This window comes from Anser anser (assembly GCF_964211835.1).
Source record: "Anser anser genome assembly, chromosome: 1".
Classification (NCBI taxonomy): domain Eukaryota; kingdom Metazoa; phylum Chordata; class Aves; order Anseriformes; family Anatidae; genus Anser; species Anser anser.
The window spans coordinates 117381883-117452034 of NC_139720.1; the positions used below are offsets into that span (position 1 = coordinate 117381883).

Here is a 70152-nt window from a genome sequence, read left to right on the forward strand (position 1 = left end):
CTAGACCAGGGGAAGTTCAGAGCACAAAACTCCATCAATTATGCAACAATCCTCACAAAATGTGCAGTGTGGAGAATTCCCTCCCGATAGCTGCCTTCAGTCTTGTGTATTGGACCCTCATCCTTCTGCAAAACTGATGAGGGACAACACACTATGTTTGGATGTTCAGAAATAAATAAAGAAAAGGATATCTATCCTTTCCTCTGGTCCATCTTTTTTCTCTCTCTCTCTTTTGTTGTTGTTGTTTGCTTGTTTTTGTTTGTCTTTGAATTACTCTTCTCAATTACTTCTTCATTCCTTTCCTCTGCTCCTCTCCTTCCAGTTCTTTCTGTTTTCCAAATTTTGCACGCTTCCCTCAAAAGCCTTGCCATTTGTAGTGCCCTTCTTAAATCTGCATCTTCTGGAGTCATTTCAGCTGGTGTATTTTTTAAAAGTAAGCGTCTTAGCTTTCAAGCCTGCAGAGGCTGTATCAGAGAGACTGGAAGATAAAATGAAAAACAGGGAACCTCTCATCAGTGGCTGTGAACAGTGAATTCAGGGGGCTTAGAGATGGGCGGTGGGAAGGTGCAAGTTAAATCAAGGGTCATTTTTGGGTTACTTGCCTATGGGAATGAGGTTTACGTGTCTATGTCATGTGGATACAGGTGTATTTGGAGAGGTACCCATGCCATTTAATTACATTTGGACCTAGCGATTTACTTCAGCACCGTAGGAGATAGGATTAAAGCTATCAGAATAATGTAGCTCCTGTAGCTTTAACAAAGACGAGTTATCGAGGAGAGATAAATAGGAATCATCATCCAGAATACTTGCTGGATGATGGGAAGTCTGCAGCGGGAGCTTTTAGGCAACAGAGTGCACTGATGGAAAGAACCCTTACGTACACCACAGCTTCGGATGAGATTTCAGTCAAAGCTTGCATCTGCTTAGACCCTAAAGTTACCCAGTCATGAAGCACACAGGTAGGGACCTAGGCTTTCTTTGTGCTGGTGCTTGAGAAATCACGTGAGTTAGGATTGAGGGAGTTAGAACGTGTATTTGTGCTACAGGAAGTGTAAGGGATTGAGAAGAAAAAAACATGGAATAAGCTTAATTACAAAGGAGACCACTAAACGGGATTACTGGGGTAAGGGGAAGAGAGCAGTGAGGAATTTCTACACCTGTTGTGTGTGAGGGGGGAGCTGGGGAAGAGAAAGTGGCAGGCAGGAAAAGAAGGACAAGTGAAGGGAAGCAGGAGAAAGGAAAATTAAAGTTGGGAAAGGCATCAAAAAAGACTTTGAAGATACCTGGGAGAAGGGATTAAACAGAAACTAAATTAGTTTGAATTTAATCTGTTCTTTCTCAGAAGGAATCAGTGAACTCCTGTCCAAAGACACACGGGCAAAGCAGATGGAGAACAAAGGGTTTGCAGGGTGAATCAAATTTGAGGAGAAGGCAGGTCCGGGCATGGGAACCAGTTAATGTGAAGCACTGTTTAGTGAATGTGTCACTAATGAATGTGTCAGGGATGGCGAGGGAGGAAAGTTGTGGTAGAAGAAGTCAGCTTGGCCACAGGAATCCTATTAGAGATGTTGCACGGCGCAAGACCAGGAATAGAGAACGAGGCTTTTGTGAGTAAGAGAAACTGAGGTGGCTTTTTTTTTTTTTTTTTTAATAATCTTGTTTCTTTAAATGATTCACGTGAACTTTTGAGCACCTTGGATTAGCCTGGTTCCTTTTCTTTCCCACTTTCTCTGCGTGACGTACGAGCTCCTTCTGCGTTCGCCAGCCTAACGCTGCATGGTTCGGCCTGTACCAGGAGAAAAATTTCTCAAAACAAATGCCTGTGAGGGCTCTGGGCGGCCTGGGGAGAGGACGAAACACCCGTTTTGTCAGCAGACAAGTGGTGGCAGTGTGCGCAGCGATGGGATTCCTCAGGACCCAGAACAACTGTTGTCAGCTGGGCAGGGTCTTGACACAGTCAGAGAGGACTGAAGGTGGAGCGGGCTCGCAGGATCATTTAAGTGGATATTTGTACTGCCAGGCTATTAGCCAGAAAGCCTGTTAGGCAGGCAGCCTGCTAGCCAGATCTCCTCCAAGCACGCTGGACCAGCATAAGGAGCGGTGTGGGCTTTGAAAGCCATGGGGCAATCCCAGTTTGCAGGGGAATAGGTTTGAAGGGGAATAGGGGAAGGGGAATAAGTGGGAAAGGGAATAGGGCAAGTGGGTAGCTGCTGTGGCAGTCCCAGTTTGAAGGGGAGTAAGCGGGTAGCTGCTGTGCTGCAGGGGGACCACAACGCCTGGCACTGAGCCTGTTTTGGTGTGGAGCAGTTTCCTAAAATGAGATTTTCTCCTTCCCCTGACCACTCGTGCCTTAAAAGCAGGGCTTAGACACCTCGGGACATTTCCCCAGGCAGACCTGGGAGCCCCCCCCAACCCTCCTGCCCGAGGACCCGTGAGGCGAGGAGCCCCCCGCGGCCCCACAGGGCTCCGCCCTCACAGACCCCCCCCAGCCCCATCCACCCGGCGGCTCGGGGCGAGCCCCCCCCCGCAGCGCGCAGCCCCTTGGTATCTCCCTCCCCCCCCCCTCCCCCGAGGAGGTGGTGGTTTAGCCTCCCCCCAGCGGAGGGAGGCGGAGCGGGCGTGGTTCCGCCGCGCGCCCCGCCCCCCTCATGCATATTCACGAGGCCGGGGCGCAGCCCCCGCCCCCCGGGCGGTGAATATTGATGAGGCGTGCCGCGCGGCGCGCTGGCGTGCGGCTCGGCGCGGGCGGCCATTGGCCCGGCGCGGGTGTGCGCGGTGACGCGCGGCGCGGCGGTGCGGGTCCCGATTGCTGCAGCCGCTTGTCAGTGTGACGAAGATTGGCACCCAGGTAAGCGCTGTCACTCAAACCCGCTCCCAGCCAGCCACACGCACGGCGCCGCGCCGCCGCCCGCCCGCCCGCCCGCCCGGCCGCCGCTCCGGCTCCGCTCCGGCTCCGCTCAACGGCACCGGGGGAGGGGGTGGGGGGGTGGGGGCAGCGGGAGCCGCGGCCGGCACGGGCGGCGGGGGAGGGGAGGAGGGGGAGGGGGAGGAAGGGGGGGGGGCGCTCGCGCCGCGGCTCGCGCCGGGGGTGGGGGGGGCTGAGGGAGGGGAGGGGGGAGCGAGGAAATTTCTGGAACCGCCGCCCGCCTTCGCCGCGCTGCTGGCGGGGGCGCGCGAGGGAGCGCGCGCGGAGGGAGGGGGGGGGGGGGGGGGGGGGGGGAGCCTTAAAGGGCCCCGCCTCGGGGGCCGAGGGGCTGAGGGCATGGGTCGGCCCCCGGGGCGCGCTGCGTGGCGCCCGCGCGTGTTGGCGGAGCTCGTCGCCGGCGTGTCGGCCCGTAAATGCGTTTAAATGCGGCTTCGTGGAGGGCTCCGCGGAATAAAGACGCAGAATTTTCCTGCTCTGAGGCCGTCGGTGGCCGTCCGCGGTCGTTACGTTTAGGTTTCCAGAAAGGACAAACAGCAGTTCCTTTCCGTTCGGTCCCCAGAGCCAGTCCCATGCCTCTTGGTATGTCACTGGTTTTAATCTACCCAAAACGAGCGATTCTGAATTTCTTCATACCCAAAACGAGCGATTCTGAATTTCTTCATATGCGTTCTGTCAGTTTACTGCCAATCAAATATGTACGTATTTCTTCAGTGGACTGGTTACGTATTTTCTTGTCACTTTATGATTAAAATACCCACACAAAAACTTTGGTGTTGGCTTTATCGTGCTTTCTTCGGGTGAGCCTCAGCTGACCAAATGGTAGATGGTGTAGCTCCGTTTTCTGCGTGTGCAAGGCAGAAACAGGGTCGCACAGAGGATGTTACACCGCACCCGGGCTTCATACTCTCTGATACTGCTCATTCTCACCGATCTGCATGATTTCGGGGCATGCATTTTTAGTCTACACCCATGTATCCCCATCTACATAAATGGAGCGCTTATACCTGTCTCTCATCTTGTTACGGTGTAGTTAAACTGCTTTGCTGGACTGCAGTTTATCTCGTTACCGTTTCCTGTGTGCTAATAGGAAAAGAAAACCCTTCGAGTTTTTTGTATGCTGCTGTTACAGTTTGGAAATAGACGTATTTCCAAATGTATGTATTTGGAAATTTCACTTCAGCATGTAAAACGTATCTACATGCCTTTAATATTAAAGAAGTAACAGCTTTATTTGTATGATTCTTCAGTCTAGATACCACGGTAAGGATTTGGTTTGTTTCTTGAAGTATTCCTGTATAGAAGTAATGTTTTAAAACTAAGTCCTTGCAGTCTTCCGTGAGTGGAACTAAAAAGAGCTTAGTTGAGTGAATGAAGTTTATGTGGTCATACTAAATTCTTGAGTCTTACAAAGTGGATGTGCCTCCTGGAAGCTGTACTTTCTTTCTTTTTCAGAGTTTTGCTTTTGGGCTGCATTGTTCTCACACCTTTGCCCATCCTGTAAATGCAGCGCTGTAAGAAAGTCATGGCAATTCCGCTTGCTACTACAGCAAATTCAGAAGCGTTTAAGAAGCAGACCAGTTTCCCAGAATAGAGCGACTCTTTCTTTCGCTGTTACTAAGCCTTGCTCTGACAGCCAGGAGCGAATGGCCCGCAAACCCTCTCCTGTGGTAGCTACCATCCCGCGAGGAGAGAGGTGTAGGCCGGCTTGGCTGTCAGAACATGGTTCCGCGGTCCGGGAGCCTAACGCTGCCTCTGCAAAACCAGCACACGTGAAAGTTCAAAATAAAGCAGATTAGTATTTTAATTTCGGTGTAAATGAGGCTGGATCATTTGTGTGTGTGTGTGTGCGAAATTTAAAATTCCGCAAATGTTACTTCTTCCTTGCAGCAGCAGCTGGTTGCTTCGGTCTCGCTTGTTAAGAGTTTGGAGGTTTACAAATGATAAGTCTCTCGGGGGGTTGTTTTACCACAGCTCGATGCTGTACAAAATGTAAAACAACTTAGTGCTCTTCTGAGCAGAGGATTCCGAGAGCAAGGAAAAAAGCTGCTGATAGAGTGCTTTCCTTTGCTTGCTCGCTGCCAGATGTTGCCAAAGCATTTTACCCAGCCCATTACAGCCCTGCCTGAGATAATCGAATGCTAAAATATTCACGTTGGTTAGCGGATTCTTCACTTCGTTCAGTAAGGCCGTTTCGTGTCATAACTGTGTGATGTTGGTAGCACAAGTGGAGCTAGAAGCGAGGCAGAAAATAAAGACGCCAAGAATCTGGGAATACCAATCTTTTTGTTGCTGGAGCGTTGCCGTGCTTTTAGGAAGTTGGTAGCGGGCAGCAACTTGGGTTCTGTGCCAGCAGTATGGGGATACTGGGTCACATATGTTACCGAAGGATAAAAACGAAGTCAGCGTTAGAAATGGAAATAAAATTCAGGTCTGCTTGTATTCACCTACTCGCTTATCATCCTTCGTACAAACACACTTATTTGTTTTTAATACAGCAACTATTCCAGGCCATGAACTCTCTTTTTTTTTTTTTTTTTTCCTCCCCTACATGCATGTGTAACAGAGCTCTTTGCTGTTAAACAGGAAAGCCACTTAAATACATAAAACAGTCAAATGGAGATTTTTGAAAATGGGAGGTAAATGACTGTGATAATCCCGTACTGCCCCTGAGCCTGCTATTCAGACAAATGGGTAGAATATGGTAGCTTTCTGCTGGAGTACTGAACGGGGGAATTTTATTTGTTTATTTACTTATTTATTTATTACCACTAAACTTCAGTTTATATTTTGCTTGTGAGCTTTCCAAATTCTCTGCTTTTTCTTGAGTACAGAGGGAAAATCTGGTTTACAAAAAAAAATCGGAAATCTGGCTATGGTTCACATCCTGCTTAGCTTTCTGCAAACTGCACAGCAAACAAAACAATGGGAAAAAGGGTATTATAACACTTAATACTGAAAAAAATAAATTCCAAGTCTTTCATGCTCAAAAGAAACAGAGGTTTGTAAGACAGAAATCGGAGCTTTGTACACATTTGACATGCCTAGAGAATGGGGGAATGAACATGTGTGCTGCGTTGTATGTTTAATAACTAAAAAACTTCCAGGTCTGTCTACGCTCATGTAATTCACATCTTCTAGTCCCACCTGCATGTGTTGTGGGCCATGACAACTTGGTTTTTTTATTTTTTTAAGATGTTTTCAGTAGCTTATTTCTTAGTCATACTGAAATTTGCCATGATGTGTATGTTTGAGCAGGGTTATTCCGGAAAGTTTAGGCTAAAATGACTCAGCATTTTTGAAAAAGACATTAGGAGAAAGTAAATATGTTGACTGAAAGAGGAAGAAAAAGTGTTTGTTTGGCTCATTTAAGAGCATCTCAGCACTCGGGCTCTGGAATCGAGCGCTGCAGAGGAGAGGGGAAGGAGTGTGAGCATCGACAGGGTGTGTGTGGCTGCTCCTAGGGAAACTTCAACAAGGTAAAAGCTCTCGGAAAAACTGGTTCAAGTATTTTGCTTGGCAAATACTTACTAAATTGTCTGAATATCCTGTGTAACACGAGTGTTGTCCCGTCTGTTGCGCATCACCTGAGTGTGCAGTCATCGTCTGGACCGAGTAGTTGAGCATGATGCTTCCCGCAGCGGTAGGTGCTGGGTAAGTGCAATCCTGGATGGTCTTTCTTGAGCTGCACTTCTGCCCCAAGGTGCTTAGGCAGCGGCGGCACTGATGGAGGGGTGAAGATTGGCATTCACAGGGAGATGGGGACAGAGATGGAAGCTTGGTGGAAAAGCAGTAGTAAGCCCAGGAGCATGGAAGAGATGGTGCTAGCAAAGCTACAAATGGTGAGAGCGGAGGGAATGAGAGGGCAGCAGGTGGGGAAGAGGAGACCTGATGTGGAAGGAAGAAGGGGCAGGGTGGTACGAGGCTGGGGAGCACAGCGAGGTGGGTGGGAGAGGCAGGGAGCGTGGAGGGCACTAGCAGCAGCCTCCAGCAGCAGAGGCTGGAGCAGGGAGCATCTGCCTTGCAGAAAGTAGTCGGACTGATTGCCTCTGGTTAGCTGTGCTCGGCTGTTTACTGAGGAGCCGGAAAGGGAGAATTGTTTAAATAAATGCCACTTTGAAAAGAAAACAGCGATTTGCTCCAGGGCTTGGAGTTAGTAGTGAAATGGGGTAGCGAAACGTTGGAGTCGAAAAGGGAAAGGTGCTGGAAAACTTGCTGAGCAATTGGAACCAGACCTGGCAGCTGCTGGGCTGGGATTTTGTCACTTCAGTTTATCAACTAGTCCAAGTTCACGCTTGGTTCATTGACAGGCTCACAAGTCCATTGAAAACTATTGGTTTTGAAATTTTCAAGGACATAAAAATAAAATCATTGACAATGGAGCATCTCGATGAAGTGTTTAAATGCCTGAAATGTATAGAGGGGGGTGTGTTGCATATTCAACATCTTAAGCCCATTTTAAAGGCAGTTATTAGCTCAATGAAACTCATCATCTTCCTTCAGTTGTACTTCAGTATCATTAGGGATTAGTTTGTTATAGAAAGAATCATTAGAAACTTTATTAGTTTTGTAAATAAGAATGTTGGAAAACTTACAGATGCTTATGAAGTGACATCCTCTATAAAAATCCTGCTAACGTTGTAAAGAGTAATTAATAGCAATAAAGGCATAGTGAGATCGGTTCTTATTCTGTGTCTTCTTTGTGAAAATAACTATAAACACAAAACACAATTTCAGTCATAGCTTATTGGGTGCTGATAACAAATCTTGATTAACATCAGACTCCTGGTTCTTTGGTTTAATTCATTTAGTTTAATTCATATGGTTAAGTAGGAAAGTTGTACCAGAAGCAGTTCCGGCTGTGTAATTGCTGGTACGTGTCCTCTGGTCTTCAAGGGTTTCGTGGTTGTCTTTCTAATGCGGACCTCCTATCACTACAGCAGCAAGGCAGGCACTACACTCTTTTCGATATGAGGTCTAAAATGTCACAAGGACAGCGTCTTGGGTAAATCTTGAGGGGAAAAATAATAATTCTCTGCCCCGTAATAAGTAGATAGGTATGCGGCATCATGAGTGCATGCTGGGATTCACAAGCAAGGACCATAAAGTCCTTTAGTGTGCAGTGTTAAGAACGCAGGGGGGAAAAATAGCTAAAGGAATCATCTTTTACTGTGTGGATAGTAGGAATGAATGAGGGAGTGATGGGAAATACTTTCACTCCCTCCTACTCTTAATCCCACAGGAGTCTTGGAGCAATTAGAGAAGGAAGGTTTCCTTTCCCCCACATTTGGCTTTCCTTTTACCAAGATTTCCTTCTAGTCCCCTTAATTCCTTACTACTACTTTATGGAGCTAATAAAGCAGCATTGAATTACAGTGTGAAATGGGTAGGAGAAACTGAGGTGTTGCAGGAAGTTTCTTGAATTTGAGTCTTTTAATACTTGGAAGAATGAAGTTTTCATGACCATGAGGATTACCTTCTGCAATGCCAAGAGCTCCCTGGAGCCAGGATGCCTAGGACGCTGAGACGACAGTCTTTTACGACTAGATTGGAATAGGATTTCTCATCTTTCTTGTTATGAAGAAGCACTATGGTAAACTGGCAGTAACATGAACCATGATTGTGTGCACTTCCCCAGAAATGCGTTGGTGCAGACCCAAAGGACGTATGCAGAATTAGGAGGTGAAGACCCAGGTGCCCTGAATTCTGCTTCCATTGCCGGGCCTTGAGAAATTTGTTATCTTACACATCCTTAATATCTACTTTGTCAGTTACTGCATATGCAACTCTAGCTTGTACTACCGAACAAAAGAGTGCTACTGTTTTATACAGTACTTTTTTGCATTTGGTACCTACAAATGGGAGAATTTCCAGAACCCCTTTAGAATACAGAGAACAGAGTTTGTTCAACGTGTGTGAATTGCTAAAGGGACGCAAATCTTTTCATGAGGTGGTTTGTCATTTATCATGCTGCGTGACAGTGCGTGGTGATGCTTGGAAGATAAAGCCTTTGATGCAAATTCTTTGTATGCCTTGTTAAATTATCACATGGGATGATAGGAAAAAAAGAACGCTATGGGGAATTAACAGGACAAGAAAGCAGTACATACCGTATTGGAGTGGTCTTGCTGAAGAAAGTCAGTGTTACACAGCATATACATTCAAAATCCTACATGCACAGAGAGGTTAATGATAGGTTGCAGCTTGTATTTCTGAAGAAATTCACCTTTAGGAGTGAATTTTAATTTATTTTTAATTTTTGGTTTCTTAAATTATAAGGTGCATTCTTTTTTAATCTAATCTTCGTTCAGATTAATATATAAATAACTTTATTGCATCGCCAAACAATAAAGGGAAAAAAGTGACACAAAGTAAATCTCATTTTACTGCAGTAGAAAATTGGTTTTGGGGCTTTTTTAGGGCTCGTCTCCCAGGGAAATTGACAGAGTAGCTGTTGTGTAATAACTGTTTAGCTGTATCCGTGTAGTGTAACTCCCCGAGGCTGGTATTATATTCCTGAGCAGGAGCATCATCTTTCTGAAAGTGTAATATTTCTAAATAATGAGCGTACTTCGAAAGTACAAAAGACAGAGGAAATGAAAGCCACCTTGCTACTGAATACGGCCTACGTTCTCGTCAAGTGCAGTTTTAATAAACGTGCATGCATCAACTTCACGTTGGTTTGGTTGTCTTAATTTTACTAACTGTCTCTTCGTAGGCAGGTTGATGGAGATAAAGAACCATTGCAGCAAGGGTAGAATGAATTTCTGCTGGCAAGTTGTCATATACACTCTACGTTTTGCTGCATTACTATTATTTGAATCCATGAACGTATAAATGTATCTCACCCTTAATGTATGCTAATATTTGTCTATATGAATGTATGCACAGGTCTTTGTTTCTTACTGACATGCAAAATGAGCATGGCTGAACAGAGGCTTCATTTGTGCTTGAATGAACACGGCCGTATTTTACTTCGGAACAAAAAACTTTAGCTGTGGTACGGTTTTTAAATGACAAAGCAAGCAGCGGTCTGTTTTGGTGTTGTAGCTAACTATATTGTCTACGTTGATAACATGACTTCAAAGCTCATCTGTGAGAGGAGAAAGAGGAAGAAAACACGTTGGCAAGAGTAATTCTAAGTTTAGGCCCCACAGTGCCCTGGTATCGCCCCCATCCTTTAACAGCCATGTCTTCTCCCTGTTCTTGCCTCCTCTGACACAGATGGGAGGACAAAACAAGCAAGCTCGGACCTTGATCGTTTTCTTCCCTGATACGTTTTAGGGTAGACTGTAGTCTCTCAGTCACTCTCAGGTGTCTTTTGGAAGAAAGCAGTAAGAGCACAATGTCCTCTGGCTCCTCAGCCGAACCTCTTCCTCTATAGCATCTTCCACCTGGGCCTGTGTTTCTTCAGTACTTCCTTCCTTCTGCCCTCAGTCACCCATATGCACTGTCTGGAAGCCTTGTCTTGCCTGTTGAAGATTACCAGCTGAAGGCTTTGCAAGGAAGGGCCACTTTCTTCTTCGTACGTGAAACATTTTTTGAGTGATCCGATCTGGCAGCAGTGGCGTGCGGGGTTCTTTGCTGCGCTAGTTTCTGAATGGGAGGAACGACAGGCTCTTCAGACCGACGATGTGAAGTACTCCTTTATGTCTGAGCAGACACAAGGCGTGGATAATACCCATATATCTGGCAGTGACCTACGTTCAGAAGACTCTGTATAGTGAGAAGTCCTTTGTTTGAAAGTAGCCCCGTAAGTTGAGGTAGGTGAAAATGAGTACCAAAATGACAGAATGTGAATAGTGTGTGAAGAAGGGAATAAGAGGTGTGGTGTCTTCTCATGGCAGAGTTGAGAAGTTCCTAAAAGGAGAGAAGACCATTCCTGGGGGACACAGGTCTTTGACAGCTTTAGAGAAAGTGGTGAGAACTAACACCTCATCTGCCCTTCGAGGCTTCACGAGTGGGTACACAAGCGTGGACTGAGACTCCTAGCTCAGTATTTCATCTCTAACCAGTGACCAAATCATAGACTGCCTTATAGCTGCCCTGAGTATCTTCCCAGCTCTTCCAGAGCTAGGTTTCATGTACTAGAGATGGCATCTGTATTGGCTGGCCTTCAGTATTTTGTTTTTCTGTGAACTTGCCTGAAAAACCATTACTTGTACACTACACACAGATAAATTCTGGTTCTCAAATGTAAATACTAACTTCATCTCGCTTTCAAAAATGACGTTATCTTCGTTACGGTTTTTATGCAGATGGCAAAACTGGGAACATGAGAACTTTTTGTGAGAAAGGGAGATAGTCCAGTTCAAGACCTCAGCTGTGTGTTTTAGCCATCATATTGTTTCGGTTGGCCTTTGTACAACGTTAGTGCCAGGAACCTCCCCTGAGATAGTTTTGCAGGCTTTCTTTACTGCTTTTCAGCAGTTGTGTTTTCTAAATTCTTTCACTATCCTTGCTGCTTTGCTTGCACAATCGTTACTAGCCTTTAAAGTAGCTTTAACATGTCATGTAATGTGAAATAAAATAATTAAATAAAAGTAATTTTAAGGGATATTTTTTGAAAGCTTGTTAAAATTGTTGAATACTGTAGCAGAACCTGCCTTCTCCGAACATACGGTACTAATGATGGCTCATGCTCCTTCGTATGCTGTTAGTTCTTACCTTGTAGTAGATTACTTGATTGTAGCCATCATTAGAATACATTCCACAGTCAAATCAAAGCATGATTATGAAGGAGATTTACATCGGGGAAAAAAAAGTCTTTGACCTTTCTTGGCTTCGTGCTGAATTTTTACACAGAACTTCCTTTAAAACACTGATGAGTTGTTCCTATTTGCATTTTGTAGTTTTATTTTGGGATGTGTCTTGTCTAGTCTAAGCAGACAGACAGTGAACCAGAGAGTAAAGAATTCAAGTAAAGATTCAAGAGCAAGCAAGTCAGCAGTCCAAACACAGCTTTCTGTTACAGGCATCAGCAAAGACGAAGAACGAATGTAATAACATCAGGGACTGCTATCCCCGATACTGTGGGACAGTAGGGGGGATTACAGGTTATGAAAAATGCAGAAAAATTGCAAAGAAGAATTCCTCTCATTTTACTTCTTCCTTGGGTGGAAGAAAAAATAAACCCAAATATTTCCTTTCTTTCTGAGACTGATTGAGGAATGTTTTATGTTGTTGTCTCCTCCTGAACCTTTCTCTGTTGGTTCCTAGGTTCCTGTCCTGCACCTGGTACGTCAGTGGGATTCACTCTGCCGTGATGAGATAATGGCGTCTCCAACCCACTGAAGGAAGGAGAGGGGTGAGCAGCTTTCTCCCAGCCAACTTTTGAGCTCTTTTAGAAAGCAGTGTGCCATGGGAGAAAATATCATTATGTATTTTGATGCCGAGCAAAGCCAGTTCTAGATGATTTTTGTGCGTCAAACAGGCTTGCGGTTTTGATTCTGTTTAACGTTGAATTGACTATAAGGGTGTGTGTTACACAGCAAACGCCAGGACTAAAGTTAAGAATGAACGAACAAATAGCCATACTGATTCTGCCAGTTGCCCATTTCTCTCTGAAGTACTTCAAAAGAACGTACATAGGGGAAAATTAAAAGGAACAATTACGTGTTAACAAGTCAGTTGGGTAGTTTCTTCACAACCTTAAGACAGTTAGTGGTTGGTTTATACCCTGAAGCATAACTATTTATATCTCTTACAAACATCTGTTGTAGCTTGTATATGTTAAAAATGATATTACTGAACTCCAACAGCTTACTTGCACCTTCTGTTAACATTACTGGGTGGTCCCTGTGCTCTTAATTATGAAGGAGTAAGTAGAGCAAGTGAGGAGTGATGGACATGAAGTAATCACTTTGAGTACGTGTTTCAGCTCACCTTTAATCTTTTTACTTAGATGCTCTTTAACTTGCACAGTCTGCACATTTCTAATTATGATCACCCCTCTCGATTTAGCTTCCTTTCTACTCTACTTTTTACCTCCACACTTGTTTTTATTTAAAGGCTTGAATTGTTTTCCTTTCACTTTGTTTTGCAAAACACAATGCTTTCACAAATTCCGTTTCGCCGCAGATGTCAGTGGTGTTTCTGGTTGCAGTTCATGTGTCAGCTTCCAGTTTACATGAAACGTTTTCTTGCGTTTTGTTTTCAAAATAAATAAAATGAGGTTAATTCTGTTCTGCGTGAAGCAGACTGGCAGACCCTCTCAGCCGCCGGTTATTTTTGTTGTTTGTAACTCTTTGAATGTAACACAACTGCACTGTTTTCCTTCTACTCTCAATTTCTTTCACAAAGAATAATTGGAATTTTTAAAGCTGAGTTGGCCAGGAGTCATGTGTGCATAGGCCCGCTTCAGATACCTTAGGCCATATAGCATTAGGCATAGCCATGCTGGTTAAAGATGGTCCTGCTGTGAGTTGATAATCACCACACATGAACCAGAAATTACCACACTCATAGGTCAGCCAAGAGCAGGGGTTGTGTGAGTGCACGGCAATGTGCTTGAGACAAAGTCAGCTGGTTTGCATCATAGCCACCTTTAACAGTGGGTTGAACTAGCCTGGCTGACTTTATGTAGAAGGGATCAGACGTCGTTCACGTGCTCGGTGAGCTCAGGGGTAGGGCTGTGGAAGTAATTAGCTCTGGCAGGGTGGCAGTGATAAACATCTGGGAGTGATACCAGCTTCATCTAGCATCGCTGCTTGCAGAACGAACATCTGCTTAGGCTGTGTATCTGCTAACTAGAACTGGATGCTGGATCCTAAATTAGGTTATAAAAGCCAAATGTGTAAATACCTTTTCAGTTCTTTTTCTTGAAGTCTAACACAGTTTGTTTCTAACCACTACTGGATAATGAGGAGATGTTTCTCTTTAGTGAACTAAAGTAATTCCTCAGTTAATTGCCTCAATTTAAGTGTGTCATTAGCTCAATTTGTTCTTCTTGATTTGCAGTAGTTGTCTTCACTAAATCTCATCAGTTGCTATCTTGCCTAATAGCTTAATCTTCCTCTACTGTAATTATAAGTCAGAGGGGAAGCTCTTATGGGAAATGAAGAATATACCCACGTAGAATGCTCTCCAGCTATTCCACTGGGAGAGAATGAGGCTTTTTGGAGAAATTGTCTGTGCATCTAGCTCAAAGCTGAGCACCTCTTTCTTCCATCCTTCACGTGGACTGAGGGATTTCCAAACCCAGAATGTCTCTTCCTTCTGGAAATCTAGAAGGAAGGGTTAGTCCTGTTTTACCTTTTCTTATTTCCTCATTTCTAAGAACTTATCTTTCTCCCACAGTCAGACAATTTCTTTAATGACATTTTGTGAGCGAAACCACTTCTAAAATAATCACCAAATTGTGTTTACTATTTTGTTGTTGACTGAGTGTGCTCTGCTCAAATGTTCTGTTTTGATTTTGAGGGTAGTCTGGTGTGTGCTTCTGATATCTCAGTCAGAAATGAAATGTGTGCCTTTTGGGAAGAAAAGCGGGATTTTGCATGTGCCTCTTTGTCAATATAGTCAGTCGTTAACGCCCTGGTTGTAAGCTATCATTTCTGAAAAAATAAACGCTTAAACATAATGTAAATGCTTACAGGGCTGATGTTTTAGCCCTTATGATACATTCCCTTAAAGTTCTCTTGGAAAGATACCTATGCCTAGATATCTGATTTAACTTTAACATGGAATGATTCATAGCTATTAAAAAAAAAAAAGTCTAAGGAGAAAGTGGTTTTGTAACACTTGTGTAAAAACTTAAAAGGTATTCTTCATGTTAGTGTCAGCGTGAGATTAGGGATTATGGGGATTGAGGATTTTGTTCTGTTGATGGTTTTTGTCTTTATTAATAAACATAAGCTAAGTGTTTGTCATGAGGCACAGACAGACTAGTAAAGCCATATGACAGAAAAGATTTCGTATTCTTCCCCAGGGCTTTTTGTATAAAGAAATAGAGTATTAACGTTCTGGCTACAGTTAGTGCACTTCATGTGTTAATACTATATATTTGGTGTATGTTACAACCACACACAAACGCCATGTGAGGCTTTTGGCTCGTCGTGGCACGACTTCTGGCAGGACGTTTCGGGATTCCGCCGCTCGAACCAAAACACTTCAGAGAACTTGGCTTTTACGGGGCGCTGGTTGCCACCAAACCACAACCAGACAACGCTTGCCTTAAAGCTATTAGAAAAAAACCCTGCATGCAGTCTTTATTCTCTTCTTCTGTCAACTGTATTCTGAAGAAAAAGATACTCTAGCATAGGAGTTCCCAAACCCCCGCATACCTTTTAGCTACAAGGCTGCAAGCTGCTTCAGGCAATACGTGCGCGTTGTCTGCAGACAGAAACTTGTTCAGCCATGCCATGACCCTGTGCCAGAACCAAGCTCGAAGAAGGGTATCTTGAAATTTGTCCCGTGTTTCCTAAACGAAACCTTTTACATGTGACTGATATTATCTGCAGGAGATACAGCTTTCCAGAACTGTAAAAATTCCTCTTCAAAATGGTCATATATAGTACTAGTATGCAATGGTTAAGGAATGATTTGAAAACAGTTTAAGCATTTGTAGTGATTGAACACATTACAAAGAAAATAGTTTTCATTTCAGATCTTAAGCTGGTCAAAATTCTAATACCTCATTCTTCAATGCTGATAGAAGCAGAAGAGAGCAGAAAACCTGGAATGAATACCTGGATGTAATCATTTTAAAGCAAGAGCTCTGTCTTTTTTTTTTAATATGACTATTTTTATAGTAGCTAAACATTAGGACTCCTACATGTCAAGAGAAATTGAGTTCTATGGTAATATTTAATGGTAACAGCTTAATGGATTGTGCTATTTGTATTGTAGTGCCTGCTAATCTGACAAGAAAATGAAAAGTAAAATAAGTGTGGTGGACTTTTTTTTTGAGCTCATCTAGTTACCAGATTCCAACTAATTCTTAGAGGGAATGACAGACATACATTTATTTCTTTCATAAATCTCACTGAAATTAGTATTTCCCAAAGTATTAAATGTCTATGAAAATGAGACTTGTGAATTTCTAAGTTGTTTTTCAAAGCATATAACTTCACAGGCCCAATTGTTTAAAAATAGATGTTGTTCCATCCTTTGCTGAGCCTTCCACGACTTGGATAGTAGATTCCTTATTTCAGAAGTGATTTGAGACTTTAGTTTTGCAAAAGAAATTTGGGGCCCTAATTTTAGAATATAGGATTCATGCTCATGAGTAAATTGGCATTCCTTAACACTTCCTACATTTGCTTCATCACTGCTAGTCTCAATATTTTTTTCAGTTACGGATCAATGTGGTGTTTGTTAGCCTTTACAGAACAAAGAAACAAATCTGTGCTCCTTTCTGTATTTTATGTGTTACCTTAGAATGAGTTAGCGTTTGTTTTTGCAGTGCTTAACTAGAGTTTACCTGAACTTTAGGAATGTAGCAGGACCTCATACTCTGATTAAAAATCTGATGTTAAAATAAGGAATTACAGAATGGATGTTTTAGTGATGAAGCCTGTTGTGATTTCCTATGTGGCATTTCATTGAGAAAATACATGTAACTTTTATTGTCAATAAACTCGCTGATTTTTTTTTGGTGTTATAACTCTTAATCTATTTTATATCTTTTGCAACTGGATTCAATGGTCACTTTTGTAACTGACTTTTTTCTTTTTTTTTCCTTTTTTAAAGAATAGTTGTTCATACTTATGATGATTTGACATAATTAACATATTCTTAACCATGATGGCAACACAGACATTAAGTATAGACAACTATCAAGATGGACAACAGGTAAGTGTGTTTTTCTTTCTCCATGAACTAATACAGTTAGCAAGAGAAGGACATAGTGACTCTATTGCCTACTTTGGCGTTATTTCAGTATCTGTTGTTTGTAAAAACAAGATCTTCAAAGTGACGAGCTAATATTCTTTAATATTTGAAAGCTTTTAATAAAAGCTTTCAATTAAAAGTTGATCTTTGCATGACTTCGCGTAACTTCTGGAAGAATGGGTAGGTAAGGGGTTTTCTTCTGATTCTGCTGTAGATTGTGTGCTGTAGTGCTCTTATTTTTAGGAAAGTCAGGTGTGTATCCTTAATATTTTGAGTACATGATTCTTTGGTGTTCTTATGTGTCTGCAGTTACAATAGTCAGGTGACATTTCGGCAGCCATAGGCTCTTGGTCTTGAGCAATGAAGAATAAATTTAGTTATGTAGAACTATCTATAGAACAATCTGGTTATCTAGAACTATCTATAAATTTAGTTATCTAGTTATCTAGCATATCTGTTATATGCTAGTTTGAATTGTTGCAATTATAATGCACACTGAAAACTGATAAAATACTTCAATTACTATAAGGAGCTTATGGATAAGAATTGCTCTTCCAGTCTCTTATTTCTGTTAACGAACAGCTAGAATTTGGAAGCATAGTAGGATATGTCTGGACATGATGTTTCTTCTTTGTACAACAGGCTGTGTATTGCAACAATTTGAATTGCTAAATTAAAATACTGTTAATTGGAGACAAGTCATGCCAGTGGCCTGTACTCTGAAGACCCATTTTTATGTTACCGTGTGTCAGCCCTAAGCAGTAAATACCAGTACTTCTGTCAGCAGATGGCAACAGTGGTGAACAGTCAGAAGAAAAACGGCAACTTTTTCCATCTCTTATAAAAGAAAAATGTTTATCTGAATGCAACCTGAGATTATTGCTTTTCTGTTGTTGTCTGCTGTTTTTATTGCAATTCTAATTTCTTTCTCTTCTCACCTGCCTTACATCTTTTACTTTATTCCCTCAGCAAATACATGCCACTCTGTGTCACTTCAGTGAAAGTAGGATGTGGTTTTGTATAGAACAGATTGGGAGAGATCATTTTCTTTCCACTTGTTTTGTGCTTTCAACTCAGTGACCAATATAGGCAGGTAATTTTGGTGCCTGCTTCTTTTGTGATGTAGAAATGGCCCACAGAAAATAGCTCGCAGTTTGAAGTGAGTTCTTTCTTTCCTCTTCCTAGCAAGGTAGAGCCCTAACTAAACACAATCTCCACCTTCAAAGTCTGCAGATGTGTGGCTCAACATTTATAATCACTTGTAGGAGTCACCCCCTCTTATTTTGCTCCTCCTTCTTGTCATTAGCCAAGAAATTAGTTCATTAAGTTGCATCATTTTTGCAAGCATTCTGGTTTAAAAATCATCTCTGCTTGCTGAGGAAGCTTTTTATGAGGTAGGATGCTGTACTGGGTTGGATACTGTGTCGTCTGCTCAGGTTCCTATTTTGCATGAACATGTCCCTGACAGGTATTAAAGTACACACCTTTCAGTTCTCTCAGGCTCTCATTGGGGCGGTGTAAAGGCCTTTTGCTTACCTTGTGTGGAAGTAGATGAAGTCGTGTCAGAGTCAGATTCTCTGATAGTTCCTGGCGGGCAGCTCCCCTCCCTCTCAGAGGGTTCCTGTGACATGTACGTGTATCCAAGGGGAAAGAGGGCAGAGGATTGCAGTCTTAAGTCCATTTCTAAAGGTGTCAATTCTGACTGCACGGTGATACCTAGCATCTGTCTCTGCTCCAGATAAAACTTGCTAGGGTTAAAGTAGAAAAGATCACAGCAACTTATTTTGTACAGAAGCTGCCAGTGCTCAAAAGGGAGAAAACCGAGGCATCGGGTTGTGGGGGGATGACTATGACTCCCCTTTAAGGTACCACTTACTCTGAGAGATATTTAACTGGAGATGATGGGGAAAACCACTTCCAACACCTGTGAAGAGCCTCCAAGGCATTGCCAGCCTCCCAGTGCAATGCAGGACGGGCTGGGTAGAAGCTGTGGCTGTACGTTGTTTTGCCAGTGGTGGCAGGCAGTGGTGCTGTGCTCCGAAATACAGCTGGTGAGGCAATCGGGGCTTTGCAAACAAACAGCTGAACGTGTGGATGCTAACATACAGGGAGGGTGGAGGCAGTGGGCAGGAAAAAGCCATAGGGAAGCAGAAAAGCTGTCCCCTGGAAGACAGGTGTTCATCTGCAGCCACGCCGCTAATGGAACAGCAGTGTGGAATTCAGCAGTTGTTGACCCCACAGGTGGGATCAATAATGGTAACGTGAGGAGGTATTTCACACAGTCACGGGGACTGGGGAGTTGTTCAGTCTTTTAAGTAGTTCCATAGGGCTTTCTATTTTTTCTACCTTTTTGCAGTTTTTTTTTCTTGCTCTGCTCGCTTGCTGACCGTCAATCCAGACAGGTTTTTTTTTTTCCCCTCTCATGGAAATTTATTGTTTTAGACTGACAGCTTTTACAAGAGGTGACTAAATTTGTTGTGTATGAATATGTGAATTGCGTTTAGATAAACTGGCAGATATATCTTTAAAAATATTTCTGAATGGTAGGTACTTACACTTCACCCCCCCCCCCCCCCCCCAATCAAAATTTGTCAAAATGTTTTTGTTAATTGGAATTGTAGAAGGAGTTATTACTGTTTTTTCCAGGAGCTTGATATTCCTAAAATAACTTCTTATCTCAACATGTAAATTTGAGTGGTGAAAGTTACGCTCCTGATAACTGAGAGATTGGTAGGACGATATTTTAGTTTTGTAAGAAAATGTGCATTTTAATTGGTAATAAAGACTTCAGGATCTCTTTTTTTCTGTATCTTGATATAATGTACAGTAAGAAATAAGAACACTCAGAGCAGAAGCTTTTCTTTTCTGTTGCTTCCATCCTAAACGCTTTTTATGTGGACATCCTTGTAAGATCTTTGGAACAATGGAGTCTAGCTTGCTTCAAAAATCACCGCTTTGAAGACAAAATGCTTTAACAATTTACTAATATCTGTAGTTCCAATTTAGAGCTGAGTGCTGAAACTTGAAATGACCTTTATATCACCCATCAAAAAGTCTCAAGGATTAAAAGAGTTTTTTTGTTACCGCTATGGCTTTTTGTATAATTGCCAAGTCATACCAACCTTCTGGCAATTTAGTAGCCCTTTGCATTGCTATTTCCTTAGAAAACAGTACACTTATTTTATGTCAAGCATACAGATCTACAGATAACTTATCCTTTTTCTACAGATGCAAGTAGTAACAGAGTTAAAAACTGAACAAGATCCCAACTGCTCTGAAACTGATGCAGAAGGGGTGAGTCCTGCCCCTGTAGAATCTCAAACTCCAATGGATGCAGACAAGCAGGCCATTTACAGGTAGTAATGGGCTCATGCTCTGTCTTTTGAAGGGTAAAGAGAGGTTTGGTTTTTTGTTGTTTTATGTTTGTTTTTTTTAGTAGTATAGGCAGCTTAAATTCAGATGATATCTTGGCTCTCTGTCTCAGTAGTAGTATCCAGGGAAAGAAGGAGATCAAGTTAACTTCACTGTTATTATTTATCCAAAAAAAAAACCACTTCCCTTTATTGTGGGATTCTTTCTATTTCAGCATAGTTCTAAGGATATTCTGAAGCTGGCTGCTTTTAAAGAGCAAGTGCAATTTAGCGAGCGACAGTTGAGTTTTGCTCACTATTTGTTATACTGTGCTTTTCATTTTTAATGTGGGATTTTATTGTAATTAGGTCAATCTTTATTTTCTTTAAGGATTACAATCTATTGTCCAGAAATTAGCTCAAACTGAATTAAATGTTGATGAGTAAACACAATAATTTGAGATTTTTTCCAGTGTTAAGTGCTGTGCTGAGCAGTACATTCAGTTTTGATGAATTTAAATGTTCTTTCATTTTTCTTCCATTTTAAATGCTTTATAAACACAGAATTATTACCAGTTTGCAGGTTAAAAAAGTAGAAAGACATACCCACTCGTTTGCAGATTTGTGCTGACAAAAGCGTCTTCTGCTCTGAGCCATTCTAACCTATTTTATAGGAGGCCTCTAAGTATAGTGTGCACACTGTAGCCAGTGCTGTAATGTTATTTATGATGTAGAAATAAGGCCCACATTGAAAAATAAATGATTTATTTATTCATTTTGGACTTTAAATTAAAGTTTAAATCTCTATTCATCCTATTTGTAAGTCTTAATCCCCATTTCTAATGCGTTGTATTTAATCACTCAATTACAGTAAATGAAATAGCATGTCACAGCTCTTTAGATTGTGATTGTTCTGTTTGTTTAAATAGACTTATTTTGCTGCTTTACTTGCCTCTAGGTTGTGTGGTAAATCAAAACGGAAAAACAAACTTTCATCGTGTTCTGCTGTAGCCAGTAATGTTATGTGCATTCTCCTCCAAGACTTGTCTCTCTGTTTCTTGTGAGAGTGACTGTTACCTTATGTGAGCTAGATAGCTCTCTTTTTAGTAGTGTACATAAGCGAAAATACTTATTCATATATTTTAATGTTCATTCTAGGCACCCACTATTTCCCTTGTTAGCACTATTATTTGAAAAATGTGAACAATCTACCCAAGGCTCAGAAGGTACAACTTCTGCAAGTTTTGATGTAGATATTGAAAATTTTGTAAGGAAGCAGGAGAAAGAAGGAAAACCCTTTTTCTGTGAAGATCCAGAGACTGATAATCTGGTAAGTGTAAACTGTTCGCTTTATTTCTGAAAGAATTATCATGTTTGTTTCTTTTTCCTAATTTCATGTGGCAACTGGTGCTTATAGCTTCCCCTCAGTTGTTTCTTCCTATAAAGGATATTTTTTTATTATGTTAACGCTCAGAAACAGTCCCTTTTTTTTTTCTCCTTTATCTGTAAACTTTTATTAGATCCTTCACAGTTGTTTCCCATATGGGTTTCTAAACTGGCTGATCAGCGTATTAGGGATGAGCAGAAACATCTGCTTTCCATAGCCAGGTTGACGCTGCAAATCAATTTTAAGTTGTTGAGCATATGACATATGTATATCAAAAGCATACCATGGGTGTAAGTTTCTTCAACTTTTTCTTAATCAGGATTCATATAGTTAATGTGGGAGCAGAGCTGTTAGTAAGGTGAGCTTAAAAACTCTTTGGCATGTAAGAAAAATGTCTGTATGTTGTTGTCTTCATTAAGATTTCTGAAACTCCTTCCTGTGGTGAAGTCATTTCCCTGGTCCCTTAGTCTCCCTCTTGAATCATATTCTCTAGAGAACACCTCTCTTGGCTCGCTGGTTTCTAAACTGTCTGCTTGCCTTCTTCATTTTAGAGTCATGTTGCAAATCAATTTTATCATGTTTAAGAGTTGCTAGAATTATAGGGGTCAAGTGTTTATCTACAGGGCTTTGTTTTGGAAAACCTGTTCCTTTAGGGTGACTGTAATAAAACAAGTCTTCGTCTTTGAGTCTACTTCATAGGAGAAAAAGCTACTTAAACTGTTGAAGTTCACAAACAAATCTAAATTGACAGTAATTGTAAACAACAATTGGAAAGAGTAATGTTTTAAAGCTGTTATTTAGAAAGACTTATGTGCACAATTAATATCCTGTGTGGGAGGCTAAGATGACGTATCTGGAGAAAACCTCTAAACAGAACCAAGGCTTAGGAGATGCTGTTTAGAAGTGGCAGTAGTGCTACCGTGAACAGCATGTAAGGAGGGGTGCATAGGGTTGCAAAACAGGGCTGATTTTTGGCTGTTTTTTCAGGCAGACTAGATAGTCACTTTGTATAACCTGATTTTGTTCCAAGCACTTTATGACTTATAGACTGATACTCAATGCACTGAAGTTCTGGGAAGGCAATATTTAAATATCGTCATTGAAAGTAAAGCTGCTAGAGTCTCTAGGTATATTTAGAGCGATGTGAGAGAAAAGAAAGCAGAAGGCAGCAGGCTGCAGAATGAGGCAAGCTTTTACGACAAGCTGAAAAGGTATAGGAAGTTACCTTTCTCAGCTATTTGTTACATCCTTTTCACTGTAAGTTTTACAGTGCCTGGGATGGAAATAGCCTAATGTATCATGTTAATAATCTTAATCTATGTAAATGTAAAGTCACCTTAGTTTAAATATTCTTTAAGGATGCGTGAATTTAACACAACTCACTTTGCACTAGTCCATCTTCAAGAGTGCTTTTACAAAGCTCTCTTACAGCTTGGGTTGTGGAGCTGTTTGTTTTACAGAGGCTTTTATTTTCAGTTTGGAAACATTCTGAGGCTCATTGAAGTTCAAATATGCACTTCAGATGGGAAAGCAGGTAAAGGAGGGTGCATAGCATGATACATAACGATACTTTCAGTATTAGTGTAAAGATTCTCCAGTTTATAAATGAAGAATTGAAGAACAGGCATTGGCCACTTCGACCAAAGCTACAACTAGAACAGAATTGAAACCCCAAAATCTCAGTTTCGTGGCTTAATCATTAGATCTTTAATGCAGCTCACTTGAGAAATATTTACTGATAAAGACAGTGATTTAGTTATCTAGTTAGAAGGAATTATTGACTATACACATACTAAAACAGTTTCATGGATAAACCCAGTTGCAGAATGACTGTTGTCTCTGTAGGAAATAAAAATAGAATTTGAAAGAAGAAAAACTAAGGCAAAGGGAAAAAATTATTCTCTTTTTATAGTTACTGCTCTGTTGTGAGAAGTGGTGGTATGGGGTGTTTTTTTTAATATAATTTGAAATCTCAGTGATGTAATATTATGTTTATGAAATACTGGTAGCACGATATAATGATTGTCTTATAGGTAAGCGGAAAATAAGTACTTCAGAACGGTTATAATGAGACTGCCCGTGAAGAGTATGGCTCTTCCATTGTGGTGGTGAAGTCTTTGGCAGCTGTGGGGCACTGGTACCATCGTTTCAGATCCCTTTTGATCAGAAAAGCATTCATACAAATTAATAATAATAATAATAATGATGAAGTGTATTATTGATGAATAAATACTTTAAAGGGCCATTACTTTTTGAGGAGGACTAAATCCAAGGTAAAAACTGCAGTTCATAACAAATACTATTTTGCCCGTGTACAAAATCCTGTGGGACTGTTGGTTGTTAAAGAGTCAATTGCACATGAAATTCTCTAAATAATGTACCAGTTTCAGCGTCTTGTTAATTGACCCAGTTATATGAAAAGCTGACTACCAGGAATGTGTATAATTTTAGAATTGCTTCTTTATCTTGTTTACTCTGTAGTATCTTCATTGTTTTTCGTTGCTGCTATCAGTGGCACCTCTTCTGTGCTGTGCATTGGCTGTGAATTTAAAAACACCAATAAAAATCTCCATGTCTTATACTCACGAAAGTTTTTGGAGAAAATTTGCCTCCACTACTTCCCTGAAAATGAAAATGAGAATTAGTTCTGTTTTGCATTAAGTGGGTCTGCTAACTTGCTAAGCTTCATTTTTTTTCTTTCATAACTCAGAGTTCAACACACATGCTGTTTTCCCTTATCCCTCTAATCCCAACTTCTTTTGAGAGTGATAGAATCACAGAATGGTTTGTGTTGGAAGGGACCTTAAAGCCCACCTGGTTCCACCCCCTGCCATGGGCAGGGACACCTCCCACCAGACCAGGCTGCCCAAGGCCCCGTCCAGCCTGGCCTTGAGCACCTCCAGGGATGGGGCACCCACAGCTTCTCTGCGCAGCCTGTGCCAGTGCCTCACCACTCTCATAGTAAATGATTTCTTCCTTAGATCTAATCTAAATCTACCTTCTTTTAATTTAAAGCCATTACTCCTTGTGCTATTACTGTGCTCGCTGGCAGAGACCCTCTCCTGCTTTCATGTAGGCCCCCTTTAGTACTGGAAGGCTGCTATGAGGTCTCCCCAGAGCCTTCTCTTCTCCAAGCTGAACAACCCCAGCCCCCTCAGCCTGTCTTCATGGGAGAGGTGCTCCAGCCCCTTGGTCATCCTCATGGCCCTCCTCTGGACTTGCTCTAATACTTCCATGTCCTTCTTCTGCTGGGGGCCCTAGAGCTGAATGCAGCACTCCAGGTGGGGTCTCACAAGAGCAGAGCAGAGGGGCAGAATTATCTCCCTCGCCCTGCTGGCCACGCTGCTTTTGATGCAGCCCAGGATACAGTTGGCTTTCTGGGCTGCAAGCACACCTTGTTGGCTCATGTCAAGCTTCTCGCTAACCAACACCCCCAGGGCCGGCTGCTCTCAAGCCATTCTCTGCCCAGCCTGTGTTTGTGCTAGGGACTGCCCCAGCTCAGATGCAGGGCCTTGCACTTGGCCTTGTTGAACCTCATGAGGTTCACGCAGGCCCACCTCTCAAGCCTGCCCAGGTCCTTCTGGATGGCATCCCTTCCCTCCAGCCTGTCAACTGCACCACACAGCTTGGTGTTATCGGCAAACCTGCTGAGGGTGCACTCAGTTCCACTGTCCGTGTTGCCTACAAAGATGTGAAACAGTGCCAGTCCCAATACTGACCCCTGAGGAATGCCACTCATCACTGGTCTCCACCTGGACAAGGAGCTGTTGACCACATCTCTCTGAGTGTGACCATCCAGCCAATTTCTCATCCACTGAGTGGTCAGTCTGTAAATCGCAGAGACGTGGATTTAAGAGACAAGGCTGTCATTTGGGATGGTGTCAGATGCTTTGCCCAAGTCCAGGTAGGTGACATCAGTTGCTCTTCCCCTATCCACCAATGCTGTAACCCCGACATGGAAGGCCACCAGGTTTGTCAGGCAGACAAATCTGAGAAGGATATCTGAAATCTAATAGTTGGGATCTAGTAGGTGTAGCTCAGTGGTTGAAGAGAGAGCAATGCCCGTGGTTGTGGTTTATTTTGACCTCAGTTAAGACTTGACATGATTGCCTGTAATATTCTCACAGACTAGCTGATAAAACGTGGACTAGATAACTGGACAGTGAGCTGGAGTGAAAACTGGGTGAACTGCTGGGCTCAGAGGATTGTGATCAGCAGCATGAAGTCCAGGGGAAGGGTAGTCGTTAGTGGCGTACTCCAGGGGTTGAGACCAGGACCAACGGTGTTTAACATCTTTGTTAATGACCCAGATGATGGGACAGAGTGTACCCTCAGCAAGCTGGCAGGTCACAGGATCATACAGAACTTGAAGGAGTGGCTGGGGCACCAGAGTGCTGTGTCACCGTTCACTTTTACAGTTTGAAGAAACAGGCCAACAGGAATCTGATGGAAAGTTCAGCAGAGGAAAATGCCAAGTGCTGCACCTGGGGAAGAACAACCCCATGTGCAAATACATACTGTGGGCCAACGAGGTGGAATGCAGCTTTGCTGGGGAAAAAAAAAGGCCTGAGTGTCCTGGTAGACACCAGATTGAACACAAGCTAGCAATGCATCATTGCAGCACAGAAATTCAACATACCTGGGCTGTTTTAGGAAGTACGTTAATGGTAGGTCAAGGGAGCTGATTCTTTCCCTCAATTCAGCCCTGGTGAGGCACATTTGGAGTGATGGGCTCCTCACTACCAGTCATAAAGACACTGGGGTGAGTCGAGCGAAGGACCATGATGGTAGTTAAAGGACTAGGGCATCTCTCATACAAGAGAGGCTGAGAGAGCTGGGATTGTTCAGTCTGGAACAGAGAAGACTCAGAGAGGATCATGGGGAAGTAAAGAAAACAGTCTGACTCTTTTCAGTGGTGTCCAATGGAAAAGCAAGAGGAAGTGGATTTAAATTGAAATACGGGAAATTCCATTAAGGCATAAGGAAAAAAAAATACTGTAAGGGAGGTTGAATACTAGAGCAGGTTGCCCTGAGAGGATGTAGAGTCCCCATCCTTGGAGACAGTCAAAACCTATTTGGACATGGTCCTGAGCGCCCTGCTGTAGTTGCTTTGACCAGGGGGGCTGGATTAAACAATTGCCAGAGGTCCCTTCCGACTTCAACTATTCTGTGAGTCTTCAGAGGTCTCCTTCCCAAAGATCCTGAATGCTTTGGCCTGCTTCACGTGCTTCTGGTTGTAGATAAACATTCTCTTAGATGTAGCTTACACTGGTTGTAGATGGGTCTACGGTGTTCAAATACTCCTTCCTCCTGATTTACCTGTTTGTGATTTTAGTGGTCACAAAGTCTCTTGGTTTATGTAGTATTTTCTGTTGTTGAAGGGCTGCATGAATCTGGTTGACTTTGCGTTAAAAGGATGAGGAAGTATTTGTTTATGCCTTGTGTTCCATGGCCACTGATACCAGTACTGTCTGAAACTGGAACCAAGTTGCAAAATCAACCTACCTTTGGCATTGAATTCCTGATGTGTAGTGACATTGCTAGCTATGAGTTGCTGTTACTAGATACCAAACGAAATCTGAGTGTGACTTCCCTTCTGCCTGTCCTGAGGGCCGGGGGCTCTGCGCAGCTGGCGTTCTGTCAGGCCATTTGCTTTGTCAGGGGCAGCAGGCACAAGAGTTTCTGTCAAGTTGTGAAATACCTGGTACATTCTTCAAACTCTTCAGCTTGAATTATTGGTGGTTGCATAGAGAAGACTGTAGCTGGGTTTAGTGGCAGTTTTGTTCTCCCTTGTGTCACATAAATTTACACATTTTAATATAGATTGAAAATTTTGTAGTACAGAGGGACTCTAATACGGTGCACCTTTGTTATGTCTTCTGTTTTTGCTGTCCTTTTTACCTCCAATGTTAAATAAACCATTCACTTGAAAGAATAATCTAGCAGAGGCTGATAATTGGAACAAGCTAGAAGGGTGGAGCAAGGAGGCCAATTGATTACTGGTTTTCCACCTGTGCTCTTATGTGACTACACCAGAGTCAAACAAATAAGGTATAAATGCTTGCTCGGAAGCAATCATTCAACTTGGAGCCAGAGCTGAACTGAGATGAATCGACCATTATAGTGCTATAAAGACTCGTGCTCAAGTCCTATTAGAACAAGAGTCACAGGCCTGACTCAAGTAAGAAAATTGGACAATTATTCAGCCAGTTTATTTTTTTTCCTCTTGCTGTCTTTAGGCAATGGCATGCAGAACTAAACTGCTCCACATAGGTTTTTTTTGTGACAGAGGTTTAAACCAACGGCTCCAAAGCAGCAGAGTGTCATTTCAGTGTCTCTACCAGCCTTAACTGGCCCCATTGCTGCCTGTATACCTGATACCAGAAGTTTTGAAGTGTCACATATACTAACTGTGGGGGCTCTTATGATCCTTGCAATGATTCATGTTGCGCACACACTTGAAATGCCTTGAATATTCCAAAGGAAAAGCTTGTTTTTCATCCAGAGGACTGCAGAATGTTAATCTGGAAGGTGTGGGTATTAGATCAATTTGACCAGAAAGCAAGTTCATTAAGAGCAGTGTTAGGTTGTTCTACCTTCAGTAGTTCTTAGTAAGCTAAGGTCTAGATTACTACTTGTTAGTTTGGCATTCTGGTTTCCATTCTCCCTTAATCAGTGGTTTCCAGCATTTGTGGTAGCACAAAGGATGTCAGCACTGAGAAATATGGGTAACATCCGCACAAATTTTCATTTTAAGGATTTTCTTGTCCCATATATTGCTAGATCTGGCCTCTAAACCATATTTCAATCTTTTTGATTCACTATGTGAAGGGCTTCTGTTCTTCGTATTAATACTCTTACTTGTGGTTAGCACTGATGTGGTCGGGCAATTGGACTAGATGATCTTTGAAGGTCCCTTCCAACTGAAGGGACTATTCTTTCTAGTTAACCGCTCCAAGACCTTTAGTTGGTGATCTTGGAACAGTATGGCAAAGCATTATGGTCAACACAGAAGTAGTAATAAGCTTGGAAACACTAGGCCTTTTATTTTTGCAGTGTCATGCGCAAGTTTTTGTCAGACACATTGTCAAAATAGAGAGCTGGCAGTGAACGGGATGGCAGCATTTCCATTAGTATTGATGGCTCCTGGATTGGGTCAGACCTTGTGCAGATGCCTAATGCCAATTTAAAAGAGCAAGAATTTCTCAGAGAAGAATTTGGGAAGAGGAAGGGAAATGGCACTTCCTCATGGAACATTCATTAAATGAATTTTTAAGGTACTTTGTGACATGGTCTGGATTAAGCTTTTTTTTTTTTTTGTATTTGACTTTGCATGGTTATTGCTATGTTCCTGTTCTTTTTCTTTATGTGCATTTATGTGATAGAACTAGACACGATTTGTGTTCAAAAACTGCAATGCTTAAAAGAAACAAACTCAAAGCTCTGTTATGGCTCCCCTGAAGCATGAAATGCCAGTCCTCTCTTCCTTCGTCCAAGAGGTATATGAGATGCTTCTCTTCTTTCCAAGGAAGAGCGCATCACAGGACAATGCAAAGTTCAGTTCTAAGATCTATTGAAAGAAACCCAAGAATCTGTCAGCTCCTGGACAGATTCTATCAGCTTGCCCTTGGATCTAGGAAGTCTTGACATTCTAGCTATGTCTTTGCCTTTAACGCAGGTTCATCTTCCAGTCAGAAGAGGTAGTTGGTTTTGGACTGACACTCTCCCAGGAGTTCCAGTCCATCCCTTTTGAAAACGTAAGGAAAGTGGCTTTTCTTTGGTGGTTTGCGTGTTTGATCTCCAAGAGCTATTGGCCCCAAGTAGAACTTCGAAACTTTTCACTTCCACTTTCATTGGCTCTACACAGGTTAGACTACTCAGGGAGGTAAAAGAGAGAAGTACAAGGTTATGGTTTCATGCAATAAATATTTAGCTCTTCTATCCATGTATGGCACATGATATTGTTGAGGCCAGAATTATCCTCTATCTGAAAACGTCTTTTAGACATATTTTAGGTTTTCAACAGTTATGTTTTTCTTTCTGATTTTTGGTCACTCACTCTGACCAGTTCTTCAGCGGTCTTCTCTGAACTTGATTTAAGTGCCGATCATCTGCACGAAGTGCTGCAGACCTCCCCTTTTCAAATCCTAGTCCCAGCAGGAAAGAAGCAGAAGCTGATGGTCATGGTTGTATCTAACTTGCTAGACGGGAATCCTGTGCTTTCTTTCTCAGAGCTTTAACTTTTTCCTCATCCTTGGACTGTTGCTGTGTGTTACACCTTAGTCCTCAGGTCAAGTGTCAGCATCAGAAGAGATGTTTGCTGTCAAGAACCACAGATCTTGATGGTCTGTGTTTCTAGACAGACATTCCCAAATGCACCTGCTTCTCTCTGAAAGAGTGCTCAAACGTATCCTCATATTATGGAGTGTCATCTATTGAGGCTACTTACACTTGGCATCTCCATCTCATTTTGACAGATAGAAAAGATCTTTGATTTGCTAACAGGACAATGAACCATCCTCCCTTTGTTCTCCTTTAGCCCCCTTTTGTTTTTGCAATGAACATGGATGGATTCCTCCATATCTAAGTTGTTCAGCATGAATATTTGCAGATAATTTTTAGAGCTTTTTACAGTTATGTTTTAAGACATTCAGAACTTAACACTTTTTTGTTGCTTGCTGTTAACCCAGCCATTGCAGAAACATCACATTGCTTCAGGAGGGTTCCTATTTCTTGAATAGCTTCCATTCAGAGTAAACTCTTCCCATATATGGGTGTTATTCTTGTTGTTCTTTTGGTTTGGTTTTTGTTTAATTTCATCACATTCATAGGACCATAGGATGATTCATGATGGATTAGGAGCTCAAGAACCCAGGAGGTCTGTAGTCCAACCTCTTGCACAAAACAGGGTCAGCTGTGAGGTCAGAGTAGGTTACATAAAGCTTTATTCAGCCTGGAGATTATACAAAATACGATGCGTTACATATGTTCTCACTTTTGTATTTGAACAGGACACTGCCCTTTTTGAAGACCCCTCAGTTTTTTGTTTCATTTGGGGTAAGGATTTTTGGTTCAGTAGCCTGTTCTGAAAGACTATGCTATTGCATTTTCAGTTGTGTCAGGAAAAGTTGTAGTGGTGATGAAACCAATGGATGTCATTTTGATATTCTCTCTGAGGGTACAAGCCATGTTTTTGCGTTTCTTCATCAAACATTGCTTTGGTAAGGCTTCACAGACCCCTGGCCACATAGCTGGGGACTCCAAAACAGAAGAGAGAGGTTATCAAAACAAAACAAATGAAAACCAAATGCCACCTGTCCCAGACTTTGTGTTCTTCGCCTGAAGAGCTAAATCCATGTATAAGGATTTGCTTGGAAACCCAGATGAACTATGAATGGACATATGGACATAATTTAATTGCTTTTGAAACGAGAACAATTATTGAATGAGAAGGTTGTTTGTCAGTATACATAGGATCTTTCAGATATGTTGTCTACATATATATTTGCCATATGCCTGTACTATATCCCTTGAAGTCCATAAAATATCGTGGGTATATGTTTTACTTGAACAAGGGTGATCTGGGGGCAATGACTAATGCAGTGCGTAGTGTATTCTATGCCCCTTTGTACCACGTGCTTAAGGCACTGAAAAGATAGGACAAAGGCACAATCTAAACCATTTTAGAACTAAAGATGTTTCCAGGTAGGTTATATTTATATATGAATATGCTCTCAATAGCAGTTTTACCAAGAATTGTAAATTTTTCAGTAATTTTTTCTTTCTCTGCTTAGTAGCTTACCATTGCCTTTATTTAGAACAATATTGACAATATCCCTGTATCTAATGTTTACTTACGTATTTCTGCATTTCTCTGAGGTTTATTTCTCACAGCTGAAAAGGCTGAATCAAGTGGCTTTTACAATTTCTTAGTGCTGTGGCAGATTCTACTCGGTAGCACTACACAACAAAAGCATGGTTTTTGTAGAATTTGAAGCTACGCATTCTTCTTAGAAAATGAGAATGAAATATTGCTGCTGCTGTGATCTGTCTGGAGGCATTCCTTTGTTAGCTTTGTTCAGCGTGGGTGGTTCTATCAGAAGTTTTTAGTGGTTCTTTTTTCGTTTCAAGGAAAACGTGAACTTGAGGCAGCAAATGTAAATTTGCTCCACCCGTGCTGCAAGAGACAATGAGCCGTATGGCCACATTTAGTGTCGTTGTAAATAAGTCCTGGTGACAGGCATGGTGTATCTACAAATTTCTGTTTGCCTTTCTAACCACAGTAGCACAGCTTCCTCTAAGAGTGGTGTGGGTCTGCAGAAACCTGGCTATTGTTGCTTAATCCTTGGTTTATGTTTAGGTTTGACTTGAATTCAGTTTTCACATCAGATATCAACCGTCTGTTTGAAACTCTATTTAAGTTCTTATCTTTTTTTCCCCCCTGCAAACAAGTCCCGATACATAAATAATACAGATATGGGTAATGACTTAAGGAAGGAAAAAAAAATAATCTTACTAAGCAGAAGTAATTTATCACTAATACTCTCAAATAGTACATGCCCGAAGTCATATTTTTGTTGCCTCAGTTTCAGCCCAGCAAAGGGAAAATGAGATAGGCTAAAATAAAATCTGTTTCTGGCTAACGTTATGTTCTCTGTGTTGTTCTGCCACGTGTAAATAATTTTATAACTCGAGATTTTAACTTGAGTTTAACTTGATTGTGCTTAAAGGTGCTTAAACACAGTTCTAAAGGCAACTACTGTTGAGGGCTGCTCTAGAAGACTGCTGTTCCATATACCTCAGCACTGGGCCTCCGCACTCCGGATTTCAAAGGGTTTTGGTGTCAAAGGTCGTAAGGGTTACTAGATTTTAATTGTAAGGGTTACTGGATTTTAAATTGAATTAACTGCCTCAAGTCTACGGCCCTTTTTTTTTTTTCTGCAGCTGGGCTTTTAACGTTTTATTTATTTATTTATAGCCCTTAGAAGGGATAAGATTTTGTATTTTGTTCTCATTTCAGGTTTTTTCTCTAGTTTTATTTTAACATACCATTTTCTTAATTGGGTGACCATCGCACAGCTGGAATACCTTCTACTGAAAAAAAAACAGGGAAAAGGTCTGTCATAATAAAAGCTGAAGTCATCATGAGGGAGGGGGGAGCATACCCAAAAGTTTGCCTGCCTTGATCTCCTTCAGGTGCTTTGTATAAAGGCTACTTAGGCTCCCAGTTGGCTTCTTTAGTTAGAAATAAGTGGATGACTTAGTAAGCTATCATTTCTGGTCATTGCATTCAGTGCTCTGGCCAGGTAAATGACCCTTTACATATGACAGATTTTTCCAAATAATGCTAAAATCAAGCTCTGCGCTATGTTTCAAAATTATAGTCTATTCAGATCCATAAAACTGAAGGATATTTTTCTTGGAGATCTAGCGTAGCAAGTAAATGTTGGAGATGGTATATTGCATTAAAAAAAAAAAAAAAGAGGCAGTTATTTTTCTGATATGTTATGTGTGTATTTGAATGTCCTGTATTTCCCACTGCATCATCAAAATTTAGGCCATCTGGATTTGGCTTTAGCTTTTGATCTTCTGCCATGACCCTTACAATCACCTAAGCTATTTTTATGCAGTATGAAATACCATTAGCTGTCCAAGCTTACATGTCTTTTTCTCGCAGTAAGAATAAGTATTCTCATCACGTATTTACCTCCTCTACTTCAATTTCTGTTTAAACATGGATTTGTTCATTGGTTTTAGTGCTCTTTCATATGTTTCAGAAACAGTCTCTTCACTCGAAAGTTCTCAAAAGATTCTACCCTAGAGTTGTTTGTTCATATTTGACATACAGTTGCAAAGGAACTTCAAAGCTCTAGGATTGAGAAACTATTTTATTACTTTAAGCTTTGCTGAACAAGATGACAAATTTTTAGACCTCTTTATTAATTGGGCTCTGGCTTTCTAATCTGACACGTGACAGAGGCAAAGATTATACTGTAGTTGTGTTTTGCATCTCCTGTATCACAGTTTACTTAAGCAATGTAATGATACAGGTTTTGCATGCAAACACATTGCTTTCACCTTTCAGGAGCACAGTGGTCAGAGCCTGATAACTCTAGTCAGCACTCAGTAGCTCTGTTTTAATCCGATGGTCTTTGTTACTGGAAAGTAGTGTTTGCTTAAATTTCATGTTGAAATATTTTTGAAATTAAGTTATTTTCATTTTGTTTCTAACTTTTTTCCCTATTCACTCCCTAGATGGTAAAAGCAATCCAAGTTCTACGTATCCATCTGCTTGAGCTAGAAAAGGTTAATGAACTCTGCAAGGATTTCTGTAGTCGCTACATTGCCTGCCTGAAGACAAAAATGAACAGTGAAACTCTATTAAGTGGAGAACCTGGAAGTCCTTATTCACCTGTGCAATCTCAGGTATGTTTCATATACTATTAAGTATATTTTTGCTTAGATTTCCATAGGAAGTTATAAATATATTACTATTAGTTTGCAAACAATTTCTGCAGTTTCTCTCACTTTTTTAAAATCTGTTATTAAGATTAGAAGTAGTTGGGTTTTTTTGTGTGCACCTGTGTGCCACTGCCTGATGAACAAATGTGTTAAAATATACCAGAAATTAGTCACTTTTTTTTTTAAGTCAGTCCTCCTTGTATGATTTGCCCTCAGTACAGCAAGATGAGATATTCAGAATAGCCTGGATTTGCAGTTTTGTTGGGAAGAGATGCAAGGAAACAGAATGGACAGAGGGCGGAAAAAAACACCTTATTAGGAAGGTCTCCCTAGTCTTGTCTGCTTCACTGAAGTATTGAGATGGCTGATACTTTTATAAACAGCCTGTATTCTGAAATGAACAGATAAATCCAAAGCTAATCCACCAGATATTCAGACATATGTCTTTGCATGTCACCTGTAATAACTTTGTAGTTATGAACAGTACCCATATGTGTACTTGTGAATATCAGTTTATATACCACAGACATACCAAAACGCAATAACCAATTGTATTTCGTAGTAAATTGAGAAACAACAGTTGTTACATTATGGTTGATGTTTCTGCTCTTATGTGCTGGAAAACGTGAGCCCTGCCATCCCACTATGTACTAGACATACAGTCACAAGGGATGGTCCTTCTCAGATTTATGAATGTTTTTGGTGCTGTGTATTCTGGAGAGTCTTGATGACTCTTAAACTTCACTGTCTGGGCTCCTTATTTAGGTTTTCATACCTGGAAGTGCAGAAAGAAGAGCCTGGAATCAGACAAAAATCTTCTTTTAAAATATGTTTTTTTTTATATGGCCATTACAGCCTTACTTCTGTAGAGATGGGAGGGACTGAATTTTGCATTTGGTAACAGTGGAGATTTTTCATACATATTAAGGAATGTGCAAGAGTTTGCATGGTCAGGGTTGAGAAAGAACTATCCTGAGCAGAATAAAACATATTGGGTACCTTGAATGCGTAATACATTATTTTGGAATTGGAAGGAATTAAGGTAATAACTAAAAAGCTAAATTCTAAAGCTTTGATGCTTGTAATAAGAGCATCAAAGGTCCATTTCATCTGTCCTTTATCCCTCATGCCTTTGGAAACCTTTTCTCTTAGTATTTATATACCTCAGGATCATTTCTCTCCTAAAATTTCTCCAGATAGTTTAATGTCTTTTCTAACCGTTGCTTTCATGAGGGTTTTCAAAGATAATGATTGGTGATAATGAGAAAGTTAATGTAGGTAATGATGAACCTCTAATGAAGTCTCTTTCTCTTTGAAGCTAATCCTGTGTTTAAGCTCCAAATGTATTTTTAGAGCCAAAATTACACAAGCATGCTTTATCTCCTTTAAAAAAAAAAAAAGAAAAGAAAAAAAGAAAAAAAGAAAAAAAAGATCAACCAACTAATTGTTTTATTTTTCTAGCAAATTCCAAGTGCCATTGCAGGCACACTCAGTCCCCAAGGGATTATGGTGCCAGCATCAGCATTGCAGCAGGGAAATGTAACTATGGCAACAGTGGCAGGTATGGCACAGTAAAGAAAAACTGGCACCTTGCTCTTCATTTTGTTTTCTTTTATAGTTGTTACAGAAAAAATACACAAATACTTCATAAAATGTGTTTGAATTCTAATACCTTAAAAGTTGTTGTTTTAATACAACTGAGTGCCTTAACAGTTTTTGAGTGTTGGTTTAATTTCTGTGTATGCCAGGTATGTACATGTGAGTGGAGGCTGCAGTTTAAGTACCATATTAAGAGATCATTCTGTACAACACTATTTTAGTTAAATAATTTCAGAGACTGGAGTGTTTTACTCTTTCGTTTTGTTTCGTGGATTTTTGTGGATAGAAAAAATACGAGATGTGTTCTCTGCTACACTAACATAACTACTAGAATAGAATAATTGATATATTGTCAGACCTGTGGTGTTGTCTACAGTGATGATGTGTTTCTGTGTTGAAAGAGAATATTTGAAGAGCTTTTACTTAACTATATATTTTTATTTTTTTTTAAGGGGGGACAGTGTATCAGCCAGTCACTGTGGTCACTCCACAAGGTCAAGTAGTGACACAAGCACTGTCGCCTGGGACTATTCGGATTCAGAATTCTCAGGTGTGTTTCACAGGCTTCAGAGAATAGTTTCATGGGTCCACGTACATCTCATTGTTTTCAAGAGTTTTGGTTTAAATTTAATACGTTGTCAGTGTAATCTATGTGCGCACACATAGGAACTAATGTAAAATTAACAGAAGCACTGCTACAGGATTTACAAGTTTTCTAATATGGCATAAGGTCCCAGACAGATCTCCTTTGCAACATCAAGTCATCATAGTTACTACATGTTAAATGCTTTTCTTTTTTTAACTGATGGAAGCAAATTACTTGTACATGGATTAAACAAAACCAACCACCAACAAAAAAAAACACTCTGAATTAAATAGTAGACAATTTTCCCATGATTAAAGCTTTTCAAACTGTTGGACTAGGTTTTTGGCAGGATAGATTTAAATACTGCTTTATGATGTTACGCTATTGTTGTCGTCAGAAATTTGTCTTCTTAACGAGATGGCAACCACCAGTACTGTGAAACTATATATTTCAGAATTTATGCTGAGAAGCATTTTGCCATAAAACTTTCAAAATACTGAGTTCAGGCTGTAGGGCACCACCACGTTAGGCTCATTATATTACACCCTGAAAGATAAGGGCCAGCGCTCCTTTATTTTTTTAGGGAGACTCTTAAGAGTTGGGTCAGGAGAGCTCAAAGAAATAACTGAGGAAAAGGAAACATGAAAACTAGACCATCTTGAGTTAAGGAAAACCTTGCTAGCTTTCTTGTGGAGCAGAAGGTGTTAAATCTTCCAGGCATGTGGAGATGATTAAAAATGTGAATGAGGAGCTATCCTCTCCACAGCATGAAGTCTGTTGGTAATCATGGACTTGGTGTTGTCTTTTCTTCCCTCTTCTGACCTTCCAACTGAAAAAATATGCTTAAAATACTCCTATCTTGTTTTTATTGGTAGTAGCAAGTATGTATTTACGCATTTTTTGCCCTAGAATACATGCAGTTCTGTCCTCAGATACTTTTCAGAAATATGTCTGAAATTACTTTCCTAGACTGAAGTGTTTGTGAAGAAAAATGCCTCTTTATTTCCAACTCAGCATCTTTTTTTTTTCCCCCTGGAGGTTTAAAAAAAGTCCACAAATAATAAAAACAAACAAAACATAGGTTTGCACTTCTGTATGGATCTGTGGCTTCTCTCAGTGTTAGCTAGAATCTCCAAACCCACCTATACGTAACTTTGGGCCTGTATGCCTTCTCACCCACAGGAAATACCTCTTTGAAATTCTTTTTCAGTGTTCCACAGTGCTGTGGCTGTAGACAAGAAATAACAAGAGAGACTTACTGAAAGTTCATTATAAAGCCTCCATATGCAGACAGATTATTTAGAAAGTAAAGCATTACTTTGCAAATAAAAGTATGTTCCAAATATGTATTTGTGGTAATTGGATAACTTAAGCTTCAAATGTCATTTCTGAGCTAGGTTTGTTTCATACAGGATGTAGACATAATGACTGGCCCGAAGAAATTGCTCCCTGTTGTTTGGAAAACCTGATTTAGGATGATATGAGTTATAATTGTCTGAAATAGAATATAAATTGCATATGAGATTTGTGTTTCTCATTATCTCTGCATCAGCACTTAAGAACATATCCCGTAATGTTCGGATAACCAATAGGCAAACAATTTGATATATCTATAGAAAGCGAAAAAGAAAGCAAAACTATGAAACTTTACAGCACTCCTACTGTTTTCCTAAAGTGAATTAAGAGTTCTAAAGTAGCTGGAACCTTTTCCCCTTGTTAGTCTTACACATTTATCTTCTTACTCCTTGAGAATTAGATTCATTTATTTAGCAGGACCTTAAGCACCCTTGTTTGCAACTCAAGTGTTATAATTAATTTTACTTTACGTCCTTAGCTTAAGTCGTAAATCTTTATTATTTTACAGCCTCCATAGTTGCTTATGCTTGTACATAGTGAGTATATTCAGCATTACATTTTTCAAGTGTTCTTCATTTGTGCAAATGACTTGGTAGTCAAGTCATCAAAAGTCAATCAGGACTCTAATGTAGCACAAATCAGTACAGAGGATCACTAACCTGACATCTAGCTCATGGGTGGGCTTTGTTCTTAATTACAGCAAATCATTGGCTCTTGCCACAAGATCACATACATGTCCTGATAACAGTTGTAATTCTTAAAACAGAAAAGTTACAGCAAATGTGAAAACTATAGAAACCTGATACATCATTTTCCCTGGATAAAGACATTTTGGAGCTTTTTAAACTTTTTTATACTAAGTATGCCTAAAGCCTAATTTCTTTTCACTCCTTATCTAAACGACTTATTCACATATTGATACAAAATACTGCTATTACTATGCTAACTTTCTTATTTTTTTAAAATTATATATGCAGCTTCAGTTGCAATTAAACCAAGATCTAGGCATCTTGCATCAAGATGATGGCTCATCAAAAAATAAAAGAGGAGTTCTTCCCAAGCACGCTACAAATGTGATGAGATCTTGGCTTTTTCAGCACATAGGGGTAAGGACTGAACATGATCACGGGTTTTTATGTAACTCTTTTTATGCGGCCTCTTATGATTTTGCTTCATAAGGAAGGTGAATTTATTGGTGGTGTTTGTGTAATCCCAGTTCAATTTTTCCTGAAGTCATTTGGAGTAGTTCCACAGAGCCTAATGTCAGTTGATTTTATTATTATTTTAATCAGTATGTTACGTTTGTACCCTGTGAGCTCAAATGTTTTTAAAAGGGATCTTTCTTCGTTTCACTGTGTTGAGAACTTAATGCTCTCAACACCCTGGTCCATAGCACAAGGAAAAATATTTCCATCTGTGGCTGTGGTTTTATGTTTTGTTTGTTTGTTTTGTTGCTGCTGCTGTTTTTTATTTCTGGAGGAGAATTTTGATTTTTCTGGCTTTTTTTCCTTTTCAACAACCCTTCTAATACGTACCAAGTGTGTTGCTATCTACTTGTGCGTACAGTAGAATGTCTTTTTTGTATAAATACTTATTCTCAAAGGATAAACAGGTCTCAAGCTATATTCCAGTGTTTTGTAGATTGATATTTTCAGTCTTTAAAACTATTTCAAAGCAGACAAATTGAAAGAGGGAAAGTTCACGTACATTTATGTTACGTACGCTATTTTCACCCATTAAGTTGATAGAAGCTTATTTTAACTAGAAAGGCTTGTCAGTACTCTCATATGACGTTGCCTTTAGACTGCATAACTAATTGGATCACATCACATGCTTGTTGCCTAGAGATCACATTGAATAAAGGTTGTCATCCATGAGAATCTTTTTCTTCTGATTTAAACATCAACAGTCTGGTATGATACATTCTTTCAAGGGTAAAAACAGTTTTGTGTAGTAAAGCCCATTTTGTTAAATGATTTTTGTCTATAAAAGTTTGTGAGGATTCTTAAGGTTGTTGACAATGAATGAGATAGCTTTAGTCTAGCCGCTTTAGTCAGTTGTAATAAAGGAGTCCTTATTTTTGATGGGGAAATAAAACAGAAGGTTATGCTTTTTCTCTCTTTCTGTCCTGTTTAGCATCCATATCCAACAGAGGATGAGAAGAAACAGATTGCAGCACAAACAAATCTGACACTACTCCAGGTTAATAACTGGTAAGAGCAAAAACTCTTCTTTAATGTCAGTTGTTGTCTCCATGTCCTTGCAAGACAGAAATACTTAAGAGTATGACTTTAGGCATGGGGGTTTGACTTTGTTGTTCTGTGCTACATATATGTAAAGACTAATACATATATAAAAATACAGGAATTATGTATTGATACACAGGCACCTTGTTTTTTTATAATAAGGTAAAATGATGCTTGTACCACTTAAGTTGGGTAAGGACTTCAGAAAACTTTGCAACATTAAGGATTACATTCTGTTCTACTGCTGAAAGAGATGGAAGTACTCTCACATCTCTTCTGCAAGTAACGAATTTCAATTTTAAAGGGATTTGGTGACTCGAGGCTCTGAAAAATGTTCCTGGTAATTATGGCTGCATATTTTAAAGATATTACTGTCAATAGATCTTCATTCTGCTCTTCTATCAAATGATGCTACCCCCTAAACAGTGACGTCCAAATGGAAAGTGTCAACTGCTATCTCAACTACTCTATTTCATGGCTCAATATGTTTTAGTATGTCTTAAGTGCACTGCAGATTTAAGATAATATGCCTGCCCTTGCAGAAGTGGAATGAGGGTGTCAACATGCATCCTATTCTGCTTACGGTGTTGGTTCCTAAAATCATTACAGCAAAGTCCAAGAGGGATCTTCCTCAGGTTTCAGAAATGATGCTGGCTGCATGACTGCAGTGGGGTTCAGTGGGGAAATGCACAAGCTAGTGGCAGTGCAGTGGCTCCAGAAGTGGATCAATGTAACTGTGTCTGCATGGCATAGTAGTAACGGAGCTCTGGGCTAAAGTCTCTGCAAAGCTTTGCGGTTGCTATGCGGACCTGCCAGCTGCACTCTGCTTCCTTCCACTGCAGGTAAAGACGTGTCATGGATGTTTTTTGTCAGACTTAGCAGGAAATGCTATCCTCAGTCACAGCTCCTTCTTGCCACAGCTACCTACAGTGAAATTAATTTGCTCAACTGCTAGTAGCTAAGTGAAATGTGGATTAAATATTGTCTTGTTCACTAGCAGAAAGGGGAAAGAGTGATAATTAGCATGCTGGAGTGAACAAGTGGAATTCAGGGAATGAAAAGGAATTGGATAAGATCTGAAAAATGTGTTTAGTATTGTCTCCTGGATCAGGAACCAGGCCTGGGAAAGCCAGTGAGCCTATAAAATAATTAAGTCTGGAGCTTTGGGAAGTAAATGAAACCAGACCTAACAAACTAGGTCAGAATGGGGATAGATTTTAGGTGAACCCTAATGAGAGGAGTATCAGCTTTCTGAATTGTGCTGTCAGCAACTTTTCTGGTGCTTAGCTTTTAATAAGATCTTGAAACGTACGTCTGTCAGGCTGTCTGGAGAGTTTCCGTATCTGAGGTCTGGGGGAAAATGCTGCTAGCAGCAAAATGATAGAAGTACTTGCTTAGCTAGTTTGCCGGTATCGAACGATGCCAGTGCTCTTAGGAGTTCTAGTTTTACATGCTAAAAAGAATGTCAAGTGGAGCTGGGAGGGAAAATTGACACTTTGCAGTTTTCATACTTCTGACTTTTTTTCCTCTACTTCATACTTTCTAAATCTGAGAGAGAGAACATTCACTGCCTTCAGGTTAAAAGTACTTCATACTTTTGATTGTGTTTAGGTTTATCAATGCTAGAAGGCGAATTCTTCAGCCAATGCTGGATTCCAGTTGTTCTGAAACTCCAAAAACAAAGAAGAAAACAGCTCAGAACAGACCAGTTCAGAGGTTCTGGCCTGACTCCATTGCCTCAGGAGTTGCTCAGCAGCAATCTAATGAGCTCACAATGTCAGATGGTAAGGAGAACTGGCAAAAACACAGATAATACAGTTAATTCCTCTGTACCAGGGAAATGAAGGGGTTGATACATCTGGTGGGAGAACTTCTTGATATTTCAGCATGACTATGTTTTTAATCTGGAAAAGCATAACAAAAAATGTGTTCTTTCTTCCATCCTTTTTTTTTCTGGGTTTGGGGTGTATTTTATTAGAATCTATGTTGTGAGACCGTTGCTTTTATTTCAAAAGTTATGAAATGACAGAGTGAAGGTTAGATGCGCAAGTAAGTTCTCTCAGTATGTGTTAGGTACATCGCTAGCATTCTGTTTGACTAGCAGTACTGGACTGCTCTTTCAGCTTCATGACTCCCCATACAGTTCGCATTCCTTTCGCTATTGCTAGAGGGGCTGAGCATCTGTGGTTCTATATATGCCTCATGTGTTTCAAGTTGAGCATTGGGAAGCAGAGAAATACAATAGTTTCCAAAGAATTTGACTGAAGTAACTTCCCCTAGCATCAGATCAAACAAATACTTCTCTTTCTTAAATTGATTCTAACTGCTTTAATCTCAGGACCATCCTTTCTTTCCTGCAGCCTGCTGCTTTATTCGTTACAATCTTGTAGCAGCTTTTCCCACAGCTTCTGCTGAATCTAACAACAGCTTTATCCATTTAAGTCACCTTGGATCTCTATGAACACTCCCGCTTTTCTGCAATTAATTAATCTGGAATACTCTGCAGAAATGATCTTGTGAAGACTAGATTGGAGAATTCCTGTAATGAGTGTCCAGAACACAGCTACCTTTAAGATTCTTGGCCAACTTAATTCTGGCATTTCCTAACATTTAAGTGTAAAACAATCTGTTTAGCTTTTATTCTAATTTCATTCTTTAGCTTTTCTTCCTGTCAATTAGAAACAAAATCTGTTACATATAAATATGTGTAACTTAAACTGAGAAATGAAGAAAGATGCTAAAATTCTATGATTGTGCTTCTCCAGGTGCTGTTGTAACAATTACAGCTCCAGTCAACATGAATGTAGACAGTCTCCAGTCCTTGTCATCTGATGGTGCTACTTTGGCTGTTCAGCAAGTTATGATGGCAGGGCAAAGTGAGGATGAGTCTGTAGACAGCGGTGAAGATGATGGAGGAGATCTCTCAACGACAAATATCAGTGGGCTGGTTTTGGATAACAGCGATTCTCTGCAGTAGGAAGCAAGAGAGTGTGACAAAACGTTTAGGAAAAAGAATGGACTGACTGACTGTTTTTATAGTTTGCACAGCAAACATTTTACACAAGTTTTATTTCTAATATGTTTTATATGTAGATATAGAAGGGTGCACTTTTTTGTATTTCATAGTAAGCTTAAAGAGTGTTTTTGCAGGTGCAGCAACTTCTTTCAAATGTGTTTTTCATTTCTTTTAATTTTCTTATTTCAGAAAATTATATCTAGTAATATAAAGAACCACATAAGCACCCCTTTGTTCTCTGAATTGGAAGTGCTGCAGTTTCTAAAGAATTATGCAGTTTCAATTAGTGCTGTTATTTAACACAGCTCTTGGTGGGCAGGTGATGTAAATTTAAAGCATGTGACACTAGTGTGTGGAAATTGATCATTAAGTTTGATGCATATATTTGAAAGATGCTTCTGCACCTTAAAAACTGCTAGTCTGAGGTGGACAGCAACACACACAAAAAGAAAATGGTGATGTGTGATTCGGTAGCGAATGTATGGCAACTTAAGTTTAGTTTCTCTCATAGTCCGTGAGCCTGTTTATCATTTGCTATAAAAACTCCTATTTTTACCTTGCCGGGATTATTGGATAAAAAATATTTTTATAAATTCATTAGGAATTGGGATGACGACTGTATTACGCAGGAGGGGAAAAAAAAAAAAGAATTTCCAGAGGGGAAAAATAAATGTTTAGTATTCCTATATGGAAGGTCTGAAAACTGACCAAATTTAATAAACAAGCCTATACTAGCGTTCTATGATTCTCAGCTATCCCACAGTGATATAGTATATTTGATAATAGCATAAGAAGGGCCCACTGTTTGATGGGATTTTGATATTGTCAAACATTGATTTATATTATGTGTAAACTAATATTCAAATTACATTAACTCTGTATCTAGACTTGTATCTGAAGATATTTGCTAAATGAGTATTCAGGTAAGTAAATTGAAATGCCTACGACACTTCCAGTTATTAGAGAAATTTAAGAGTTTATAGTTTGTACATCTGATTCTGAAAAGTGAAAAGATATGTACTATACAGTCATGAATTCTGCTATCACTGTTTCATTGCATTTGAAATATTTTCCCCCAATACAAAGAGAAGTATAATTTATGAATTTCTTTAAAATGTTTTCAAATCTGAAGGTCACTACCAGAATACACAGCAGGCTTTATTAGAGTAGAAAATCCTTTTGTCATTTAAAATCTAAGAGCTAATGATGAAAACATTTTTTGTGGTAACAGTCCTTTTATTTTTTCCCCCAAAGTTTGGAGTCTTTCCTTTCATCCATGAGTGCTCACTCTTGGAACTTAATGTTTCCCATTGTTAAATAGAAATAAGAGATGCCAGGAGTCTTCACAGTATGATCAACGTCCTCTCTTCCCGTCCCTTTGTCCCTCTGTCGGATTAGATCAAAACCAGAAATCTCTTCTTGTTTAGATCAAATCTAGTTGCATTTCTAATATGACAGGGAAAAGGATGTTAGCTTATGGAAGCTTTAGACATTGTATTTGAGCAGAACTCTCTAGCAGATGCAAATATTTAATTGAATACTTAAATTTCTGTTTCACAAAATACTCAGGCATATGCTTAGGTCCCGTTAATTTCAGTGAGATTTTAAAGCATGTACTTTTTTATATGCTTAAATGCTTGAAAGGAGGTCTTTAAAGACTATCTTACAGGTCATGTTTAAGTTGGTATGAAGAAAAACTTCAGAAAAATGTCTGTAACACTGGTACACATACAAGGAGAATGATACTAGTTTTAAGTGACTGGTAGCTGTTTTGAAAACTCGGGCTTTACTCATCACTAGTGATGTTTCTGCAATAGCTTTCATCTATTCATGACTGAGGATTTTGCTTCCTAGTTCAAAGACTGTAATGATCTGTTCCTGCTGGAGTGATAATTTCTAAAGAATTTTTGTTCTTCTAAGTTCTCTCCTTTGCCACTAATGTGACATGTTTGTAAAGAGCATAACTTGCAAATGACTCATGTAAGATTTAATTAGGAAGATTTTGACAAAGCATAACTATCCTAAAAGCTATTGTCAAATCCAATTCAACCCAAAAATACTTCTAAAAGAAAGCTATCATGTACAGATCATGCTCCTCTGGAAACATTCAACCTACTGCTCCTACAAAGGATACCTAAGATGACTAGAACTGAGACAGATTTTTTTTTTTTTTTTAAGACTCTACAAGTACTTCATCACCCTCACAATTTCCATTATGTGATTGGCTATGCTTTTTGATTTCTTTGGGGGGGATTATTCAGCTACCCTTCTTCACGTTTAATAGTGTGCTAAATTTTGTATCTTGTAGGCAGCTGAGTAATGACTTCTCAGTAGGTACAGGGCTATGGTTGAATCTGTGCTTTTTCCAAATCAGCCTCTGCTAGAAGAACAGTCATTTCTCACTGCCTCCTTTCCCTCCCTGATGAGTTATCACTGCACAACAGCAGCACTTTCCTCACTGGCTTGAAGGTATGCAAGGAAATGGCTCGGCGGCAGATCTAGGAGGGTAGCAAGTAGCCAGCACCAAAGGGAAGCATGAACTAAACTGGGGTTTGTAGATCATGTGGCAATGGGTATTTGCCCCAACTTTAAGACTAGCAGAACTGACCTATGTTTAAAATAAAAAAAGGTATTAAAACAGCTTAATAACTGCACAGCTGGCTGGAGTATGTACAGTTGATCTGCCATCTTGAACTCAGAAACAGGCATCAGGTTCTGCAAACTTCTGAAAGCTTATTTTTTCAGGAAGAAAACATCACCTGGTTAGCTTCTTCATTCCCCCTCCCCACTCACACATTTTACCAGAAGCTACATGCTGAGACATTTGTGACCTTGTCTTTAGCTGGTTGGTAAATACCTGGAAGGTGAAGCTGATGGAGGCTGCTATGAAAGGGAGAATAGGGAGTAGTTCTACTGTCAAATTAGAAACACAAATGTGGTCAAGTTAGTTATTAAAATTGGAAAAGTTACCAATATAATCCAAGAGATTACTTAAGATAAGGAACTCAAACTCTTTTAATTCGGTGAGAGTAGGGGGTATGAGCTGCCTAGACATGCAGCTTTCTTTTCGCAATCTGGAAGAAAATGTGCTTCCTTTTTTGCTGTGTAGGAAAGACTGCTGGTTTAAACAAAGCATCACTATTCTGTGGTAGTTGGAAAAAAAATGTTTACGTTAGGCAGTTATGTACAAAGTCTTTATAGGGAACCTAACATTAAACCCATGTATAATTGCCCCTTACCCCCAATTAAAGTTGTATTGGTAGGCAAGAGAAGAGCTAACTTGGTTTTTAAATTACTGCAATTCTTATGCAAACATAATTATTGAAACTTTTTATTTTTTCCCAACGTAATCTAGATCACTAACCCAAAACAGTTTTCAGTCCACTTTTCCCAAGACTTCTGTGACAAGCAAGCTGATTTGCCATTATTTTTTAACTTTAGAAACAACTTTATTTAGTAAATCAACTCCAAATTGGTCAGTATGTATTTTTAAATGACTGTTCACAAAAGAAATGTTGGAAGACATAATTGATAGGCATGGCTCTGGCTCTGCAGAGACTTTCCTCGATCTGGATATTGGGTCAAAGTGGAGTCCAGCTGACCTCAGGGAAACTCTGTAAGGGCTGCGTGTTGGGCTGCATTTACCTGCAAAGGAATTGCTTCCCTCTTCTGGTCTCCTGATCATGATTAGGGACCTCTTGGAGAGCCCTTCAGCTTTCTTCTGCCTGTATGCCTAGGTTTTCTTCCAGCGGAAACCAGCGTGTGGGTGAAGGGATTAGAAGGGAAGAACTTCATGTGGTCCTGCTGTGCACAACGCATCATTTTGATATCAAAACATGGCCAGAAGACAGACCCACACTGAAGGATTAGAGTTCCCAGTTCCTCTGTCCTAAAAGTAGCTTCAGGTTTATGGATCTTCTTCTGGAGCAGGGCCACAGAGACTTACTGCATGAATAATAGAGCTATTTGTTTCTCTAGTCACGTGGGGAAAAAGAATTAGAAGGCAGTTCAGCTTCCTGATGAACTTGACAGCCCCAAAGGGTGAAGCAGTCTTTCCAAGGGATGATAGCTTCATAAAACTATTAGACTTGTAGCAGCAGTTAAAAAGAAAATAATGTATTTTGAAAAACTGAAACACATGCATTTAACTGTAATTAAAGTTGATTTAAGATTTATTTTCTGAAGCTGAGTTGTCCTGAGGAAAAAAAATGAATAAGCATTTGTCTATGCAAGACATGAATGTCAAAAACGTTGTGTGAATCTCCCATTTTTAGGTGCTATATCGTTGTTGTCTTTCTGGCTTCTGTTACTTCGACTGATCTTTTAAACCTTTCAGCCTTATATTCAGCTTGGTTTTCAGAGTTGAATAGGCAAGAAATGTAGTTTCGGAATCCTGTTGGAAATGTAACTGAACTTCGTTCCCTCATGAAAACCTTGCATGTTAAACAATTACCTGAAATGTTTTGGTTTCCTAAGAATAAATTCAAACTGTCACCACCTCCTAAAACCAGAGCATGTCTATGACAATGCAAGTTTAATTGTAACGTCAAATCATCAGCCGTGGGCTGAGTGCTCTCAGCTCTTTACTGTTCAGGGTAGCTGGATAGTAAGTAAAGCTGGCTGGTTTTGCCAAGCTCCCCCTCGGTGTGGATTCCACACGCGCCCCTCCTTGGCTTGCTGAGCTCTTTCAATTGGTTCTGGGTTGTTTAATTTTAAGTCCTAAAGTAACTCGATCATCCAATGTAACGTGTAGTGAAATTGGCACTAATGCGCTCTCAAGTGATTGCCCAAATCATGTTATTTGTTCGTTCTTGTCACCTGGAAATATAAAAATGTTTTTTTTTCTTTTTTTTCCTGTGACTCGGTTATTTAGGACCTGCTGAGTGATCACAGCTGTTTTTTGCCAGCGAAAAGCAATGTGCAAGAAAGCAGTGAAATGCCTTACCAACTTTGTAGACTACTATAAAGATCCTTACCTTGTGTTAATCGAATCCAGCGTTTTCAGATCATGACAGAAGTGGCCCATAAATCTGCCAGTGGGTTGGCAACGTTTGGTCTATACGATGGACAATCTTTAAAATGTAAACCTGTAACTTTTTTTTAGCCCTTGGTTGTTAAGAGACTTTTGAAACAACCAATCTATCGAAGGATAAAATTAAAAATCAGAATGTGCTTCATGGATGACTTATTTTTACACTACTGTTCTCTGTGAACTGGAAAAGCACATTTTTAAAGCGAAGCATTCGCATTACTTTAGCAGTATTGTTTGGCTGAAAGGCACAGTTTTGAGAAATCTTGAGCTAAGTTTCAAACTATTTAACCAGTTTTTGGCCAGGGGCAGTCAGTCTTGGGCCTTTTTGCTTGTTTGGGTTTTCTTGTTTATGCAAATGAAGAAAAATGTTTACTAGTCCTTAACAGTATGGGGATTTTTATTATGCTTTTGTAACGCAGGAGCAGCTTTGATGAAAGAAAGAATTAGCAGGTAAATAGTCCATAATGTGTGTGACTTTGGGGTTTCTTTTTGTTGTTGTTTCAAAATTGTTAATTAAAATGGCATGGACATCAAACTTTCAATAATGGTTCCAAGCATATATGGTATATATACTTATCTGAAAAGGATTCTTTGGGACGAGCCCCGTGTGCTGACTTGTTTAGCTGGGTAGACTGTAACAAGTTCCTGAAATGATGTCCTGCTAGGTCAGGAATCGTCAGGAAGGGAGCAGCAGCCTAACGATAGATAAGATAGCACCTCCTCTCTAGCAAGAAACTCAAACTCACTTGATGTGCACGTCTTACTTAGCAGACATGAAGACAGCCTTCCTCGCGCGGCTGTGCCTTGCTTGGCAGATGTGTTCCCTTGAGTGACAGCAGGACGGAGGTCACAGCAGGGTGTGGGCACCTTCAAAGATTCCTGGGAATCTCGTGGGCCACATCAAAACTGCTCTGGTGACCAGGCCAGGGCCTTCATCTGCTCCATGATCAACTGCACAACAGCTGTCTTCCTGCACTGAAGAGCATGCAATTCTGGGCATAACTGACTGTTTTCAAGGAAAATGGTCTTTTTACACCTATCTACTTACTCCAGAATATGTCCCCAAGGTGTTTTGGATGATATATTGTTCTGGAAGCGTTAATCTGTGATTAACTGCATAATATGTGTTCTAGATGCAGGGGTATTTGAACAGTTCTTTGTCTGACGTTAAAAGAGTGCCTGTGAGTAGCATAACTCCCCATGATACGACGAAATAATTTTATCGCCACTCTTCCCAGGGAGCAAATTTTTCCTTATAGAGAATAAAACAAAACCAAAAAAAATCCAGAGGAGATGCACTTGAATTACAGCCAGAAGAGCATGTTCCTAGTCTGTTGATCTCAAATTCCCTTGCCAGATGAAGGTGTGACAGGGATTGGAAACATAATCATAAGTAGCTGATTAGCATGTTTACTTTTGTGGAGCACCTGTTTACAAAATGCTAATCCTTTATTATCCAACTTAGGGCTGTTTCTAAATGCCCCTCTTTGTAGAAAACCAGAGCAGTATCTTCGATGCTAAAAGGAAGGAAAATAAACCACACATGCACTGTAAAATGAGGACACTGCAAACAGTATCAGAAAAGGCTGGGACACCAGGCATTATTTATTCAAAATCCAGATTGAAATTCGTGCATCTTCAGAGTGCTCAAGGTATGCAGCATTATGCCTGTGCTCTATTTAAAATAATAATTTAAAAAATACAACAAAACTCCACCATTTCACTACCCTACTAAATTCTAAGGGCAATGCGCCCTTCCTAGGTCAGGCATGGCTTGTCTTCCTGATGCAACTAAGATGTGATCTAAAGCTTATGGAAGAAACTGGGGGAAAAACACGGTTATTTATCTTCTCTGTTGGTCTTCCGACTTTTGTGTCACCACCAGCACAAGGCAGAAGGTTCAGTCTGACGGCCTTCTCCTGGCCAGTATTCCTAGCATGCTTTTTTTGCTAAATCTATCGCTGTACCCTAAATACAGACTGATGCATATACTAAATGTAAATGTTGTAATAAAATTGAATTCAGAGATGATTTTTGTTAAGATCCAAACATTTTTAAAGCTAGATTTTCAATAGTAATGAAAAATATACAGATCAAACATACGAAATCACAGATTCACTTATATGCTGTTTTTTCTGTGCCCCTCAACCTTTCCTGTGACTTCCTCCACCTGCAGCCTTTTACTGTGAGCTGCTAACTTCAGAGACTCTCCTCAACGTTTTAATGTCCATCAAGTTATGTTATACATTTCTGCATAGCTCATTTTGGAAATTTGTTTCATCGTTAAGATTTAGGCCACTTTTAATTTCAGGCAAGGGGACTTAATTATATGTGTGATTCCATAAACAACATTGATTAGTGTTCCGGTTGCTTTTTCAAAGACATGGATGAGTACATGTGTTTCCATGAGTAAGATCCAAATTGGGGCCAGAAAGAAAATTTCTAGAGGGTATTCTGTTACTGGTGTCTCACTGAATTTTTGTATTGGAACAAGAGTGTTTGGCCACAAACCTGGTGGCCTTCCATGACGGGGTTACAGCATTGGTGGATAGGGGAAGAGCAACTGATGTCACCTACCTGGACTTGGGCAAAGCATCTGACACCATCCCAAATGACAGCCTTGTCTCTAAATTGCAGAGACGTGGATTTAACAGACGGACCACTCGGTGGATGAGAAATTGGCTGGATGGTCACACTCAGAGAGATGTGGTCAACAGCTCCTTGTCCAGGTGGAGACCAGTGATGAGTGGCATTACTCAGGGGTTGGTATTGGGACTGGTGCTGCTTAAGGTCTTTGTAGGCGACACGGACAGTGGAACTGAGTGCACCCTCAGCAGGTTTGCCGATAACACCAAGCTGTGTGGTGCAGTTGACAGGCTGGAGGGAAGGGATGCCATCCAGAAGGACCTGGGCAGGCTTGAGAGGTGGGCCTGCGTGAACCTCATGAGGTTCAACAAGGCCAAGTGCAAGGCCCTGCATCTGAGCTGGGGCAGTCCCTAGCACAAACACAGGCTGGGCAGAGAATGGATTTAGAGCAGCCCTGAGGAGAAGGCCCTGGGGGTGTTGGTTAGCAAGAAGCTTGACATGAGCCAGCAATGTGTGCTTGCAGCCCAGAAAGCCAACTGTATCCTGGGCTGCACCAAAAGCAGGGTGGCCAGCAGGGCGAGGGAGGTGATTCTGCCCCTCTGCTCTGCTCTTGTGAGACCCCACCTGGGGCACTGCGTTCAGCTCTGGGGTCCCAGCACAGGAAGGACATGGACCTGTTGGAGTGAGTCCAGAGGAGGGCCGCGAAGTTGATCAAGGTGCTAGAGCACCTCTCCCATCGAGACAGGCTGAGGGAGCTGGGGTTGTTCAGCCTGGAGAAGGCTCTGGGGAGACCTCATAGCGGCCTTCCTGTACCTAAAGGGGGCCTGCAGGAAAGCTGGGGAGGGAGTTTTTGTTAGGGAGTGTAGTGAAAGGACAGTTTTTTGTGATGTTTGCTTTTCCCCAGCTAAAGGCCTTAGGTGTAGAAATATGCATATTTTAATCCTCTGCATGACAAAATATGCACTGGTTAGGGAAACATGCTTTACATGATTTACAAAATAGTAAATCATGCACATCTTTAATTTAAAGAAATTACCCAATAAATGATTGGAAAAAAAATATTTTTTTGAATTTCAGAAATAAAATATATGCTGTATTGAGTGCATATTGGTTTTGCCCTGAAATTCCTGCCTGCTAAATCCCTCTGCTTATGCAGCCCCTCGCTTGCTGCTCTGCCGTTTCGGCCAACATAATCCCCGTGTCGGCTCCTCCGGCTTTACAGAGGCAGCTGGGGGAGCGGAGCAGCAGGGATGCCAGCCTGTGCAATACCCACCCAGACAGCAGCTTGTTCTGACCTGCTGCCCGAAAAGGTGGAAAGACCTGGGCAAATACCGTAGCTTCTTGGCACTGAATGGTGTGGTGCCAAAAGGACACTTCCTAATCAGCTTTCATGCACGAATATTTTTTTTTCCTCTAATGTTTTACAGCTTCATGAGGCAGGAATTGAGAGGGCATGTTGAAAGAACTTAAGCCCAAAACACAGTGCTATTTAAATCATTGTAACGCGGTGCAGAAAGGCCTCGCCGGTTTCACAAAGCAGCAGTGATGATCTTTTACGAAGTTATGGGATGATGAAGAACACAAACAACCCCTTAGACTTGATTGCATTGTATGTAACAACAGTTCTTTTCAGGAGCTGCAGTTTTCAGGGCTAATTTTGCCACAGCTGTTTGAAGACGGGCTGCTCTTTGTTCCTGTGCCGACCCTGGTGTTTACGTAGACAGGCACAAGAGCCGTGTTATCCAGTCGTTGCCGTCAGTCTCTCCTTTGAAAAGGTTATCAGTCTCGCACGAGGGGCAGATAAGATGCAAGGCAAAGACCAAGCAAAGCTCAGCAGACTGCCACCCGCTCCAGGAGGAGAAATTCATGCCTGCGGAGACCGCTCGTGACTCTGAACAACCGCTGCACTTGCGAACCAACCCCAATTTCTGTAAACCTATGGCAAACGAGAAAGAGAGCCAGCTAACCCCATGGACTGAAAAACTTGCAGCTTGCAAATATGTCCAGGGCGTGAATTCATTTGGATATTTGTAAATACCGGTGCAGCACAGGGTTAAAGCCTGCCACGCAAGAAATTCCTCGTGCTCCTGGCCTCAGCAGCAGACTGGGCCGCGCTCGCCCACCCTGCAATGGGTCAGCCCGGAGCTGTGGCCTTGCTGCCATGTTCACACCACTGTCTGCTCTACCAGGTGATGCTGAGCTTCAACTTTACTCAAAGAGACTTTCCAACCAACAGAGAAGAGCTGAGGAGGGAAAGGGGTGCTGGGTGAAACACCATTCCTCGTGACAAAGCGCGCTCTGCGAGCACGGGAAGGATGTGCATGAGTACAGAGGTTCATCCTCACCAGCTTGTGTTGGGACATGGCTGTTTGTTGCCTGGGGCTCTAACATTTTTCTCTCTCACTTCCACACTGTGCTGCGCTACCCTCTGCTGGAGGAGGGTTTGGAGCAAGGAGGACGCTTTACAGTATGTCCACCTCTTGTGCAGGGCTCCCCAGTACAGGAAAGACATGGACATACTGGAAAGAATCTAGTGAAGGGCCCCCACTGAGATGATGAAGGCACTGGAGCACCTCTCCTGTGAGGAGAGGCTGAGAGAGCTGGGACTGCTCAGCCTGGAGAAGGGAAGGCTCAGGGGGATCTCATCAATGTCCATAAATACCTGAAGGGAGGGTGCAAAGAGGATGGAGCCAGGCACTTCTCAGTGGTGCCCAGCACCAGGACCAGAGGCAGTGGGCACAAAGTGGAGCCCCGGAGGCTCCCTCTGAGCCCCAGGCAGCCCTTCTGTGCTGTGTGGGTGAGGAGCCCTGGCACAGGCTGCCCAGAGAGCTGTGGGGGCTCCTCCTTGGGGGTCTCCAAAAGCCGCCTGGGCACGGCCCTGGGCAGCCTGCGCTGGGTGGCCCTGCTTGGGCAGGGCTTGGAGCAGGTGGCCTCCTGAGCTCCCTGCCAGCCTCAGCCATGCTGTGGAGGCACAGGCACACCCCAGCTTTCTGCTTTTATCTTTCAGGAGTTAGCTGTCTGTGGGGTCTTCTCTTACTCCTTGGAGAGAGTTATTTTTGTCACCCTTCCCACAGCTCAGCTGTGATGAAATCAGTAGGGGAAGAGGTATGTGCTGACTGCATGATTCATGGTGTCTGTGGAGGTTTAGCACATCGCCTCCTGACATCTCTCACAATGCCTGCCTCAGAAACCCACTGGAAAGCAAGAGCTGTTGTTTCCTAACCCACAAGATTGGGAAACAAGGGTGGGAGGCATGCTTCGTGTTCCAGGTGCACCTGGGGCACAGGTGGCTGGAGGGGAGCTTGTCTTGACACAGTAACATCAGCTAATGCTTAAGGCTGGTATACGTGTTTATCAACACAGCTTTCACAAGTTTGTTGGTAAAACAGTTTTTATTCAACCCTCGAAGAAACACAAATGACATTTGTTAACGGCTCAGCCTGATGAAGCTGCGTTTGATTACAGTTTTCCTGCATATATATATATGTATGTACATATACGTACCGAAACAGACACTCCAAAGCATTCAGAGAACACTTTTCTGCTGTCTCCAGCAGTGGGAAGGAGAGAGTGAGTGAGGAGGACGCAATTTGGGGTATTTGTGCTGAACCAGGACAGAGACGGGACTGGTGATGGACTCAGAGCCAGGGAGCTGCTTCACAGAGGTGGCCACAAAGGACTGCTCCATGGCTGCTGACGTCCTCAGTGTGACTTTTCACATCTTTGCTCTGGAGGATGGAGGTTTGCCACCTCCTAAGGACACTGCCACCCACCAGCCCTCCTAGTCCCCACAACCTCACTCTGGTGTGAGGAAGAGGAGGAATGCCTGGAGAGGGGAAGGTCAACACATCTCCTGATTGTGGTCCCACCACTTCGAATTTGATGGAGTTACAGAAAGGGAAAAGCCAGATCCTGGAAGGAAGTTTATCCAGCACATTGACTCAAGACACTATATAAACAAACATACACAAAGCACAATCATCTCACAAATAAATAAATAACTGCAATTTGTTTCAGTTGCGTGCTGGCTGCAGTCACCCCAACCTCTCTGCCCGCCGCCATGGAGCAGACCAAGCCGCAAGGAAACATTGCCGGGTACAGGCACTGCGCCCTGGTTTATACAGGATGGCATCTCCTCACAGCCGATGGCAGGAACGCGCTCACTGCCAGGCCCTCCAGGGCAGTTTGACGCACTGAACGCCTTCCAGCAGGGATGCCACAAGGAGCAGAAAGCCACCCGCTCCCCAGGAGGCTTCCCCGTCCCCCTGCCCTCGGCTGGCGGAGAGCGGGCATCTCACTCCTCACCCCCATCGCCGCACTGCAGCCGGCCCCCCTCGGGAGGGCAGGTGCAGAGCCTGGCACCCCGGGGGACCACGGTGCCAGCAGGCACTGCCACCTCCTCCTCGTCGTAGCAGACGCAGCGGGGACAGCCATCGGCCACCGGGCTGCCCACCGCCTGGCAGGTGGGGGGCACGGGGGTGCAGTGCGGGGCGCAGGTGATGTCCCCGCTGGGCTGGCAGGTGCACAGCTTGCGGGCGAAGTCGATGTAGAAGGAGCGGCCGGCAGGGACACGGTTGTCAGCGAAGCCTTGCATCTCACAGTCATCCTCCAGGTAGGGGGGGCAGGCGCAGGCAGGGGCGCAGGGTGGGCAGCAGCCCCCGGGGGTGGGCTCGGAGCAGGGGGGGCACGTGCTGGGGTCACAGACGGGTGTTGGGGCAGCGCCACAGAGCAGGAGGCAGCCCAGCCACAGGCAGAGTGCACCGGCAGGAGTCATGCTGCTGGGGAGAAAGAGGGGGGGAAATTAAAAAAAACAAACAGTCATGGGCACACCAAGCCCCTGATGTCTGGGTAACTTACACCCCAATGGCTATTTTTTCCTGGGAGGCATTTGGGCTTGGACACATGAGGAGACACTGCGACGACAGTGAACCATGTTTCTCCACTAAATGTGCCAAGCTTTTAGCTCCTGACCCCTCATGCTGTGCCCCTAGCCACCTGGAAGCTTTCAGCCCGTGTTTTCTAGCCAACTCGCTCCTTCATGGGTCACCCACGCTCCTCACTTCAATTTTTTGAAGCCTTCACTTTGTAAGGAAGATTTTTTTCAGGCCTCAGACACTTCTCTGCCACTTCTTTCTTTGACTCCTCCAGTTTTCAGCCTTATATTTTCAAACGGGGAGCCCTTAGCAGCAGTGAAATCCCATCCCCACGCTTGCTTTCTTCTACTCACCATTGCTCCTGGGCACTGTCACTGCTGAGGAGGGCATGGCACCATCAGGCAGCTCACACTGAAGCCCTTGTATTTTTTAGGCCTTTTTAAGACTGACAGCTTTTCAAGACTTAGACTTCTGTAAGCACAGCCTTCACTTCCATCTCCTCTCCCTCTAATGGGACCTTGCATTGGGACCCTCTAACCTCTAATTGCAATGGGACCCTCTAACCTTGCACCCTGCTGCACGAAACACGCTTGCTGCCCTGCTGCGCCATGACCTGCCCACACGGCTGGCATCTCTGACCACCCCAGTGCCTCCTCTGATTAAAGTTATGTCCTTACCTTTGTGCCCTGCAGCTGAGAGCCTCCTCTTGCAAACATGCAACTACTTCTCAACATTTCTTCTAAACAAAAATACTTCATTTTTGTTTCATTCAGACTCCACTTGGGTTTCCTCAACAGAGCTCACTTCCAGCCAAACCAAAACATCACGCTTCCCATTTGCCAGATGCAACAGCCTCTTGCTCACCCCAGACCCCCTTTCCCACTGGTAACACTCAGAGACCCCCCCCCCACCAGGTGACACGCTCCCCCTGCCCTGTGCCCCCCCCAATTCTGGGTACCTGCAGCACAGCTGGGATGGGCGCTGGGGTGCGAGGTGTTGCAGACCCTGAGCAGCAGCCTCAGTGCTGGCCAGCAGCACCCAGCCCTCTATTTATGTGGTGAGACCCGGTGAGGGAGGCGGGGAAGCCTCCGCAGCACAAAAGGTGGCTGGGCAGGGCTGGGGAGATGTTTATCTTGCTGGCTTCTTAGCCTGACGTGTTAATGAGCTTGTTGGAAAGGTGCTCCCACCTTGCAGAGCAATGGGGTGAGGAGCAGGGGTGCGTGGAGTTTAACAAGAGCAAGTGGCAGATTATGCACCCGGGATGGGGCAACTGTGGCTGTATGTGCAGACTGGGGGGGAGAAAGACTGGGGAGCAGCCCCACAGAAAGGGAGCTGGGGGCTCTGGCTGCTGGCAAATTGAACATGAGCCAGCAGTGTGCCCTGGCAGCCAGCAGGGCCAGCCATGTCCAGCAGTGCATCAGGCATGGCACGGCTAGTTGGTCAAGGGACGGGATTGTCCTGCTCTGCTCTGCCTGGTGTGGCCTCACCTTGAGTACTGGGTGCAGTTCTGGGCACCCATTAAGGATGCTGCCCAGAACTGCACATGGCATATACACAGGATATAAGGATGGAAAACTATTAGAGAGTCCAAAGGAGGGCTATGAAGATGATGAAGGGTCTGGAGGGCAAGACATATGAGGAGCGGCTGAGGCCCCTTGGTTTGTTCAGCCCCGAGCAGAGCAGGCCGAGGGGAGGCCTCATGGCGGCCTGCAGCTCCCTCACGAGGGGAGCGGAGGGGCAGGCGCTGAGCTCTGCTCTCTGGGGACAGCGACAGGACCCGAGGGAACGGCATGGGGCTGGGACAGGGGAGGGTCAGGCTGGGTGCTAGGGAAAGGTTCTGCACCCAGAGGGTGGCTGGGCACTGGGACAGGCTCCCCAGGGCAGTGGTCACGGCACCGAGCTGCTGGAGTTCAAGAAGCATTTGGACAATGCTCTGACATAGGGTCTGGTTTTTGGGTGGTCCTGTGTGGAGCCAGGAGTTGGACTCGATGATCCTTGTGGGTCCCTTCCAACTTGGGCTATTCTGTGATTCTGTGTTTTGCTGCGTATTGGTCTGGGGACAGCAGCAAAAGTTTTGGGAGCACCCACCCTAACGCAGACACACTGCTGGAACAGAGGCCATGGGGAGAAGAGGGTGTGCTCGTGCTGCAGGACCAGGGTCTGTCCCCCTTGCCCTGTCCTCACCCACCTCCCAAGGCTCCTTAAGCCTGAAAATCCCCATTCCTCTGCCAGTTGTGAGCAGTGCCTCATACCCTGCTACAGCTGGCCGTGCAGGGTGCGGTCCTGTCCATACCAGCCCAGGAGCACAAGCTCACATCGCACGGCCGGCCAGGGCAGACGGGGTTTGCTCGGGCAGCTGCTGAGGCTGCCGCTGCAAGCAGCTACGCACCGTCTGGAGATGGTGCTGGGCAGGAAACATAACATGCTGTGACAAGGGAGGGGGAGCGAACTTGAAAGACGAGTTAGCTGGCAGGGGTTGTTATCTGCCTGCCTACCTGCTGCAGGGCAGCCCTAGGGAAGCGGGGAGAAGGGGCTGCAGGCGAAATGGGCTCTCCTGCTTTCTATGCTGCACACAGGCACATGTTTACAGGTCCCGTAGGGATTTCTGCAGACAAGGCACACGAACCCTTCCCTGCGGGCTGAGGCTTTTTTCACCCCGCGGCGGCAGTGGGCAGGAGAGCAGCAGCCAGTCCCATGCACCCAAGCTCTCTGCTGCGGGGCACGTCTGCATCCCCAGCACCGCAGCCCGGGACAAACCACAGCAGCGGCAATGCTGACGTCCTGTGGCCAGCTCTGCCCTTCCTACCCTGAGGGCGATGCCGGCACTCTGTGGCTTGTCATCTCCTCCAGCACGTTTGATTTCTGCTCGGTGGAAAGGAGAGCCCTGGGAACGCCTCGGAGGGTCTGGCTCCAGCCCAGGTGGAGCAATCCCAAAATGACCGGGGCTTGCGCTAACCTTTACTCATTCCCACACTCGCAGTCAGCATACAGGAGCCATTGTAAAACCAGGGCTGACACTAAGCGGTTACTTCACCCCGTGCTGAAGTGCAGCTGCCTCTCACGTAGCCTCTGCACAGCTGCCAGCCAGCACAGGGCGGCACGGCCGCTGTTGGCACTGCTGTTGCTCAGGCTCAGCTGCGGGGAGTGTGTGTGTTGCAGAAAGTTTCTGGGCAGTGAAAGTCTGGGCTGCTACCACGTCCTCGTGAAGTGCCTTTGGGACACCAGCTGTGCCAACAGGGTGCTTGCTTAGGGGGTCGGGGTATGGGTGTTGTAGGGGAGAGACCAAAAAAGGGGAGATCCCCGCTAAGAGACATGCCCTGGCTGAAGGAAGGAGGGAAACCTCCACTCCTCTTGCAGCCAGGTCTGCTACACAGGGGAAAGATAATACTTCAAACCATCAGGAAGGGCTCAGCATGTTCTGAGATTCAGAGAGATCAAGTCAGCTTCAGTTCTGCAGTTTGTGGAGATAAGGAGTATCTGGAATACGTGCGTGGACTCCCAGCATCACAGGATGTGTGAGGTGGGAAGGGACCCCTGGGGGCCACCCGCTCCAAGCCCTGCCCAAGCAGGGCCACCCAGCGCAGGCTGCCCAGGGCCGTGCCCAGGCGGCTTTTGGAGATCCCCAAGGAGGAGCCCCCACAGCTCTCTGGGCAGCCTGTGCCAGGGCTCCTCACCCACACAGCACAGAAGGGCTGCCTGGGGCTCAGAGGGAGCCTCCGGGGCTCCACTTTGTGCCCACTGCCTCTGGTCCTGGCACTGGGCACCAAATGTCCTTCAGTTTGCAACATAGCTGGGAAAATAAATAAAACAAAGTAAGGTTGATCTAATCAGTCTATACTTTTTTTTTTCCAGACAAATATGGTGATTACCTCAAGCAAAAACTCTCAGAAGATCTGATCTAGTTTGTGTAACTCAGTAAACAAAAGACAGCAGAGACACTGTTCCCAAAGATACATGCTTGAGCATTCTATAATTTAATAAAAATCTTATACAAACTAGATCAGATCAAAAATACAGACCAAGCACTTAGTAGCGAGCCAGTGTCAGAACTGGTTGTTGTCCCCTTGTAGCAGTTCCCGAGACTTACGGAAAGACTGCAAAGCTATTGGCATGTTTGAGAGCAACTCCCCCAAACCGGGTTCCAGCAGCAATTCAGCCGGTTCCCACAGCACTCGTTTCACATTTGATTTCATTTACATTTTTTGCCACGGCAAATGGCCCTTCTGACCTTCGTTATCAGTTCCTGGAACACAACACTCTGACAGCAAAAGGAAGATCAACCTCTCCTTCCCCTTTGCTCCCTTGATAATGAGCTCGCGGGGTGAATATTCATGAGATGAATAATACAGGAAATTGGAACGTGGCCATATCTCCCCTCCCTGTCATCACATCCTGAGAACGAGCCTCCCCTTCTCGGGGGACGTGGGGCAGGCCCCAGTGCCACCGGCCCTCCAGGCCCCAGGCGGGAGCTTTCCAAGGGCCTGCAGCCGCTCCAGGATCTCTCATTCCCCTCCTGCCCAGCACCTCGCCCCTCTTTCCACCCCCGTCCCCTGCCCGGCACAGCCCCTGGATGTCCCTTCCCCCCCTGTGCTTAGTGGGGGTCCACATCCCACCCCACCGCTCTTCCAGGCTCTGTCCCTCCTCGTCGCTGGGGAGGGGAGGAAGAAGCTCCCTCCTTGCCCCCACAGAAGGAGCTGGGGGTGAGCAGCAGGGTCTCCCGCAGCCCTGCGTGGGTTTTGTCCCCGCTGCGAGGGGTGGCGAGGGGCAGGAGGGTGCGGCGTGGCGTGGCTTGTCCCCAGCCCTCAGGGGGGCTCGAGCTTCTCTTGTTGGAGATGGGCTCCAGCCCTGGTGGGACCTCCTCCTCCTCCTCCTTATGGCAGCTGTGATGCCTCAGTGCTACTGCCAGCAGACACACCAAAACCCCAAACCAGGCAAAACCTGGGCAACAACAACCCCCATCCTATCCCTACCGCCGCGTTACCTCTTCAGCCCTGGGTAGCTCCGTGTAACCACATATGGCTATCAAACGTAATTTCTTTCGTTAGCTTCTCTTTAGTGATACTCTGGGTGGCATTTAGCGGACACACGGTTATTACATTACAATTTTCACTTATTTTGAGAAACTATCAGATGGATTAGACCACAAAATGTCTTCAGCCGCGTGTTTCGGGCTCAGGAGGAGCAGCTGACCCTGCTGGAGGCACGGGGCTCGGGGCAGCCAAGCTGCTGCCCTACTTCTTGTCGTTTCTGCTGACAAAGGTGAGGAGGTCCATCGCGGTGACCACACCAAACACCATCTGCTTCATGAAGGAGCTGCCATTTCCATTAACTGTAAGCACAGAAAATGCCAATTTAGTGGGAAAAAGAAGAAAGAAAGAAAGAAATAAAGAAAGAAAGAAAGAAAGAAAGAAAGAAAGAAAGAAAGAAAGAAAGAAAGAAAGAAAGAAAGAGAAAGAAAGGAAGGAAGAAAGGAAGAAAGGAAGAAAGGAAGAAAGGAAGAAAGGAAGAAAAAAGAAAGAGAGAGAGAGAAAGAGAGAGAAAGAGAAAGAGAGAAAGAAAGAGAAAAAGAAAGAAAGAGAGAAAGAGAGAAAGAGAAAGAAAAAGAAAAAGAAAAAAGAAAAAGAAAAAGAAAAAGAAAAAGAAAAAGAAAGAGAAAAAGAAAAAGAAAAAGAAAAAGAAAAAGAAAGAAAAAGAAAAAGAAAAAGAAAAAGAAAAAGAAAAAGAAAAAGAAAAAGAAAAAGAAAAAGAAAAAGGAAAAAGAAAAAGAAAAAGAAAAAGAAAAAGAAAAAGAAAAAGAAAAAGAAAAAGAAAAGGAAAAGAAAAAGAAAAAGAAAAAGAAAAAGAAAAAGAAAAAGAAAAAGAAAAGAAAAAGAAAAAGAAAAAGAAAAAGAAAAAGAAAAAGAAAAAGAAAAAGAAAAAGAAAAAGAAAAAGAAAAAGAAAGAAAAAGAAAAAAAAAGAAAGAAGAGCAGAACCCACAGCCATCCAGGGGCTGTGCCTTAATAAAATTACTTTATTAAGGAGAAAACCATAACTGGGGTAGCAGTTGTCTCTGCTATACCTCCACTGAAATGAGTGGTGCGGCCTTGGCCAGGTTGCTAGGATCATGTCAGGGAGGTTTTAGCTGCAAATAACGCAGTCCTTACCCGAGCAGGATCCTTGATTTCGCAGTTGTTTTTGCCCAAACTCTGTTCTGGTTCTATCAGCACAAAACTTTCCAGGCCAAACTAATGAGACTCTTTAGAGCAGCAAGGAGACACTTTCTACTCTGCTCTAATAATGTCGTATGATATCATTAATAAAATAACATCGCAACAATTACTTCAACTATCCGATAAATCTTTTCTTAAATGACAATAAAATTAGCCACTGGAGTCCACACACAAGGTAAAAACCAAGCTGTGATAGTGTGGGAAGAAAGTAGTAAATACAGGGCTAACTGTGAGGGCGTTAAAACAGCAGAAAATCTAGAAGATTTTCTAGAAGAGAAAATGGGTGTTGTGTGCAAGCCAGAGCAAAAGGCACTGCGTACAGCTGGCTGGTATTGTGTGGCGGATACCATTTAATGTATATCAAAATGTCGTACAAAAGAGATTTTTGTCTTTTTATGACAACATAGCTGAGAATGTAAATTCTGCCTAGGAGGGTTTTTTTTTTTTTCTTTTTTTTGTGAAAGAATTGGAAGTGTGCACCAAAAGCAGTTTTGAAGGAGCCTTGTTTGTAGCGTTTTGTAGGAACATGGCTGGACCTGCCAGCCAGCCTCAGAGCTGCTGGGGGCTTCGGGGCAGCAGGCCACAGAGATGCAGGCAGAGGGGCTGGGATGAAGGCACACGGTAATTTTGGAGGCTGCGAGCTCAGGGGTCAGCCCTTTGCTGGCAGTCAACACAGCACAATATGACACGCTGCTCACCACAGGAATGCTTTGCGTGTTCAATGCGTAAACCCATAAAATCAGTATAATTGCACCCTTCAGCTCTCATGTCACTCTAAACACGGGTCTTCTGACTGCTTTTCCGTGTTGCTAACGTTTTAAACAAAGCATCCCCCTCGAGATAAAGCCAAATTTGTACCTCTGGCAGTTTTACGGTGTAATTGCACTGGAAAGGTGCGTTAGGCCAGATTTGCAGAATAGCAGCTGCCACCGTACCTGTTTTGGTCGGGGGAGTAACACGGTGTGAGCCCTGCTGCCATCGGTGTGTCAGCAGCCCCTGTGCTGACATGGTCCTACTACACACAACTCTACCGAGCTGGTTCACGCCACCTGGGGCGGGGTGGCTGTGCACTGGTTTGGGAGTAAATCAAAGCTGCTGGTACGGCTGCTTTATGGGGCTGGTCTAATGGGCAGAGCAGCCCTGTACCCATTCCCAGTCCGAGTAGGGCTCATACGCGGATGCCTCAGGTTGCATACATCAGTGGGCACTGTACCCCTGGCTCCCAGCTCAGGTGCCCAGGGTTTGTTCATGGTCCAACACATCTGTTTTCAGATTTCTTGACCTCCCCTGGCCCGCCGGAGTCTGAGAGCACCTAGCCCCTTAGCACAGCGATTTGCCCAGGCCCTCAGGGCACACAGGGAGGAGGACATCTCTTGGCTGCATCCGCTGGGGTGGAAGTGGGAGCAGAGGTGTTCAGAGAAGATGGCACAGCCTCCAGGCACACACAGCAGAAGGTCTTTAAGAAGTGGGATGCAGAAGGTGCACTTTCTTCCCTTGCACTTACAGGCCTGAATTCCACCTCAGCTTTATCTAACCTGCCCAAATGCTCCTTTGCCCCTGCCCTCGGGCTACTAATTCTGCAGGTGTCTGTAACTTCCCCCTCGTTTCCTCTGCTGCCCACAACTAGCAAGGCCATGATTTGAATTCAAGGTCAGGAGACTTAAGTGGGTACTAAAAGCCTGAGGCTACGGCTGCACAGCAAAAGCACCGCGCCCGAGCTGCTGCCTGCAGTCCGTCCACCTTGGTGTCACGGGAGGGGAGCAAACGAACACCTTCCCACCTCCACTGTTGGGTTCACCTGGGAAACCATGAGACGAGGGGAGGCAATGGGGCTGATGTGTGCTTCAGCGTCAGCTTTGCACCAGGGGGCCAGCATGGCTCCCATGGCCGGGATCTGGGAAGTGCTCCTGCAGGACACGCACCCAGCAGTGTGCTGGCCCCAGGCTCCACTGGTTAAAGCTTCCCCCCTCTCCCCTCATCCCTGCAGCGTCAGGAAAGGAGAGGAGCGAATGAATAGTTGGCAGCTTCAGTGCTTTGCAGAGCTGCGGGGCAGAAATCCTTCCTGCAAAGGCACAGGGGCTGCACATGCGGAGCAGCTGCACTGATCCCTATCAAGCTCGGTTTGGGAATTTCCCTCTCCCATCTGAACCATTTGTGCAGAGCCCATACAGTGCTTCCTCTCTTTACAGATACCTACACTGCATTTGCTTGTGCACAACGATAGCAAAGTGGTCATTCTCCAGGATGCTGGAAAGCTTCCCAAGGCTGTCTTCCAGGCCAATCTAAACAGGACAGAAAGAGACATTTTACATTTCACTTCACATTTAAAGGACAACGGTGAGGAGCCTGCTTCCTGCCTCTGATCGTGGCCCTGGGCGGGCAGGATGGACCGGGATCAGGCGTGTCTTACCCACCCGCACTGTTCTGGGGAGATGGGAGGGTCTGTGGGCAACCTGCAAAGCCGGCTGTGTGAACCCCACAGGCCCGGCAGCATTTTCGCAGGTGCCTGTCCTTGGTCTCATCTCCACGACAGTCGCCTTCCACGTTTCTTTCTGCCTTCACCTCTCTGCCCTCCTCTCCCAGCTGCTCTCACACCTCGGGGTGGTGGTGCATAGGATCACAGAATGGCTTGGGTTGGAGGGAACCTTAAAGACCATCTAATTCCAACCCCCTGCCATAGGCAGGGATGCCACCCACCGCATCAGGTTGCCCAAAGCCCCATCCAGCCTGGCCTCGAACACCTCCAGGGACGTGCATCTCCTCCCCCTCCCCAGACAGAGGTTGGCCACAGCCACGGCCTTAGCGGTACCTTTGAGAACTGGTCGTAGATGACTTTCGTAACGGGGTCTGAGAACTGTGCGTTTCCAGCCAGCACCGAGGTGAGGGTGTTGCTGAGGGTCACCATTCCCAAAATCAGTCTGCAAGGGAACAGGGAGTTTTCCAAAAAGCCAGGCCTGAGGTCAGGCACACATTTTATGTAGGGGCTGAGCTGCTCCCCCTGAAGTCAGTGACCAAATTGCTGCTGCCATGACTGGGAGGCACCAGCCTTCTCCTCACCTGAGCAGAACCTTTATTGGGCACGGGTCTGCTGGTGGCAACCCCCTAGAAGAGCCTCTCAGGGAGTTTCTTTGAAGAATCATTCCTGCTATTATTGTTAGCAAAAATAAAGGCTCTAAGCTTTCTATGTAGTCTGTCCTAGGAAACGCTGAGCCCATGCGACTGCTGTAGCATTTATGGGACTGCACGTCTCCAGATTTAGACCCATATGCTTATTCTTCACAAGGAGGCAGATGATATTTTAAAAATGTGCCTCCCAGAATTCAGCACAAGTGTCCTATCATTGGACAAGTAGATGGGACTTTCTCTTTAGCTTTATCATGGCTGCTTCTTCCCGTTTGAATGGCCATCTATGTAACAAGTAAAAATAGTTACCCCGATTCAGCAACGACGGGAGCCTGGTCGTATCCCTTCTCCTGCAGGATTTCGATCGCCTTTTGACAGCTGACTTCTGGGAGAAGAATGAGAGGGGCTGAGAGATTCAGTTTCTGCACCTTGATGTTCCACCACCTGTTGAAAGACAAATGGCAGCACCAAGCTGTTACTCGCGACTGCGTGGCTGCGGGCCTTGCTCAGGGAGGCAAGGCCAGTAGCAATAAGACCAACTGTGCAGGGATATTCTTTCTGCCTGCCTGCAAAGCTCACACTTTACGCCTGTAAGCTTAAAGCAGAGGCCTACCAGTTTTACTTCTTTGGTTTGTAGCCTGGAGCCTCAAAATGCATTTGCAGTTCCTCCAGGAGAGAGCCTGGCAGAAATGCTGATGTGACTTACTAAGGATGAGATACACTTGTTTGCTGGGGATCACAGGCAACTCCCAACATCTCAGCCCTTTGTCCTTGCAGAAAATGCAGGGCCGTGCGAGAGGCTGGAAGGGCCAAGAGCCATTCTAACCAGGTGCAAGAAGCCTTTGAGATATATTAAGTTTTTAGGAAATATTTTGCAGAAACCTTCTTACAGTAACCCAAAATAAAAGGTGGCATCAAGAATGCCTGCAGTCTTTACGTAAGCCTAGGTGCTTTCTCAACAAGTGCTATTTGCCCAGTTACGTGTTAGCTGGCATCAGCAGTTTGTGGTTCCCTGCCTTGAGGGGACATTTTCCCTGTGGTGTGCAAAAAGCGGCTGAGGTGGTCATCTTTTCTGGCCCTCAGCTCCAGAAAGTGGAAATGGGCAGTTCCCTGCCCAGACAAACCTCCAGAGCTGTTTGAAAGTGTTCCTGCTGCAAGAGGGACACTTCTGCCCACTGGCCTCATGTTTCTTTGGATATCAACAGTGGAGTGTGGGGGTTTGGGTGGGTATTCACGTCCAACTCAGTCAGGGTTCAGGTGGCCTGGGCAATGACTGCCACGTGGGAGCAGATCAGCATCTTCAGGACAGAAATGGCTCCTTAATAGACTTTGATCAGGGAAGAGGGACATCTCGCCACTCAGAAGAGAGGAGCTGAGTTTACAGCCTTCTCAGAGGGATCTGGACTTAGCTGCATTTTTTCAGTAACAGAAGATAATACTTTCCTTTGAAGATAATCATTCCCAGACTTGGAAAGCTGATTTCCTTAACACAGTTCATACCGGCGGAAGTTGTCTTACCAAGGCTTATGCTCCTGGACATCGTTTAGGAATCCGTTTTTTATCATCCACTTATCATTCACGAACTTGGACCTAGAAATCACCAACAAAAGACGGGTCTGTGAGCCTTCCACACGCAGTCGTGCTTTGCTCCATGCCCCAGACCGCAGCATTGCCTCGGGGCTCCCATGATTTTTGCAGCTGGCTGCTCTTAGCCCCTTTTAAGGTCAATGGGAGCTGCGAGTGCTCAGGGACTGCTCGAAGCACGCCAGCTATTTGCGTTCCTAACTCAGCTTGACTGACTCCTGCTCCGTGCAGTAAGTCAGCGATGAGAGGAAATAAACCCAAGCGTCCCAACAGCCAGCCCCTGTCGCTTATCACCGCAGCACGCCGTTTCTCCCTGTTATTTGTTTACTCTTTTTTTTTTTTCCCTGTGAGCTGTTCGAGGGGAAGCGAGAAACTCACATGTAGTTCCTGACAGAGTCGGGCAGGATGACGACGCAGCGCTGACCCTCCTTCAGGTCCTTGGCAGCCCGCACGGCGACAGACATGGCGCTGCCCGAGCTGCCGCCTGGCCGGGTACCGAGAAGAGAGAGACAAACGTTGGGAGAGGGAGGACGACCGGCCCCAGGGCCTCGTAGGTTTTTGGGACACTAAAAGACCGGGTGGGGACTGAAGGGACATGTCCATGGGAAGGCTTGTGGCAACAGGCTTACGAGGCAGCAAGAAGAGTCACCTTATGGACCTCATGAACCACCTCCTGTGGAGACCCTGCAGGCAGGCCAAGGGCTGAGAGGTTCAATACGGGGACATTCATACCACTGCTGCCCACACCGCAGCCTGTCTTCAGGCGAGGAGAACACTACGCCAAATCTAGAGCTTCTGGCCAACGTGTTTGGCAATCAAAGATTTGCTTTACACGCATTGCAAAGACTGAAAAAAAAACATGAACATTACATTCATGCTTGGAATACCAGGCCAACGTGATGGGAAGACCTAAACACTCTCCGTGTGTGTGTGTGCACGCATGTGGTGTGCTGCACGTAGGGGAAGCAGGTCCCTGCTTTACAGAGGCAATTCTTCCACTGGTAGTTCGAGCGCTGGAAGTGAGAGACATTCCCCTATCTGTGTGCCAATTACGCACTGCACTCAAGGCAGCACGTATTTTACAGCAGGTTAATTAGCACTGGGTCACATTTTTCAAACAAATGATGAAAGTCCCTGAAAAATGCAGTTCTGGGAACATGAAGCTATTCACAAATTATAGTTGAGTTCAGTGAGTGGTTTCCATTGAAACACAGTGAGTCTGAGCCTGCTAGGTTAAGTCAACACAACAAATAGCCTGATCTTTCTCAAAACTCCCTGGATGGGAGTGCTCAGGAGTTTTACCAGCTGTAACTACAGGCCTGTAACCGTGTATTGTCTGGTCCTGGACACAAACATATAACTATCTGCTCCGGGACACTGATGCTGTGTAGAGGCTTTTAGGGTATAGGCAGGGTTTGCCTGAGGGCACCTGTTCATTTTGGAAAGCCGTGGGGATCACTTACAGCTTGTTGGCACAAGGAGAAATACTCGGTAAGAACATCTTACACTTACTTTACTTACAAACTTTCCCGGTCCAAACCTGGCACCTCTAGTGTGGCAATAGTTCAAAGACAGAGAGTACAGCCTCACAGAGTTGTTAGTGGTAGGACAGTTTTAGTCCACCTGTCCTGTCCTGAATCCTATTAATCCTTCTCTTCAGTCCATGTAACACTATACCAGGCAGAATTAGGCCTGAAGATCCAGTTCCCTGTGCAAAAGTGTTACAGCAAGAGGAGAGTTATTGCTTCTATAATTATTGTTGCCGATGAGCCAGATCCCAGACCACTGACTCACTGCAACACCTCTGAAGTCTACAGCGACCTACACACCAGCTCTGGATTCAGCCATTCAGCCCTGTTAGCCTAGCAGACACAGAACGCAGAGAGCACCTACCCCTGAAGTGTTTTGGTCCCAGAGCAATTAAACAATGAGGTTAAAAAGTTTGTTAAGCGATGAAGAAGCTGTCGTCATTGATGCTTACCGCACAATAATCCCTCCTCTCTAATCAGCCTGCGAGACATGAGGAACGAGTCTCTGTCGTTGCATTTATACCACTGATCAACCACCTGAAGAGAAAGCAAGACAGTTGGTTCCTGGAAGTGCTATTTCTGTCTGCCCCGACCCTCTGACATATGCAGTGGTGCTGCTGCCTACGACATCTGGCAGCTCTGAGCTACTTTGCACACTTGATGAAAACAAATGCATCTGTCAGGGCATCCCGAGTCTGGAGTCCTTGTTTGTAGGCACCTCCTCTAGCCGTTCCAGCCAGCACCCTTCCCTTGGGGAGAGAAAGATGCCTGACAGCTCCAAGGTCAGGATGGGGAAGAGGAAATGGTGGGAGTAGGTTGGATGCAAAGACAAAGCTCAGACAGAAGCCTCTCATCACACAGATACTCACAGATCTGTCCAGGACAGTAGGGATAAAGTCATGGCCAATGCCCTCCACCTCTATGGTTGTGTTGTTCGTCCTGTTCAACTCACTGGGCAGAGCGACGATGGAGCCGTCAGGGTCTACGCCAATGATCTTTGAGGGAAGGAAATTCGGTTAACCACAAAGGGAGTTCAAAAATAATCTCACAACTCAAGCCAAAAAATTACCTATGCCCTTATCAGCAACATTTTTCTTCCTGCGATATTCACTAATATGCCTACCCACTGGCAGCGTGGAGATCTCTAGGACAAAAAAGTAGTTTCCCACTAGCTTTTTTAATAGATAGCGTTCAGCTGCTGCGGAAGTGGCTGTGGTGGCTTAAAATGCTATCACTCCCCAAGTGTTTGTCATCACCCCATTGGCAGAGGCTGCCGCTTCCAAAGCTCAGCCCTTAAGAGAGAGCGAGTGCTCCTTAATCCGTTCCAGTGCAAAGCCAGGCGTTAGCTCAAACTTGCAGAAACCTGTGGCTACTGACAGACATCCTGTCTGGGTCTAGTTCTGCTGGCTGGCCGTGGCAACTCCCTGGTTGCACCGTGAATAACTGGATAGTCAGAGACAACAACTGCTAGCACAGCCCTGCCACACGTGAACCACAGGGTTAGTCTTGATCGAAAGCACAGGCAGGAAAACCTGGGGGAGCCATCGTTCCCAGTGGGCAGCCCTGCCTCCCAGCTTACTTTGCACTCTGGGCACTTCTCCTTCAGCTTCCTGGCAACGCCGGTGACGGTGCCTCCTGTGCCAGATCCAATCACCACCATGTGGACCTTGCCTGCAGGCCAGAGAAGAGAGATGTGAGTCTCGGCACGGCCTCCAACACTGTCTCCCTTTTGTCCAAGCCTCATGTTCCTGAGCTGTTACAACCCCATGCGTGGAAAGGGGCGGCAGCTGGTCCTTCCTCAGCACAGGGGGTTGAAGATGACCTCCAGATCTCCCAGTGGTTTCCATGATTTCTGCATGCTTGGCACCTAGTGGCTTAAGGGGAGGGAGGATCTCAGCACCTCCAGACCTTTCAGACCACACCATGGTGAAGCAAAGCATGCATATGAATAATGGCACATATCAGTAGCAGACACAACTTGTCAGCTGGTGCCAGCACCCACAGGGGAAGAGGGCAAAGCTCTGCACTGGCACAAGTGCCAGTCAGATGCACCCCCACTGGTTGTGGTGAAATGGTGTAGGACTGGTAGGAGCAGAATCAGTCAGGCCTTCAGAGACTTGAGATGCAACTGCGCTGGGGGAAAAGGACTCACAACTCACTATTGGCTGCCAGTAGGAGCAAATCTAAATGTTGTAGTGGTGGGAAGGCTGAGACTCTTCTTGTTCCTGTTGTTACTCAGCTGCTTTGCTGTTATTATCCTGTTAAATCCCCTGAGTCTTGTTCACCTTTTGCATTGCTCCCAATACTGGGAATTAATTTCATTTCTGTCTTCACAGACATGGACTGGGATAGTCCTTTTTCCTCCCCACACTGTCACATCATCAAATGTCATTAGTCTGTTTTGATTTGCAAATGAGATTGCAGGATCAGATGCAACCTTGCATGCCCTGATG

At 43.6% G+C, this 70152-nt stretch overlaps 3 protein-coding genes across 16 annotated transcripts in view; 1 reads left to right on the forward strand and 2 right to left on the reverse strand.

Moving 5' to 3' along the window:
• The first annotated feature begins 2700 nt into the window (after nt 1-2700).
• On the forward strand, nt 2701-47268 carry PKNOX1 (PBX/knotted 1 homeobox 1). 9 transcript variants are annotated; one of them, XM_083797554.1, is made up of 12 exons: nt 2701-2851; nt 12146-12233; nt 16619-16720; nt 19988-20115; nt 21268-21439; nt 33752-33922; nt 35420-35519; nt 36010-36107; nt 38477-38605; nt 39636-39712; nt 41357-41529; nt 42511-47268. In XM_083797554.1, the coding sequence occupies exons 3-12, from the start codon at nt 16670-16672 to the stop codon at nt 42720-42722; spliced, it is 1311 nt and encodes a 436-aa protein (XP_083653680.1). In that variant the 5' UTR covers nt 2701-2851; nt 12146-12233; nt 16619-16669; the 3' UTR covers nt 42723-47268. The 9 variants fall into 9 exon arrangements, with proteins under 9 accessions (XP_083653680.1, XP_083653683.1, XP_083653682.1 ...); XM_083797557.1 differs by having other exon boundaries at nt 16624-16720; XM_083797556.1 differs by lacking the exon at nt 2701-2851 and adding an exon at nt 3217-10689.
• Nucleotides 42766-56295, reverse strand: LOC310880994 (fibulin-2-like). Of its 3 annotated transcripts, none has more exons than XR_014572035.1 (2): nt 56212-56295; nt 42766-55157 (listed from the first exon to the last, which is right to left on the reverse strand). XR_014572035.1 is itself a non-coding variant. In XM_083797657.1 (2 exons), exons 1-2 carry the CDS (start codon nt 55281-55283, stop codon nt 54674-54676), a joined length of 531 nt encoding a protein of 176 aa, XP_083653783.1. In that variant the 5' UTR covers nt 55284-56150; the 3' UTR covers nt 42766-54673. The 3 variants fall into 3 exon arrangements, 1 of the variants encoding a protein (XP_083653783.1); XR_014572036.1 differs by having other exon boundaries at nt 42766-55154; nt 56212-56264; XM_083797657.1 differs by lacking the exon at nt 56212-56295 and adding an exon at nt 55237-56150.
• A 3990-nt stretch (nt 56296-60285) lies between these two features.
• LOC310900387 (cystathionine beta-synthase-like) overlaps nt 60286-70152 on the reverse strand; it is a 25565-nt gene continuing 15698 nt past the window's right edge. For all 4 annotated transcript variants that reach the window (XM_083838318.1, XM_083838317.1, XM_083838319.1 and 1 more), the window contains 9 exons: nt 69279-69370; nt 68569-68694; nt 68152-68236; nt 66549-66654; nt 66105-66176; nt 64896-65030; nt 64273-64381; nt 63661-63745; nt 60286-60582 (listed from right to left, as the gene is read on the reverse strand). In XM_083838318.1, the coding sequence (XP_083694444.1) occupies nt 60485-60582; nt 63661-63745; nt 64273-64381; nt 64896-65030; nt 66105-66176; nt 66549-66654; nt 68152-68236; nt 68569-68694; nt 69279-69370 (908 nt within the window). In that variant the 3' untranslated portion in view covers nt 60286-60484. The remainder of the gene's footprint in view (nt 60583-63660; nt 63746-64272; nt 64382-64895; nt 65031-66104; nt 66177-66548; nt 66655-68151; nt 68237-68568; nt 68695-69278; nt 69371-70152) is intronic.

Bases quoted from the DNA above. Each gene is read 5' to 3' on its own strand.
- PKNOX1 (XM_083797553.1), top strand. From the start codon at position 18,658: ATGATGGGGAAAACCACTTCCAACACCTGTGAAGAGCCTCCAAGGCAT. The intron at 20,116-21,267 runs GTAGTAATGGGC...TGTTCATTCTAG, and splicing joins GACAAGCAGGCCATTTACAG to GCACCCACTATTTCCCTTGT. The intron at 35,520-36,009 runs GTATGGCACAGT...TTTTTTTTTAAG, and splicing joins AACTATGGCAACAGTGGCAG to GGGGGACAGTGTATCAGCCA.
- LOC310880994 (XM_083797657.1), bottom strand. From the start codon at position 55,283: ATGTGTCCAAGCCCAAATGCCTCCCAGGAAAAAATAGCCATTGGGGT. The intron at 55,158-55,236 runs GTAAGTTACCCA...CTTTCTCCCCAG, and splicing joins GAAAAAATAGCCATTGGGGT to CAGCATGACTCCTGCCGGTG.